At 43.6% G+C, this 60,948-nt stretch overlaps 1 protein-coding gene across 1 annotated transcript; it reads left to right on the top strand.

Moving 5' to 3' along the window:
* Positions 1–333: 333 nt before the first annotated feature.
* acp7 (acid phosphatase 7, tartrate resistant (putative)) lies at positions 334–33,901 on the top strand. The gene is made up of 14 exons (XM_041847605.2): positions 334–438; positions 1,771–1,914; positions 6,888–7,091; positions 7,222–7,404; positions 9,218–9,243; positions 10,327–10,424; positions 19,406–19,468; positions 19,974–20,088; positions 20,271–20,384; positions 25,852–25,918; positions 31,569–31,636; positions 31,733–31,804; positions 33,257–33,394; positions 33,556–33,901. The coding sequence occupies exons 2-14, from the start codon at positions 1,803–1,805 to the stop codon at positions 33,619–33,621; spliced, it is 1,326 nt and encodes a 441-aa protein (XP_041703539.1). The 5' UTR covers positions 334–438; positions 1,771–1,802; the 3' UTR covers positions 33,622–33,901.
* The last annotated feature ends 27,047 nt before the right edge of the window (positions 33,902–60,948 follow it).

Genomic DNA, 60,948 nt, shown 5'->3' with positions numbered 1-60,948 from the left:
TCCACACAATGCACATCAAAACTCCTCACACACACAAAGCACTGTAAATGGCTCTGGGAATATCCACAGTGAGAGAGAATAAAATAACTGATTGAAGGGCTGACAGCCAAGTGGGAACCTTAATCACACCACATTTAACATACACATACATTTAAAAAAGGCTAAATTATTCCCAGGTTTGTCTATGGGCCTACATACACTATATTGGGAAAGCAGCTGTGTAATCATTACTCCAAACTGTGGCCAATTAGACAGGTTCAGCAAACAGGGAGGGAACTACCTGAATCTGTCCAATAGAAACACTCGTTTTCGTTGCGAAACAGAGCATTTTGCAACTGCTTGAAGTAATGATTACACACTAGCTGGGTAAACTGGCGTTACCCACAATTCTTCGTTGGCACATTGTTGTTATTTTGAATAATGACGTAGCCAGAAAAGGTGAGGGCAAGTTTGTCTGTCTAGCTAATGTTTTTTGCGCATTTATATTTATAGGAAGCTAATGTAAGCTTGCAATTATCACGATACATATCTCTCTTACAGTTATCAGCCAGTAAATCCGGCATTGCAGTTAGCATTTGCTGCTGTCTGCTAGCCGCGTCAGCTGTTAGCAGCAGTAGCACAGCTGACAAAGAGCTCGAGACAGCAGTAGAATGTGGAAGGATAGCTAACGTTACAGATGATGAGCACATATAACGTTGTTTGTAATAACACTTCCTCGAACTAACTTACTGTACTAGCTAGCTTGCTAATGCTGCAATCACCTACGTGTCAGTGTTGATATACTTTCTAAGAAGTCATATTCTGATCTCATGAGGCTGGTTTTGCTATCCTTTTCATCTTGGTTTTTTTAACCCAAACGGAGCCCCGGTTCCTTTCCTGAACTATGACCAGAAACTGTGTTGGGGATTCAATAACCTCGTCCCCAGGCTAGAATTGCCGAGAGAGAGAGAGAGAGAGAGAGAGTCGGCTGGTGGACGATATTGGGGATTCATAAATGCGCTCAATGTTCAATAGGCATACTGGATTATTGTTGTCTACCTACTAGTGTTCAACGTGTTTAGTGCATTCGATTTCAAAATATAAATCTTAATTGCTTCAAATACAGAATGAATAATCTATTTTTGATCACTTTTTTAGGTTTATCCTATTCTCATAGTAGATTGGATCTTTCACTGCTTCACTCTAAAATACTATTTTAAAAGAGAATCATAGTTCACATTTTTAATAGCATGTTAAGGCTTCTTGTATACTTTTATGCAGGAGGCAATCATAACGTGATACAGTTCTCATCAGCTAGAAAGCCAATGCAAGAACAGATTAACTCAAAGCAAATGACTTGTACTTTAAATGAGCACACATCTACAATCACAAACAACATCAGCTGCTTTTATTGACTCATCATGCCTTGCCACACTGCATTTGCTGACTTCACAGGTTTGGCTGCTGTTTCATCAGTTTGGTCAACTGATTCTGATTTCCTCATCAGAGACACACTGACTGATTGACTGTGTGCAGTACACTAGCACTACTGTAGAATAATATGTATCTGGCACAGTTTTCTGTAGCCTAATTGAGACCATTTGTATCCTGAAAGGCTGGGTTTCATTGAAGGGAAGCATAGTCTAGTGAGTTTAACTAGCCTACATGTTTTAATTGACATCATGTGACATTGTATGAGAGGGCAACACAAGTCATGGGACTGCAGACACAGCAGTAGATTACCGGTATCCATGTCCTACTGTGTGCATTTCACCTCTCCTTTTCCCTCAGGACTGTGCAGGAGTAGACCAGACAGAGCAAAGATGGTGTCTGTTGTTGGTGCTGTGTTCGTTGCGCTGAGCTTGGCACCCCTGCTAGTGCTTGGTGTTCCTCCCATTGGAACCCAGCCTGAGCAGGTGCACATTTCCTATCCAGGTAGGTCTTTGGTCTGTTTCCATGAATCTTGAATATAAAAAAAAATATACAGTACCAGTCAAAAGTTTGGACACACCTACTCATTCAAGGGTTTTTCTTTATTTTTACTATTTTTTACATTGTAGAATGATAGTGAAGACATCAAAACTATGAAATAACACATGGAATCATGTAGTAACCAAAAACGTGTTAAACAAATCAAAATATATTTGATATTCTTCAAATAGCCACCCTTTGCCTTGATGACAGCTTTGCACACTCTTGGCATTCTCTCATCCAGCTTCACCTGGAATGTTTTTCCAACAGTCTTGAAGGAGTTCCCACATATGCTGAGCACTTGTTGGCTTCTTTTCCTTCACTCCGCCGTCCGACTCATCCCAAACCATCTCAATTGGGTTGAGGTCGGGGGATTGTGGAGGCCAGGTCATATGATGCAGCACTCCATCAGTCTCCTTCTTGGTAAATAGCCCTTACACAGCCTGGAGGTGTGTTGGGTCATTGTCCTGTTGAAAAACAAATAAGCCTAAACCAGATGGGATGGCGTATCGCTGCAGAATGCTGTGGTAGCCATGCTGGTTAAGTGTGCCTTGAATTCTAAATAAATCACAGACAGTGTCAACAGCAAAGCACCATAACACCTCCTCCATGCTTTACGGTGGGAACTACACATGCGGAGATCATCCGTTCACCCACACCGCGTCTCACAAAGACACAATGGTTTGAACAAAAAATCTCAAATTTGGACTCCAGACCAAAGGACACATTTCCACCGGTCTAATGTCCATTGCTCATGTTTCTTTGCTCAAGCAGGTCTCTTCTTCTTACTGGTGTCCTTTAGTAGTGGTTTCTTTGCAGCAATTTGACCATGAAGGCCTGATTCACACAGTCCCCTCTGAACAGTTGATGTTGAGATGTGTCTGTTACTTGAACTCTGTGAAGCATTTATTTGGGCTGCAATTTCTGAGGCTGATAACTAATGAACTTATCCTCTGCAGCAGAGGTAACTCTGGGTCTTCCATTCCTGTGGCGGTCCTCATGAGAGCCAGTTTCATCATAGCGCTTGATTGTTTTTGCGACTGCACTTGAAGAAACTTTCAAAGTTCTTGAAATGTTCTGTATTGACTGACCTTCATGTCTTAAAGTAATGATGGACTGTTGTTTCTCTTTGCTTATTTGAGCTGTTCTTGCCGTAATATGGACTTGGTCTTTTACCAAATAGGGCTATCTTCTGTATACCCACCCTACCTTGTCACAACGCAACTGATTGGCTCAAACGCATTAAGGAAAGAAAGAAATTCCACCAATTAACTTTCAACAAGGAACACCTTTCAATTGAAATGCATTCCAGGTGACTACCTCATGAAGCTGGTTGAGAGAATGCCAAGAGTGTGCAAAGCTGTCATCAAGGCAAAGGGTGGCTACTTTGAAGAATCTCAAATTTAAAATATATTGATTCCATATGTATTATTTCATAGTTTTGTTTTCTTCACTATTATTCTACAATGTAGAAAATAGTGAAAATAAAGAAAAACCCTTGAATGAGTAGGTGTGTCCAAACTTTTGACTGGTAGTGTATATATGTCCAGGCTTTAACCTGGGGGGAGGTGTATGGATGTGGTATGTAGACACGCGAGCAACTGCTGCCCCTCATGATGAGTTCAGATTTGTTTGTGTCCCCCATACAAAGTTGCCCATTCCTGGTCTAAAGGCTTGATTCTGTCGACAAACTCGAGTCACGGTTCATTCAGATCAAATGGTCAAGAGACCGGAGAGTGAAGGGCAGTGCCTGTTGCGCACCGCACATCACCCACCTTGAATCTGAGCAGAGGCAATCAGCATTTTAAAACTATTTAACCATAAACGTAGTTGATTAAAACCTGGACGTTTTATGCCATTTTATGAAGCATGTCTTACCTTGTTTCAAAGTAGCCTAGCCAAAATACGACCATAGACATTTTGAGGAAATTATTTTATAAACATTGAAATCAGCATTTCTCATGTTCTGTTGGTTTTCAAATCAACTTTATTTTATTGTCCAGCAGCCAAAGGCATAATCCTAGTCATATTAGTAACCCTTACTAGTTGATGCTTCTTTAGATCTCCCCTCTTTCTTAGTTTTTGAACTGATATTTTCATCTATGTCACATGAAAGCACTTGTGCGTGTGGTACGCTTTTGAAAACAGTGTTTTCCCACTAACTGCATTTTGGAACATTTGCACGTAGCTTACAACTACCGTATTTTCCGCACTATAAGGCACACCGGATTATAAGGCGCACCTTCAATGAATGGCCTATTTTAGAACTGTTTTCATATATAGGGCGCACCGGATTATAAGGCGCATAGAATAGAAGATACTGTAGTCAAACAAATTGACTGGGGTTGCGTTATGCATCCACTAGATGGAGCTGTGCTAAAAGGAATGTCAACAAAACAGTCAGATAAAGTCAAACTTTATTAAGCGTTCTGACAACTCCGTTCACTCCCATGGTAATGTTGTTCAAACGTTAATGTGCATATTAACAATATCTCCCAGCCTTGCTCACTCTTCTCCCAAACGTGGAGGGGAACCTTTCCCTGATTCAGTAAACACGTAGTAAAAGAAACAGTCTGATACCACTAAATCAAACGTTAGTGCATAACTCAACATTGTTCAGTTACATATAACACGTAAAGCTCACTTTTTCAGTTCATTCCCCATCCACGAACCCCTCGAATTCTTCTTCTTCAGTGTCCGAATTGAACAGTTGGGCGACTACGGCATCCAACCTGCCCGGTCTCCCGAGTGGCGCAGTGGTCTAAGGCTGTGCCACTAGAGATCCTGGTTCGAATCCAGGCTCTGTCGTAGCCGGCCGTGACCGGGAGACCCATGGGGCGGCGCGCAATTGGCCCAGCGTCGTCCAGGGTAGGGGAGGGAATGGCCGGCAGGGATGTAGCTCAGTTGATAGAGCATGGCGTTTGCAACGCCAGGGTTGTGGGTTCGATTCCCACATGGGGTATGAAAAAATATATATAATAATAATGTATGCACTAACTGTAAGTCGCTCTGGATAAGAGCGTCTGCTAAATGACTAAAATGTAAATGTAAATGTCATTATCCGAGTCAGTGTCGCTGCTGTTGCCTGGCAGTTCAGAGATTATTCCTGCCTTCGTGAAAGCTTTGACCACAGTTGAGACCGATATATCAGCCCAGGCATCCACGATCCATTGGCAGATAGTGGCGTAAGTCGCCCGGCGCTGTCTCCCCGTCTTGGTGAACGTGTGTTCGCCTTCTGTCATCCACTGCTCCCACGCAGCTCGCAGTCTAGCTTTGAACGCCCTGTTGACACTAATATCTAGCGGCTGGAGTTCTTTAGTTAACCCACCCGGAATGACGGCAAGCTCCGAATTAGTTTGCTTCACTTGTTTTTTGACAGCATCGGTGATATGGGCGCGCATTGAGTCGTAGATCAATAGGGACGGAGCTGTGTGGAAAAAGCCACCCGGTCTCTTGACGTAAATTTCTCTCAGCCACTCACTCATCTTTTCCTCATCCATCCATCCCTTCGGGCTAGCTTTGATGACGACGCCGGCTGGAAAGTTCTCTTTTGGCAAGGTCTTCCTCTTGAAAATAATCATGGGTGGAAGTTTCTGGCCATTAGCCTGGCAGGCGAGAACTACAGTGAAGGATGACTTCTCATTCCCTGTGGTGCGTACAGACACCGTGACTGGTCCCCGTTTTCTCCACAGTGCGGTTCACGGGAATATCAAAGGTGAGTGGAACCTCGTCCATGTTGGTGATGTGCTCTGGCCGGATCTTCTTTTTCAGTGATCTTCTTTTTTGCAGTATGCGCGGAAAGTGACCAGCTTTTCTTGGTAATCTTTTGGCAGTTGCTGCGAGACGGTAGTTCGTGTGCGGATGGAGAGATTACGTCTTTTCATAAAACGAAAGCACCAAGAAGGACCGCCTCGAAATTCATCGATTGTCATGTCCCGTGCTAGCGCTGTTGCCTTCATTCGAATAGTGACTGTAGAGACGCTTCTACTTGCTGCTCTCTGTTCAACAACCCACTGTTCGAGTTTGTCCTCTAACTGTGGCCATCTCGCTTTGTTCCCTCGGAAACTCTGTTTAGTCTTCTTTACTTGGCGCAGGTCATCTTCTTGCTTCCTCCACTTCCGTACCATTGATTCATTAATGTTGAATTCTCTCGCTGCTGCTCTATTCCCATATTTTACTGCATGACCGACAGCCTTGAGCTTGAACTCTGCGTCGTAAGCGTGTCTCTTGAAAGGTGCCATTTTGGGGTCTTTATACACACACAAGTGGTGTGGGACTGTGAGTAAGCACAGTACCGGTGTGTACTGGCTACCGTAATGCTGCAAGTGGTGCGGCTTTGTAGTTTACCAGTCGTACTGAAACATTTCATTATTATTAAATTGTTTTTATTGGTTTTTCATACTGAAACATTTTGACAGAGCACCTTGAGCGCCGTGTACAACCAGTATGGATCAACCAATTAACCAATTGATCCATATATAAGGCGCTACGGATTATAAGGCGCACTGTCGTTTTTTGAGAAAATTAAAGGCTTTTAAGTGCGCCTTATAGTGCGGAAAATACGGTATGTGCACATTGTTGAGCTTATAATATGAAGAAATAAAACATTATCAACATTTTAAGCTAAATGGTCTGATCTGTTGCATCAGCCTCATTACTTTAAAAAAAAAGTAATCTGCAGTGCTTGTATGAATTTTGGATCTGTCGTCCCAGAACTGTCCCAGAGTCTGTTTTGAACCGTATACATATTTTGTATCATCCCAGGGGCAACGGAACACCCTTAATTTCGAGCCCAGGAGATAATTATTTTATAAAGACATAACGTTTCTCCCAGCTTACGTAAGTGGATCAGTAAGTATCCAGGGCAGTAACTCTCTCCAGGTGGGCAGGGTGAGCAGCCTGATCTGGCTGGATAACTATGGCGCTTTTCTCCCCAGGGTTCCCTGGCTCTATGGAGATCACCTGGACCACCTTCAATGAGACGGAGGAGAGCACCGTGGAGTACGGCCTGTGGGGCGGACGGCTGTTTGAGCTGACCGCCAAGGGCAACGCTACTTTGTTTGTGGATGGAGGATCAGAGGGGAGGAAGATGTACATCCACAGGGTCACTCTCACTGACCTGAGATCTGCCTCTGTTTATGGTAGGTTTCCATGTTAATAGAACTAGCATGATGGATTTAGGCTATGTCTGTTGCCTGTCACATTCGGTCTATGGCCTGTCATCATCATAGTATTTATAGGACAAGGTTTTCTTCCCGGTGTTGACTGCAGTGTACCACTGTGGCAGTGAGGCTGGCTGGAGTGATGTGTTCTCCTTTACTGCTCTGAATGAGAGCACTAGCTGGAGTCCCAGGTTTGCCATCTATGGGGACATGGGCAATGAGAACCCTCAGTCTCTGGCCAGACTGCAAAAGGAGACCCAGGTCGGGACGTATGATGTCATCCTACACGTCGGTAAGTGGTTAAACTCCCAACTGATTGTCTTAAGTGAATAACCTTATCAATGTCGACAGTTGTTGATCCAAACTACAGAATAACTTGAATCACAGTGGTACAGTTGAAGTCGGAAGTTTACATACACTTAGGTTGGATTCATTAAAACTTGTTTTTCAACCACTCCACAAATTTCTTGTTAACAAACTATAGTTTTGGCAAGTCGTTTAGGACATCTACTTTGTGCATGACACAAGTAATTTTTCCAACAATTGTTTACACACAGATTATTTCACTTATAATTAACTGTATCACAATTCCAGTGGGTCAGAAGTTTACATACACTAAGTTGAATGTGCCTTTAAACAGCTTGGAAATTCCAGAAAATTATGTCATGGCTTTAGAAGCTTCTGATAGGCTAATTGACATAATTTGAGTCAATTGGAGGTGTACCTGTGGATGTATTTCAAGGCCTACCTTCAAACTCAGTGCCTCTTTGCTTGACATCATGGGAAAATCAAAATAAATCAGCCAAGACCTCAGGAAAAAAAGTGTAGACCTCCACAAGTCTGGTTTATCCTTGGGAGCAATTTCCAAATGCCTGAAAGTACCACGTTCATCTGTACAAACAATAGTATGAAAGTATAAACACCATGGGACCACGCAGCCGTCATACCGCTCAGGAAGGAGACGCGTTCTGTCTCCTAGAGATGAACATACTTTGGTGAGAAAAGTGCAAATCAATCCCAGAACAACAGCAAAGGACCTTGTGAAGATGCTGGAGGAAACGGGTACAAAAGTATCTATATCCACAGTAAAACGAGTCCTATATCGACATAACCTGAAAGGCCGCTCAGCAATGAAGAAGCCACTGCTCCGAAACCGCCATAAAAAAGCCAGACTACGGTTTGCAACTGCACATGGGGACAAAGATCGTACTTTTTGGAGAAATGTCCTCTGGTCTGATGAAACAAAAATAGAACTGTTTGGCCATAATGACCATCGTTATGTTTGGAGGAAAAAGGGGAATCTTGCAAGCCGAAGAACACCATCCCAACAGTGAAGCACGGGGGTGGCAGCATCATGCTGTGGGGGTGCTTTGCTGCAGGAGGGACTGGTGCACTTCAGAAAATAGATGGCATCATGAGGAAGGAAAATGATGTGGATATATTGAATCAACATCTCAATACATCAGTCAGGAAGTTAAAGCTTGGTTGCAAATGGGTCTTCCAAATAGACAATGACCCTAAGCATACTTCCAAAGTTGTGGCAAAATGGCTTAAGGACAACAAAGTCAAGGTATTGGAGTGGCCATCACAAAGCCCTGACCTCAATCCTACAGAAAATGTGTGGGCAGAACTGAAAAGGCGTGTGCGAGCAAGGAGGCTTACAAACCTGACTCAGTTACACCAGCTCTGTCAGGAGGAATGGGCCAAAATTTACCCAATTTATTGTGGGAAGCTTGTGGAAGGCTACCCGAAACGTTTGACCTAAGTTAAACAATTGAAAGGCAATGCTATCAAATACTAATTGAGTGTATGTAAACTTCTGACCCACTGGGAATGTGATGAATGAAGTAAAATATAAAATAAAACTATTATTCTGACATTTCACATTCTTAAAATAAAGTGGTGATCCTAACTGACCTAAAACAGGGAATTTTTACTTGGATTTAATGTCAGGAATTGTAAAAAACAGAGTTTAATTTTATTTGGCTAAGGTGTATGTAAACTTCCGACTTCAACTGTATATAATTGTGGTTTACTTTGGGTGAAATATGGAGCACACGTTGGAGAAATGATGCATGACCAATATGTGGTTTTGTGTTTTCTAGGGGACTTTGCATATGACATGCATGAGGTAAAATATATCTAAATATTTTTGTTTTCTGTACACACACATGTCCATCACTGGCAGTTGGTAGAATGATACACATATCATTTATGTTAAGGACTTTCTCATGAGATTTCCATGAAGTTAAACTATGGGCATAAGGGGGTACACTCAAAGCTTATGGTACCCTCAGGGTAAGATATGAAATTAGACTATGTCATCATGAGCCTAGACCTCTTAAGCCCACCTGGGTGTCTGGCTAGATCCATGATGACAGATGAGATATAGCCACTCTAACCCTGCTCAGTCTTATCCCTAGCGTCCCATTACTATTCATCAGCAGATCATGCCTGGGCCATGGTTAAGACACGCTGCTGTAATGAACTGCATAGCTGTGAAATGCCTTAATCATGTGCTGAAAGACTGGAATTAGGGGCATAACACTGAAGTAACCAATGAAGTACAGCAGCAGGGCTCTATTCAGCCGAGACAACTAGCTAATGTAGACAGAGGCCATGTTTCCCTGAACCTAACTGGCCAGTCTCACTGCGCCCTTCATAAATACTATGACATATATTAATCACCAATGGCATACATCAGCGGCTGCCGTTTCCCTAAAATTAATTAGCAATGTTGGTCATGTTGTTCCATTTATACTTTTCTCAAATATGTAGAAAAATGCTGGACATTATGAGCAGACAACCATAAAAATTAATCGCCGCAATTCATGCTGAGTTTGAGCTGGAATGTCTAACTGTGTCTAAATGTCTAACTGTTCCGTGGCTTCCTTGATATTATAAATATAAATTCTTTCTGAAAGCTCATTAAGGGCAATGGGAAGATTACCATGCCATCCACCACAGTGTGTTCATAAGCTCAATTGCCACCATTAGAATAGTTGTGAAATCAATGGTTCTAGTTTCATTGGGGTTTCGTTTGGTATGCAAATAGTTCATTCCTGAAGCTGTCTGGAAAATGTATTTACAGAACTTTGGCTTTAGATCATTTAATGTGCTTTTTACTTTGATCCTGTCAGCCTTATTATATCAGGCTTCATTAGCACTAAAACTGTGTTATGCTGTGGTAAATGACTAAATCAAATTGTTTCAGGACAACGGCAGGATTGGAGATGAGTTCATGCGTCAGATCCAGTCCATAGCTGCCTATGTGCCCTATATGACCTGTCCTGGGAACCACGAGGCTGAATAGTGAGTAGGACCTTATCATGACCCCCTTTACTTAATTCTCTCTCTCTCTCTCTCTCTGTCTCTCTGTCTCTCTGTCTCTCTGTCTCTCTGTCTCTCTGTCTCTCTGTCTCTCTGTCTCTCTGTCTCTCTGTCTCTCTGTCTCTCTGTGTCTCTGTGTCTCTGTGTCTCTGTGTCTCTGTGTCTCTGTCTGTCATGAGTAGAACTGTATGACCCCCCCCTTTAATTATTTACTTCTCTCTGTTCCTCTCTCTCTTTCACACCCACGCACCTGCACACAAACACACAGGCACCAGTCATTTAGTGTTAAACTGATTATTTAAAACTGACAGTGTTATGAATAGTTTATAATCTTCATAAACAGTGAGTCAACATGGTAGCAGTCTGCTTTCTTTCTGCTCCCCATTAGCCAATGTTTTCTGCTCCTGGTACATATTTTGGTGCATTCTGTACAGGTCACATCTAATCAATGCTATTATTAAAGGGTTTGGTAAAAAATACTCGTGCTGTATTTCATATTGGTGAGACACTGCCAGACCTCCCCAGACTTGGTATCCATAATGTGCTACTGTACTGTACTGTGAGGCAGCGGTAGAAGCTCAGAAAAACACATTTTTGGTCAGAGTGGAGCAACCACAGCTTTTCCACTATAGAAAACACTTTGGTCATCTCCGCTGTGCCATTGGAACAGATGGGAGCTATTTCAGCTTCTAAGGTCTGGAGGTGTTTCAAGAACCACCGACAACTAAACAAGTAAACCTTGTCCAAAATAAACACTGACTGCGACATAAGTTTCCTATCTTGCGTTTAGGCCAACAGAAACTACTGACAGAAACTCACTGAAATGTTGTTTTTGTTTATTTACCCCACAATTACTCTCAGACAAAGTCTAAATCAAATCAAATCAAATCAAATTGTATTGGTCACATGCGCCGAATACAACAGGTGCAGACATTACAGTGAAATGCTTACTTACAGCCCTTAACCAACAGTGCATTTATTTTAAACAAAAAAAGTAAGAATAAAACAACAACAAAAAAAGTGTTGAGAAAAAAAGAGCAGAAGTAAAATAAAGTGACAGTAGGGAGGCTATATATACAGGGGGGGTACCGTTGCAGAGTCAATGTGCGGGGGCACCGGCTAGTTGAGGTAATATGTACATGTGGGTAGAGTTAAAGTGACTATGCATAAATACTTAACAGAGTAGCAGCAGCGTAAAAGGATGGGGTGGGGGGCAGTGCAAATAGTCCGGGTAGCCATGATTAGCTGTTCAGGAGTCTTATGGCTTGGGGGTAGAAGCTGTTGAGAAGTCTTTTGGACCTAGACTTGGCACTCCGGGTACCGCTTGCCGTGCGGTAGCAGAGAGAACAGTCTATGACTAGGGTGGCTGGAGTCTTTGACAATTTTGAGGGCCTTCCTCTGACACCGCCTGGTATAGAGGTCCTGGATGGCAGGAAGCTTTGCCCCAGTGATGTACTGGGCCGTACGCACTACCCTCTGTAGTGCCTTGCGGTCAGAGGCCAAGCAGTTGCCATACCAGGCGGTGATGCAACCAGTCAGGATGCTCTCGATGGTGCAGCTGTAGAATTTTTTGAGGATCTGAGGACCCCATGCCAAATCTTTTTAGTCTCCTGAGGGGGAATAGGCTTTGTCGTGCCCTCTTCACGACTGTCTTGGTGTGTTTGGACCATGATAGTTCGTTGGTGATGTGGACACCAAGGAACTTGAAGCTCTCAACCTGTTCCACTACAGCCCCGTCGATGAGAATGGGGGCGTGCTCAGTCCTCTTTTTTTTCCTGTAGTCCACAATCATCTCCTTTGTCTTGGTCACGTTGAGGGAGAGGTTGTTGTCCTGGCACCACACGGCCAGATCTCTGACCTCCTCCCTATAGGCTGTCTCATCGTTGTCGGTGATCAGGCCTACCACTGTTGTGTCGTCGGCAAACTTAATGATGGTGTTGGAGTCGTGCCTGGCCATGCAGTCATGGGTGAACAGAGAGTACAGGAGGGGGACTGAGCACGCACCCCTGAGGGGCCCCCGTGTTGAGGATCAGTGTGGCAGATGTGTTGTTACCTACCCTTACCACCTGGGGGCGGCCCGTCAGGAAGTCCAGGATCCAGTTGCAGAGGGAGGTGTTTAGTCCCAGGATCCTTAGCTTAGTGATGAGCTTAGAGGGCACTATGGTGTTGAATGCTGAGCTGTAGTCAATGAATAGCATTCTCACGTAGGTGTTCCTCTTGTCCAGGTGGGAAAGGGCAGTGTGGAGTGCGATAGAGATTGCATCATCTGTGGATCTGTTGGGGCGGTATGCAAATTGGAGTGGGTCTAGGGTTTCTGGGATTATGCTGTTGATGTGAGCCATGACCAGTCTTTCAAAGCACTTCATGGCTACAGACGTCAGTGCTACGGGTCGGTAGTCATTTAGGCAGGTTATCTTAGAGTTCTTGGGCACGGGGACTATGGTGGTCTGCTTGAAACATGTTGGTATTACAGACTCAGTCAGGGACATGTTGAAAATGTCAGTGAAGACACTTGCCAGTTGGTCAGCACATGCTCGGAGTACACGTCCTGGTAATCCGTCTGGCCCTGCGGCCTTGTGAATGTTGACCTGCTTAAAAGTCTTACTCACATCGGCTACGGAGAGCGTGATCACATAGTCATCCGGAACAGCTGGTGCTCTCATGCATGCTTCAGTGTTGCTTGCCTCGAAGCAAGCATAGAAGTGGTTTAGCTCGTCTGGTAGGCTTGTGTCACTGGGCAGCTCGCGGCTGTGCTTCCCTTTGTAGTCTGTAATAGTTTTCAAGCCCTGCCACATCCGACGAGCGTCAGAGCCAGTGATTCAATCTTAGACCTGTATTGACTCTTTGCCTGTTTGATGGTTCGTCGGAGGTCATAGCGGGATTTCTTATAAGCGTCCGGGTTAGAGTCCCGTTCCTTGAAAGCGGCAGCTCTACCCTTTAGCTTAGTGCGGATGTTTCCTGTAATCCATGGCTTCTGGTTGGGGTATGTACGTACGGTCACTGTGGGGACGACATCATCGATGCACTTATTGATGAAGCCAGTGACTGATGTGGTGTACTCCTCAATGCTGTCTGAAGAATCCCGGAACATGTTCCAGTCTGTGCTAGCAAAACAGTCCTGTAGCTTAGCATCTGCGTCATCTGACCACTTTTTTATTAACCGAATCACTGGTGCTTCCTGCTTCAGTTTTTGCTTATAAGCAGGAATCAGGAGGATAGAGTTATGGTCAGATTTGCCAAATGGAGGGCGAGGGAGAACTTTGTATGCGTCTCTGTGTGTGGAGTAAAGGTGGTCTAGAGTTTTTTTCCCTCTGGTTGCACATTTAACATGCTGGTAGAAATTAGGTAGAACGGATTTAAGTTTCCCTGCATTAAAGTCCCCGGCCACTAGGAGCGCTGCATCTGGATGAGCGTTTTCCTGTTGATTAATGGCCTTGTACAACTCATTCAGTGCAATCTTAATGCCAGCATTGGTTTGTGGTGGTAGATAGACAGCTATGAAAAATATAGATGAAAACTCTCTTGGTAAATAGTGTGGTCTACAGCTTATCATAAGATACTCTACTGGGCTGTAATATTGTTTCTATGCAGTTCAGAAAAAAACAGGCAACTGTATATTATTGACCAATATTAGTTTAAATACTCCACTCTCATCATGCTCAGTGCAACCCTGTCCATGATGGACAACCTAGATGCCCCCTGGATATTGGAGTGAGTTCCAGAGCTTTAGTCCTGGGGATCTTGGTCTAGGTTGTAAGCTCAGTGAGAGATCTGCATAAAAAGGGCAGGGATTTACAGGCTCAGCCATTCAGTGTCATATCCTATACCGTGTGTGTCTGTGTCAAATAAAATTGTATTTGTCACATGCTTTGTAAACAACAGGTGTAGATTAACGAGTCCTTTTCCGACAATGCAGAGATAAAGATAATATATATGTACACTACCAGTCAAGTTTGGACACACCTACTCATTCAAGGGTTTTTCTTTATTTTTAATATTTTGTACATTGTAGAATAATAGTGAAGACATCAAAACTATGAAATAGCACATATGGAATCATGTAGTAACCAAAAAAGTGTTAAACAAAATATATTTTATATTTGAGATTCTTCAAATAGCCACCCTTTGCCTTGATGACAGCTTTGCACACTCTTGGCATTCTGAGAGCTTCATGAGGTAGTCACCTGGAATGCATTTCAATTAACAGCTGTCCCTTATTTGCAACTCTGCCTAGAAGGTCAGCATCCCGGAGTCGCCTCTTCACTGTTGACGTTGAGACTGGTGTTTTGTGGGTACTATTTAATGAAGCTGCCAGTTGAGGACCTGTGAGGTGTCTGTTTTTCAAACTAGACACTCTAATGTATTTGTCCTCTTGCTCAGTTGTGCACCGGGGCCTCCCACTCCTCTGTCTATTCCGGTTAGAGCCAGTTTGCGCTGTTCCATGAAGGGAGTAGTGCACAGCGCTGTACGAGATATTCAGTTTCTTGGCAATTTCTTGCATGGAATAGCCTTCATTTCTCAGAACAAGAATAGACTGACAAGTTTCAGAAGAAAGTTATTTGTTTCTGGCCATTTTGAGCCTGTAATCGAACCCACAATTGCTGATACTCCAGATACTCAACTAGTCTCAAGAAGGCCAGTTTTATTGGACATTTCTAAGTGACCCCAAACTTTTGAACGGTAGTGTGTGTGTGTGTGTGTGTGTGTGTGTGTGTGTGTGTGTGTATTTACTTTTTTATTTTTTACCCCAAAACCAACTGAGTAAAAGCAGGGGTGAAAGTAGATGTAATTTATTTAAACATTTTATTATGGGCCTAATCATAGAATTACATATAGAATCCCTATTAATTAAATTAATATAGAATCTCTATTAATTTAATAGGATCTCTGTGGGCCTAGTAGTAAAGATTTGTCATTTAACTTAACAAAAATGTTTTAACTTTTAATATGGCATAGACACAACCAGTCATGATGTTTTCATCTGATTGTCAAATAATCAAAGGCTCATGTAGGCTACCCGCGCACATTCTCCCACTCACAAATTAATTCCAGCTATTTGCACCTGCCATTTGATGAATGTAAAGCAAATTTTAGTGATCATCATTATGCCTACATTTTCTGACTGAATTGATGAGTGTGCTGCTGTCTGCGTGCTTTAGTCTCGGCCATTAATCTCTGCCTTGGAAAAATGTCAGTGTTCTCCTCTAACCACACAGCATTCTGGAGTGTATACTGTATACCACCTGTTTTCAAGTCCATTCACTCATTTTTCATGCAGCTAACATCATTATAAATAATATTGTAAAAGCCTACAGTTTTCTTCACATTTTGTTTTAAATATTGTGATAGGCTCATATTTTATTGGTACGGCGTACCCCCACTACTTATTTTGCCAGGACTCCGTAAGGGACCGTACTGGTTTACTTTCACCCCTGATAAAAGCAATTGAGCCGGGCTGACCACAAGAGTCCTCAGCATTCCAGCTGCATGAGGCCAGCATTTCCACGTGAGACGCTAAGGCTCCAGTCAAGAGCGCCTTTGTTCCCCCACACAATCTATGGATCACTGGCCCATCGGAGGCAATAGGAAGTGACTGTTGCCATTTCAAACAATGAGCCATGACGTGAGTTGGTGATGTTCAGACAGCAATTGTTCCTTTAAGGTTTCAAAAAGGCTGGATTAGGTGGGCATCTTGTAGCTCACACTCCTCAGTGAAATGAAAGGGCAGATCTGATTTGTCAGTATGTGTGGTTTCTAAACAGTTTACCTGGGGGGGAAAGTCCTGTTGATTAGGATTATGAATCAGTCCATCCACATTGCATTTGACAAGGTTTAAGCTGGAACATTTCCCCTCAAATTTGTATCTTGCTATTATTTTATTGGAAAAGAAAGCACACAAGGGAAACAGCCTGTCTAGTTACAAACTATGACTCATAGTTTGTCATGGGGACACAATGTAAATTAATGACACATAAGAATATTTAATTGAGCTGATCAGATTTTCCACTGTGTAGAGGAGAAAAAATAAAGAATTCTGAGCTACTGTTCTAGGAAGTTCTAATAATTCCCCTTTAGACATGCACATATATCATTCAGTATACCAAAACATATATTATTTGACCAAATAGAAGTGCTTTTATTACCCCTGTTCTATTTCCATTGTCTAGGGTCTCCTAAAATGTATATTGTTTTATGTATGAGGAAAGAGGTGTCCGTCCCATAAGGAGATCTTGGATCTGGTGTCCATCCAACAGACAGTCAGCTGCTTCCCTGCCTAGCCACCACAAGATGGGGGCATTAACCCATGACCATGCTCCAGACTAAGTAGCTTTGACTCAGACATGCTGCTGCTCACAGCATCTCCCAGTTCTGCATACTGCTGCACATACTGTGGATCCCTTTCTCAACCACTCAGAATGGTTTGTGATTAATCAAGTGTGTTACGGCATAAAAAGGATTATGTCTGTTGCAAATGGTGGACCGGTCAATTGTAACAGACCGTTCAATCACCAATTATTGAGTTATCATAGCTTTGACTTTGACCATGTAATCTTGACCCCAAGGTCAATTTATGCCATTAACTAGAGATTCTCTATGATCCTGACCTTTCCTTTTAATCTCTGACCTGAACGGTCTCTATTTACCTAACTTTGCATGAACCCTGTCGTCTGACCTCCAGCATCCATACTCACTCAGGTGGACCGCTCTGTCCCTGTCTGCCTCTTACAAAAGCCAGGAGAGCTATCAGACTCCCCCATCACTTCACCACATACCTTACTGGGTCGTTCCACCATTTCTGTGCCTTTTTGAGAAGTGTAACTTGGTAAAAATAAACTTTGGATTTCACCTAATTTTAACATTCTGTCATAAAGAGCATATATTCAACTTCATAAAAAACATGTTTTCCCATCTCAAGAGGTTAAATAAAAAAACGACTATAGTAAGTGCCTATTAAGTGCCAAATAAAGTAACAGAGTTGACCGTAACAGGGTTGACGATTTCATCTGAAATCAGCCATAAATCCCCTTGTGACGGGGGAATGGAATCTTGTTGTGTGCGACAGGGATGGGCAATTGAATGCAAGCTCCACAAAAAAATGAAATTGTTAAAACATTTCTAGTCTATCTATGGGTAACAAGGTTAACGTGTTATGCTTGACCCGCTCAGTTTTCCACCTCAAAACACCAGTAAATTGCCAAAAAGAGTCACATGCTTTTACACTATGGTTTGACTATTATTATTTTTTAGCGAGCGTTCAGTTCACATAACAGGGTTGACATTAAAATGAGGGAGAGATGTAAATGAATCACTAATCACATGAAATAAATAATCTTCATAAATGACTTTGTGAAAGCAACAAAAATAACTAGGGCTTCACAATGATGGTGAAACTACTGAGAAATGTTCGGGTTCAGTGGGTTAAAATCTTCCTAGACGGAGGGATATTCCAAATAAACACTTTAACAAGTCTTTTCATATAACAAATCTGATTTATTGAATTCTCCATGCGGTCTATATTAAAGGGCACTTTATTTAATATACTTTAACAGGCTTTTAAAATTAAATATTGGTGCACAATTTCTTCTTAAATTATCAAAGGGACGCAAAAGACACATTTTGTGGAATGACCCTACTGCTTTAACTGGAAGGAAGATTGGCTCCCAGTTTTATTGGTGAAATTAAAATCTGTAAACCCATAAAAACAGCTAGCTTTTGGCTTGGCCTGCTGTCGTTAGTGACAGTCTTCCTAGAAAGGCTTTGCACAGGTTTGGCCAATTGAAATATTTAGGGAATGGCACGTGTTTGGGTGGGTGGATAGCACGCCTGCGACTGGTGCTCTCCAAGGCACAGGTCTAGGTTTGGGTCTTTCATTATGGGAACCGGTTCGGTCTGTGTGTGTCCCGGTCTGGTGGTTCTGGCACTATAGTATTGATAAATTACCATCGGTAGAAGTGGTGGCGGCTTGTAGGAAATACAGTTTGGTCGTATCCTGTCCTGTCTGTAGAGGTGACCACTGACAGACCTTGGCTGTAGTAGGGGACTAGTGTAGTGTTTCTGTGGATGGATGTCTGATAAATGGCTGTGTTCAATGCAGGTTTAAAGCAGACGCTTTACTTCTGTAGTCAAAGTTGGCTAGATAGGGCATCTCCATGAGGAATGTGACTCAAAGCTATTGTGAGTATGGGATTGGTGGGAGGGAGAGGTAATGACCACGATTGGCTAGCAACTACAAAAATGGCAGTCTCATTGTGTAATGAATCTTTGTGGTATGTATTCTGAATAGCTGTCTAAGATTAGCTTTATGTCACAAAGTGCAAATGAACAGGTTCTAAGATCTGGGTTGAGCAGGCGGTGTGAAAACAGAGACCAGTCAATGGGGTGGTTTGATTCCAGTTTAACTTTTCATCAATGCATGGTTTTACAAAAATACACTTCAGGTTTCCAATATACATCAAGTTCAATTTGTTTCAGTTCAGATTCAAGTCATTTAGCCATATAAATTATCATTTTTTCCAAACCAATGTAAAGTAATAATTTCAGTAAAATACACAAACCTAATAAACAGGAACAAAGGAAGCGACCCAGCCCCAAGGCAGGTGTCCAGGCTTCTTCAATTTCCCCATTGTTTGTTCACAAACTTATCAGCACATGCTACCAGCAACAGGGACACCATACCTCCGGACTGGATCACTTCCTGTGTCCGGCTGCCTAGAAGCAAAATAACAGTTTTTTTAAAGGGAAAACAATAAACCAATTAACCAACGGCAATGCCAGCTTGGTGAAAATGTTAAACCAATTCGTCACACCTGTGACATTTACGAGTACTGACAAGGGAACCACAAGATGATAGGGGAGCAAACTAAGGTTTCTGGCACTAATTATCTCACTGAGATATTTAAGGCACCTAGATGGCACACTACAGTCCATACATCTCATTAGCCGAACCAACTCTGTTTTCACAGCAACTTCTCCAACTACAGGAACCGCTTCAGCATGCCAGGACAGACTGAGAGTCTATGGTACAGGTAAGGGAGCATCTACCACACACACTTACCTTCTACTGTATAGAAGTGGTCATTGATTAACGTAAACTCACCCCAAATGATTTAGCCAAAGAGAGGGGAGCTCTAACTAGCATCCCCTTTGGAACACTTTGGTTCAATCTGCGTGAAGGGGCCAACGGCACAAAGGAGCCATACATCCGACCTGTGGCAGGCTCATAACACACAGGACATTCTCTGAGGCAGTAAGATAATACCTCCTGGACCACAGGCCTGCTCCTCACTCCCCTGGCTAAGGAAGAGATGAGGCCCCTTCTCTCCAGCACCTGTACGGCACGCAGGACTGGGGTGATGTCTGAGGAGAGGAGACAGACAAACCCTGCCTCCAAAAGAGAGGAGGTCCCAGCCCAGCTATTTCTTTGGGGAAAATCTTTCACTATAGACGAATTAAGTGTGTCCCTGTCAGTAGTTTGTATGTATACTTTGGATGGTCAAGGCTGTTGATCTTTTGTATGCGCTCTGTCCACAGCTGGAATGTAGGATCAGCCCATATCATCTCTCTCTCCACTGAGATCTACTTCTTTCTTGATTATGGCGTGGATCTCCTCTTCAAGCAGTACGAGTGGCTTAAAAAGGACCTTGAGGTAAAGTACTTAATTTACAGTCCCAGTATTAGTGAAGCTGTTTGTCTCTGGACAACTGAACGTGGCAGTAATGCCCTTTTTTAGTATTATTTCTTGAGTAATAAACTTTGGTGTCCTAAACAGTACACACACACACACACACACAGCGACGTGACTCATTCTCTTGTCTGATCCTCTATCAGGATGCCAACAGGCCAGAGAACCGAGCAGAGCGCCCCTGGATCATCACTATGGGACACAGACCCATGTACTGCTCTAACAACGATAAAGACGACTGCACCCAGTTTGAGAGCTATGTATGTATGGCACAAAACACCTCACTGATTAGAGAGAAGGGGGTCAATTACATGGCTGGATGGATGATACTCTCTGTATTAGTTTTGAAATTGAATGGTATTCCTGGATTTAAGAATTACTAAATTAATGAATGTACAATTGCTTTCAGCAAGTGAACTTCAACAGCAACTAGTGTTACAGGGGTTTTAGAGTCCGAGCATCCAAAACGTCTAAGGACAATGAGTACAGTCCTCTATTAGCTACACGTGTTCTGGTCAGTCAGATATGGTGAGAAACGCAGTGTATATCACCCTGGGGCTGATGGGTCAGTGGGAAGAGATATACAGCAGTCCAGGAAAGAACAAGGCAGAGGGGGACTGAGGTAGGTGCTGAGGTGAGCTCTGCTGACAACATGCAGAAACACCCTCCTCCTCCTGAGGGGTGTAAATCTGACCAAACCTGAGCAACAACTGGCTGACCGGCCGAACATCACCTGTACTGATCATAAGTGAAGTTTTACAAGCAGAAATAACTCTCTGTTCCCCCTCAATGCAACTATTTACTCATTACATGTTGATTGCTATTATTTTCTGACCAAGGAGGCTCTGTCTGTTAATATGCTTTATATTACACTTGGCACTGATGATTTACTGGACATAGCATTGATAGATATGTGGTCGGAGCTGTGGTCGGGAGAGGTTGTGTTTTCTCTAGCAGGAGGTAAGCTTGAGGTAAGCTTGGCTTCTTATATGGTGTTGAGTAAAGCTTAAACCATGCATTTGATCGTAGGTAGGTAGTTGTAGTTAGGTATTGTAGGTAGTTTATTTAGGTAGTTATTGTAGGTTTCCGTAGGTAATTATTGTAGGTAAGTATTGTTTACGGCGGAGCCCGGAGAAAGCACGAGACTAGCTAGCTAGCGGGTAGCTACTGGTAACGTTTAACAACGGTGGAGAGTTGTTTCCAATGTTAATGTGCTAGCTAGCCAACGTTTAATTTTTGCTGCGTTATGAAAGGAACTAGACACGGACACAAATTATCTGTTTAGTGTGTTAACACACTATTGGTAGTTTGTTGTAACCAAGTATTGGTGCTAAACTGTGTGTTATTGGATGCTAGCATGCTAGTTAGCTATGGCGTCATAGTTAGGCATCGTGGGCTGTTGTGGGTAGTTACTGTAGGTTAGCATTGTTTTTCGGCGGTGCCGGGTCTAGCACGAAGCTAGCTAGCTAGCCGTTCTTCAAACAAAGTCAACACAGTGGCCATTGCTAGCTAGCCAACACGACCAGCTAACTGTACTGTAGTAGCTAAATACAATATACTTATGCTAGCTAGCCAACGTTTAATTATTGCTGCGTTATGAAAGGAACTAGACACGGACACGAATGATCTGTTTAGTGTGTTAACACACTATTGGTAGTCTGTTGTAACCAAGTATTGGTGCTAAACTGTGTGTTATTGGATGCTAGCATGCTAGTTAGCTATGGTGTCATAGTTAGGCATCGTGGGCTGTTGTGGGTAGTTACTGTAGGTTGGCATTGTCTTCGGTGTAGCACGAAGCTAGCTAGCTAGCCGTTTTTCGAACAGAGTCAACACAGTAGCCATTGTGTGCTGTACTGTGGCAGCTAAATACAATATATTTGTGCTAAGCTAACCAACGTTTAATTATTGCTGCGTTATGAAAGGAACTAGACACGGACACGAATTATCTGCTTAGTGTGTTAACACACTATTGGTGGTTTGTTGTGACCAAGTGTTGGTGCTAAACTGTGTGTTATTGGATGCTAGCATGCTAGTTAGCTATGGTGTCATAGTTAGCTAGCTGAATAAAGTGGGTTGAGTCTACTCCTTTAAACATTGAACCGCTGTGGTTCACAACAATTCTGATTTCTAAAGGTGGAAGTTGGGAGAGTTTTTGTTCGGGTGGTTCAGTGAAACAATTATAGTTTCTGAGGTGGAAGTTTTGGTGAGGGAGGCCCTGCTCTCTCCTCTTCCAGATGTTTAGTTCATTTCATTCCGATCTCCTCTGCATTATTGTAGCCATTTGCTACAGCCTGTCAACTATGCCTCTGCCTATCCCTGTTCTCTCCTCTCTGCACAGGCTACACAAACGCCTCACACCGCGTGGCTGCTGCCTCTCTAACCTGGTGGTCCCTGCACGCACCCCACACCTGGAGTTCCAGGTCTCAGGCAGCCTCTGGAACTGCCGTTCTGCTGCCAACAAAGCTGACTTCATCCCAGCCTATGCTAACCTCCAGTCCCTCGACTTCCTGGCGCTGACGGAAACATGGATTACCACTGAAAACACTGCTACTCCTACTGCTCTCTCCTCGTCTGACCATGTGTTCTCGCATACCCCGAGAGCATCTGGTCAGAGGGGTGGTGGCACAGGAATCCTCATCTCTCCCAAGTGGACATTCTCAATTTTTCCCCTAACCCACCTGTCTATCTCCTCATTTGAATTCCATGCTGTCACAGTCACTAGCCCATTTAAGCTTAATATCCTTGTCATCTATCGCCCTCCAGGTTCCCTTGGAGAGTTCATCAATGAGCTTGACGCCTTGATAAGTTCCTTTCCTGAGGATGGCTCACCCCTCACAGTTTTGGGGGATTTCAACCTCCCTATGTCCACATTTGACTCATTTCTCTCTGCCTCCTTCTTTCCACTCCTCTCCTCTTTTGACCTCACCCTCTCACCGTCCCCCCTACTCACAAGGCAGGCAATACGCTTGACCTCATCTTTACTAGATGCTGCTCTTCTACTAATCTCACTGCAACTCCCCTCCATGTCTCCGACCACTACTTTGTTTCCTTTTCTCTCTCGCTCTCCTCCAACACTACTCACTCTGCCCCTACACAGATGGTAATGCGCCGCCGCAACCTTCGCTCTCTCTCTCCCACTACTCTCTCCTCTTCCATCCTATCATCTCTTCCCTCTGCTCAATCCTTCTCCCTCCAATCTCCTGATTCTGCCTCCTCAACCCTCCTCTCCTCCCTTTCTGCATCCTTTGACTCTCTGTGTCCCCTATCCTCCCGGCCGGCTCGGTCCTCCCCTCCAGCTCCGTGGCTTGATGACTCATTGCGAGCTCACAGAACAGAGCTCCGGGCAGCGGGAGCGGAAATGGAAGAAAACTAAACTCCCTGCCGACCTGGCATCTTTTCACTCCCTCCTCTCTACATTTTCTTCATCTGTTTCTGCTGCTAAGGCCACTGTCTACCACTCTAAATTCCAAGCATCTGCCTCTAACCCTAGGAAGCTCTTTGCCACATTTTCCTCCCTCCTGAATCCTCCCCCCTCCTCTCTCTCTGTGGATGACTTCGTCAACCACTTTGAAAAGAAGGTTGACGACATCCGATCCTCGTTTGTTAAGTCTAATGACACTGCTGGTCCTACTCACACTGCCCTACCCTATGCTTTGACTTCTTTCTCCCCTCTCTCTCCAGATAAAATCCTGCGACTTGTGACTGCAGGCCGCCCAACAACCTGCCCGCTTGACCCCATCCCCTCCTCTCTTCTCCAGACCATCTCCGGTGACCTTCTCCCCTACCTCACCTCGCTGATCAACTCATCCTTGACCGCTGGCCATGTCCCTTCCGTCTTCAAGAGAGCGAGAGTTGCTCCCCTTCTCAAAAAAACCAACACTCGATCCCACTGATGTCAACAACTACAGACCAGTATCCCATCTTTCTTTTCTTTCCAAAACTATTGAGCGTGCCGTCTTTAGCCAACTCTCTTGCTATCTCTCTCAGAATGACCTTCTTGATCCAAACCAGTCAGGTTTCAGGACTGGTCATTCAACTGAGACTGCTCTTCTCTGTGTCACGGAGGCTCTCCGCACTGCTAAAGCTAACTCTCTCTCCTCTGCTCTTGTCCTTCTAGACCTGTCTGCTGCCTTTGATACTGTGAACCATCAGATCCTCCTCTCCACCCTCTCCGAGCTGGGCATCTCCGGCGCGGCTCACTCCTGGATTGCGTCCTACCTGACCGGTCGCTCCTACCAAGTGGCGTGGCAGAAGCTGTCTCCGCACCACGTGCTCTCACCACTGGTGTCCCCCAGGGCTCAGTTCTAGGCCCTCTCCTTTTCTCCCTATACACCAAGTCACTTGGCTCTGTCATATCCTCACATGGCCTCTCCTATCATTGCTACGCTGACGATACACAACTAATCTTCTCCTTTCCCCTTCTGATAACCAGGTGGCGAATCGCATCTCTGCATGTCTGGCAGACATATCAGTATGGATGACGGATCACCACCTCAAGCTGAACCCTGGCAAGACGGAGCTGCTCTTCCTCCCGGGGAAGGACTGCCCGTTCCATGATCTCGCCATCACGGTTGACAACTCCGTTGTGTCCTCCTCCCAGAGTGCGAAGAGCCTTGGCGTGACCCTGGACAACACCCTGTCGTTCTCCGCTAACATCAAGGCGGTGACCCGCTCCTGCAGGTTCATGCTCTACAACATTCGGAGAGTACGACCCTGCCTTACACAGGAAGCGGCACAGGTCCTAATCCAGGCACTTGTCATCTCCCGTCTGGATTACTGCAACTCGCTGTTGGCTGGCCTCCCTGCCTGTGCCATTAAACCCCTACAACTCATCCAGAACGCCGCAGCCCGTCTGGTGTTCAACCTTCCCAAGTTCTCTCACGTCACCCCCTCCTCCGCACACTCCACTGGCTTCCAGTTGAAGCTCGCATCCGTTACAAGACCATGGTGCTTGCCTATGGAGCAGTGAGGGGAACGGCACCTCTGTACCTTCGGGCTCTGATCAGTCCCTACACCCAAACGAGGGCATTGCGTTCATCCACCTCTGGCCTGCTGGCTCCCCTTCCTCTGCGGAAGCATAGTTCCCGCTCAGCCCAGTCAAAACTGTTCGCTGCTCTGGCACCCCAATGGTGGAACAAGCTCCCTCACGACGCCAGGACAGCGGAGTCACTCACCACCTTCCGGAGACATTTGAAACCCCACCTCTTTAAGGAATACCTGGGATAGGATAAAGTAATCCTTCTACCCCCAAAAAAAATGTGTAAAGTGGTTATCCCACTGGCTATAGGGTGAATGCACCAATTTGTGAGTCGCTCTGGATAAGAGCGTCTGCTAAATGACGTAAATGTGCCCTTGAGCAAGGCACTTAACCCTAATTGCTCCTGTAAGTCGCTCTGGATAAGAGCGTCTGCTAAATGACTAAAATGTAAATGTATATGTGAAGAACAGCTAGGCTGTGTCCCAGAGAGCTATTCTGTTACGTAAAAGCATTTACAGGGTTTGTTTCTGCTCTGTTGCTGGAGACATTAATTGCTGTGTTGCTTAAAACCTGTCAACGTCTGAGGCTACTGGCTAGTCCACATTAGCCCTGAAGCACATAGTTTCCATTCAGACCTGTTGCATTCAGCACTTGGCATGGGTAAAGAGTGACACCCTGCCATGGACATGAGGGTGATATCAGATGAGGTTTCTGATCCTAATCCCAGCATTCGCTCTGCTCTGTTTCAGGTCCGCCTCGGACGAAATGACACCAAACCACCAGCGCCAGGTCTGGAGGATCTATTGTATCTATACGGTATGGTCTGCATTTTATACAACAGAACTGTGCTGTAGTAGTTGTTACGGTCACAAATCTGTCCTCTCAGACAGACTAATGTCCCAGCACTCGGCTCGAACAGAGTAATCCAAACACATTTCCTTTATTACAACAGCAGACCGCTGCTTTGGACATCACTCAACAAACCATTATCCAAATGTTTTCCTATGTTACACTTCTCTCGCTTGTTGGTTGTGTTTCTTGAGTGGAACCCTTATATTTAGTGCTCTTTGATGAATAGCAAACGTGAGTAAGTAGGTAAAACATGTGAGGCATGTTCTATGGGGTTAATGAATTAAAATGGTCAAAATACACATTTTCATGGTTATATTGGATAGTACAATGAAAAGGCCTGAGGATCCCGCAGTTGCTCTTAGTCCTTTGTGTTGCAGTCCATAGTCTTTGAAGATAGGCATGGGTGGTATCCAGATTTTCATACTGTTTCTGTACCATACTTGGGTATACGGTATTACTGAATGTGCACACAAGGGGCGCTATTTAAAAAAAAGTACCAGTCAAAAGTTTGGACTCATTCCAGGGTTTTTCTTTATTTTTACTATTTTCTACATTGTAGAATAATCGTGAAGACATAAAAACTATGAAATAACACATATGGAATCATGTAGTAACCAAAAAAAGTATTAAACAAATCAAAATATATTTGAGATTCTTCAAAGTTGCCACCCTTTGCCTTGATGACAGCTTTGCACACTCTTGGCATTCTCATGAAGCTCTCAACCAGCTTCATGAGGTAGTCACCTGGAATACATTTCAATTAACAGATATGCCTTGTTAATTTGTCGAATTTCTTTCCTTAATGTGTTTGAGCCAATCAGTTGTGTTGTGACAAGATAGGGTTGGTATACAGAAGATAGCCCTATTTGGTAAAAGACCAAGTCTGAATTATGGCAAGAACAGCTCAAATAAGCAAAGAGAAATGACAGTCCATCATTACTTTAAGACATGAAGGTCAATCAATCTGGAAAATGTCAAGAACTTTGAAAGTTTGTTCAACTGCTGTCGCAAAAACAATCAAGCGCTATGATGAACCCGCTCTCATGAGGAAAGGAAGACCCAGAGTTACCTCTGCTGCAGAGGATAAGTTCATTAGAGTTAACTGCACCTCAGATTGCAGCCCAAATAAATTATTCACAGAGTTCAAGTAACAGACACATCTCAACATCAACTGTTCAGAGGAGACTGCGTGAATCAGGCCTTCATGGTCGAATTGCTACAAAGAAACCACTACTAAAGGACACCAATAAGAAGAGACTTGCTTGGGCCAAGAAACACGAGCAATGGACATTAGACCGGTGAAAATGTGTCCTTTGGTCTGATGAGTCCAAATTTGAGATTTTTGGTTCCAACCGCCGTGTCTTTGTGAGACGCAGAGTAGGTGAACTGATTATTTCCTTATGTGTGGTTCCCACCGTGAAGCATGGAGGAGTAGGTGTGGGGGTGCTTTGCTGGTGACACTGTCTGTGATTTATTTAGAATTCAAGACACTTAACCAGCATGGCTACCACAGCATTCTGTAGCGATACGTCATCCCATCTGGTTTGCGCTTAGTGGACCTATCATTTGTTTTTTAACAGGACAATGACAAACACACCTCCAGGCTGTGTAAGGGCTATTTGACCAAGGAGAGTGATGAAGTGCTGCATCAGATGACCTGGTCTCCACAATCACCCGACCTCAACCCAATTTGAGATGGTTTGGGATGAGTCGGACGGCGGAGTGAAGGAAAAGCAGCCAACAAGTGCTCAGCATATGTGGGAACTCCTTCAAGACTGTTGGAAAAGCATTCCTCATGAAGCTGGTTGAGAGAATGCCAAGAGTGTGCAAAGCTGTCATCGAGGCAAAAGGTGGCTACTTTGAAGAATCTGAAATATAAAATATTTTGATTTGTTTAATACTTTTTTTGGTTACTAGATGATTCCACATGTGTTATTTCATAGTTTTGAGGTCTTCTATTATTCTACAATGTAGAAAATAGTAAAAAATAAAGAAACCCTTGAATCAGTAGGTGTGTCCAAACTTTTGACTGGTACTGTGTGTGTATATAAAACATTTTTTGGGGGGGACGCACAAAATAATTTAGGCAACAGGGATCTTGATCCAGCCCTGAGCTGGATATAATTTATTTTACACATCTTTGATTTTCTTATAGTTATACTTAAGCAGTGGTGTAGCACGTGCCCCCGTGAGCGGAATAAAAATTCGAACATTTTGTAAACAAATATAACACTAATATATTTATATTGGATAAGTATTCAACACTGTGAGTCAATACATGTTAGAATCACCCTTGGCAGTGATTTACCGCTGTGAGTCTTTCTGGGTAAGTCTCTAAGAGTTTTCCACACCTGGCTTGTTCAACATTTGCCTTTTCTTTTTTTTTTGATTCTTCAAGCTCTGTCAAATTGGTTTTTGATCATTGCTAGACAACCATTTTCAGGTGTTGCCATGGAGTTTAAGCAGATTTAAGTCAAAACTGTAACTCAGCCACTCCAGAACCTTCACTGTCTTCTTGGTAAGCAACTCCAGTGTAGATTTGGCCTCGTTTTAGGTTATTTTCCTGCTGAAAGGTGAATTCATCGCCCAGTGTCTGGTGGAAACCTGGTTTAGTCTGCTTTTCCTCTAGGGGTTTGCCTGTGCTTAGCTCTATTCAGTTTATTTTTTAAATCCTGAATTACTCCCCAGTCCTTAACGATTACAAGCATACCATAACGTGATGCAGCCACAACTATGCTTGAAAATGGCCCTCCTGTAGCTCAGTTGGTAGAGCATGGAGCTTGCAACGCCAGGGTTGTGTGTTCGATTCCCACGGGGGGTCAGTATGAAAAAGGTATGCACTCACTAACTGTAAGTCGCTCTGGATAAGAGCGTCTGCTAAATGAACCCCCCCCCCCCCAAAAAAAAAAAAATATATATATATACATATATATATGGAGTGGTACTCGGTAATGTATTGGACTTGCCCCAAACATAACAGTTTGTATTCAGGACAAAAAGTGAATTGCTTTGCCACATTTTTTGCGGTATTACTTTAGTGCCTTGTTGCAAACAGGATGCATGTTTTGGAAAAAAATGTATTCTGTACAGGCTTCCTTTCACTCTGTCAATTAGGTTAGTATTGTTGAGTAACTACAATGTTGATCCATCCTCAGTTTTCTCCTATCACAGCCATTAAACTCTGTAACTGTTTTAAAGTCATCGTTGACCTCATGGTGAAATCCCTGAGTGGTTTCCTTCCTCTCCGGCAACTGAGTTAGGGAGGACGCCTGTGTCTTTGTTGTGACTGGGTGTATTGATACACCACCCAAAGTGTAATTAATTACGTCACCACGCTCAAAAGGATATTCAATGTCTGCTTTTAAAATGTTTACCCGTCTACCAATAGGTGCCCTTCTTTGCGAGGCATTGGAAAACCTCCAAGGGCTTTGTGGCTCCATCTGTTTGAAAATTACTGCTTGACTGGGAGACTTAACACAATTATACAGTTGAAGTCGGAAGTTTACATAAACTTAGGTTGGAGTCATTAAAACTTGTTTTTCAACCACTCCACAAATGTCTTGTTAACAAACTATAGTTTTGGCAAGTCAGTTAGGGCATCTACTTTGTGCATGACACAAGTAATTTTTCCAACAATTGTTTACAGACAGATTATTTCACTTATAATTCACTGTATCACAATTCCAGTGGGTCAGAAGTTTACATACACTAAGTTGATTGTGCCTTTTTAAACAGCTTGGAAAATTCCAGAAAATGATGTCATGGCTTTAGAAGCTTCTGATAGGCTAATTGACATCATTTGAGTCAATTGGAGGTGTACCTGTGGATGTATTTCAAGGCCTACCTTCAAATGCAGTGCCTCTTTGCTTGACATCATGGGAAAATCAAAAGAAATCAGCCAAGACCTCAGAAATTATTTTGTAGACTTCCACAAGTCTGGTTCATCCTTGGGAGCAATTTCCAAACCACTGAAGGTACCACGTTCATCTGTACCAACAATAGTATGCAAGTATAAACACCATGGGACCACGCAGCCGTCATACTGCTCAGGAAGGAGATGCGTTCTGTCTCCTAGAGATTAACATACTTTGGTGCGAAAAGTGCAAATCAATCCCAGAACAACAGCAAAGGACCTTGTGAAGATGCTGGAGGAAACAGGTACAAAAGCATCTATATCCACAGTAAAACGAGTCCTATATCGACATAACCTGAAAGGCCGCTCAGTAAGGAAGAAGCCACTGCTCCAAAACCGCCAAAAAAAAGCCAGACTACGGTTTGCAACTGCACATGGGGACAATGATCGTACTTTTTGGAGAAATGTCCTCTGGTCTGATGAAACAAAAATATAACTGTTTGGCCATAATGACCATCATTATGTTTGGAGGAAAAAGGGGGTAGCTTGCAAGCCGAAGAACACCATCCCAACCGTGAAGCACGGGGGTGGCAGCATCATGCTGTGGGGGTGCTTTGCTGCAGAAGGGACTGGTGCACTTCACAAAATAGATGGCATCATGAGGAAGGAAAATTATGTGGATATATTGAAGCAACATCTCAAGACATCAGTCAGGAAGTTAAAGCTTGGTCGCAAATGGGTCTTCCAAATGGACAATGACCCAAAGCCTTCTTCCAAAGTTGTGGCAAAATGGCTTAAGGACAACACTCAAGGTATTGAAGTGGCCATCACAAAGCCCTGACCTCAATCCTATAGAAAATGTGGGCAGAACTGAAAAAGTGTGTGCGAGCAAAGAGGCCTACAAACCTGACTCAGTTACACCAGCTCTGTCAGGAGGAATGGGCCAAAATTCACCCAACTTATTTTGGGAAGCTTGTGGAAGGCTACCCGAAACGTTTGACCCAAGTTAAACAATTTAAAGGCAATGCTACCAAATACTCATTGAGTGTATGTAAACTTCTGACCCACTGGGAATGTGATGAAAGAAATTATTCTCTCTACTATTATTCTGACATTTCACATTCTTAAAATAAAGTGGTGATCCTAACTGACCTAAGACAGGGAATTTTTACTAGGATTAAATGTCAGGAATTGTGAAACTGAGTTTAAATGTATTTGGCTAAGGTGTATGTAAACTTCCGACTTCAACTGTATGTATGGGGTACAGCGATGAGGTAGTCATGTTAAACACTGTTATTGCACACTGAGTCCATGCAACTTATTATGTGACTTGTTAAGTACATTTTTACCCCTGAACTTATTTAGGCTTGCCATAAGAAAGGGGTTGAATATTTATTGACTCAAGACATTTCAGCTTTTCATTTTAAATTAATTTGTGAACCTTTCTAAAAATGTAATTACAATATACAGACTGTGCACCCTCAATTTGATGAATGGAAAGAGGCATCGGGTACAAAACACCTAAACATAATTCCACTTTGACATTATGGCGTATTGTAAAAAAATCTATATTATAAATTCAGGCTGTAACACAACAATGTGGAAAAAGTCAAGGTGTGAATACTTTCTGAAGGCTTTATTTTTGGTATTGAAAATCATACCATCTGTATTTTGAAATTATACGGTATATTGCCCAAGCCTATTTGCAGGTAAGTACTGTATGAAAAGTGTCATATCAACTAATGCAAAGTCTTTTTCCAGGAGTGGACCTGGAGCTGTGGGCCCATGAACACACATATGAGAGGTTGTGGCCTGTCTATGGCTACAAGGTCAGTTCCCATGTGAATAATCACTACAACACACACACTCCTTGTCCATCAGTGTTTTGTCACAGACTGAAGAGCCCTTTAATGTTCCTCTTCCAGGTCTTCAATGGGAGCATGGAACAGCCTTATGTGAACCCCAAAGCCCCAGTACATATCATCACAGGCTCTGCTGTAAGTAGACCACTGCTTTGACCTCTCTTTTTCAGTCAATGGGTGGTGTGCTGTGGTATTTAAACAGCTATTTATCTGGTGCACAATTAAATAAACAGTTTTCGTCCTTATAAATGCCGTCAACAAAGCAGGACACTCTTGGTCATCCAACCACAAGAGTTGGTCATCCCCATATCAAAGTGTTGTCAGGACAGCACCAGAGCCATAGTCCTGTTCCAAATGTCAAAGAAGCCTGAGAATGAGCTTTAGGGAGGCACGTGGCTCTCCACAAACAGAACATGAACCTTTGACTGAAAACGGGACACTATCGACGATCAAAGGACTGAAGTAGCATACAGTGCTTAGTGAAAGTCTACACAGCCTTGCGCGGTATTAATATATTTTCTGCCTAAAAGTTCAATCTGGATTTTCTCAGTGATCTACACAACCTACTCCACAAGTAAAAGAAAACGTATAAAACAATTCTGAATATAAATTAATTGCAAAGGTCTTCACACCCCATGCTGAGGCACATCTAAATAAGTTTAGGAGAAAATATTTTCATAACATTTATTGAATGAGGTCCAGCTGTTTGCAAAAGTAGTGGTTCTCATGATTTTAGTCTCTAAGGTCCCTTAGTTGGTTAATGAATGTCTAACAATGATTCAACCTCAAAGCCAACAATGAGCTTTAAATGCATGTCTGGGATACATTTTTAAACAGGCATAGATCAGGGGAGGATAAGAAATCATTCCAATTACTTTTGTGCCTAAATTAAAATTTTTTGACCATCAGGTTTGGGTTAAATCCAATACAACACATCAGAGTGAAACCCTCTGTATTGTGGTGGCAGGTTATGGGTATGCTTGTTACCGGCACGGACTGGGGAGTTTGTCAGGATCAAAATAAATATGAAAGGAGCAAAGCCCAGGTAAAAAGTTAGAGGAAAACCTACCTCAGTCTTCTGAATACTTAACCCTGGGATAAAAAAAATAATACAATACAATTACACAAATGTTCATGCCAAAGACTCACCAGAATGGCTTTCCAAGAGGTGTTGAGTGGCCAAGTCTCACTCCTGACTGTTTGAAAAGCAGAGACAAGGTTTGAGTATTGCTGTCCATCAATGATTCCCAACCAAATTTACTGAGCTCGAGGAATTTCGACAGAAACAATAGATATATTGCCCTAAGGGTTGTGCAAAGTTGGTAGAATCTTATTCAAAATGAATCACAGCTCTAATTGCTGCCAAAGGTGCTTCCACCAAGTATTAACTCTGGGGTGTGAAGACCTATGCAATCAAGATCTTTGTTTTTTATGAATGTAGAAAATGTTCTTTAGGGAGAAAAAAATCGAATGTAATCTGTTTTTTTTTATTTCACTTCAAGTCAGCAAAATGTGAACTGTGCAAGGGGTATTTAGACTTTCACTAGGCGCTGTAGGTTGGATTGTGGATATCTATGATCTTTTCAGGGCTGCCGTGAGAATCATGATCCGTTCGTCCCTAATCCGAGGGACTGGAGTGCCTTCCGCAGTACAGATTATGGATACACCCGCATGCAGGTGCACAACACCACCCATCTGTACCTGGAGCAGGTCTCCGATGACCAGGTGAGCGGAGAGGGAAGTCCTCAGTTCTATACCTAACTATAAAGTGGATGGTCTTCTGCAACCTCTTACTGATATGTAATATACTTCATGGGAAAATAAATAATTGCACTCTTCATCCAGTTTTGTTGGCTCAGTGATAAAGGAGAATGCTTCTGTTTCAGTATGGTAAGGTGATCGACAGCATCTGGGTGGTGAAGGAAAAACACGGCTTCTCAGCCTGGTTCTGAAGACCGCAAGAACCCCAGCCAATCAAATCAACATCTCTTCTCAGGAAATGCACTTTTAAACCTAATCATTGTGAACTGCACTGTTTGTTGACTGCTATCAAACCAATCATAGGAAAAGTATTATTCTCCAAATAATGGAAATCTTCTAACACAGGCCCAGCCGTGGAGGACTGTTAGTAATTAGACACACATTTTTCAAATTGGGTGTCACGTTCGTTGAGTACAGGATTGGACCAAGTTGCAGCGTGGAATGCATACATGTTTATTCACTAAGTTAACACACGACAAAACAACAAAAGCAATGTAACGTGAAGCTCACAATGGCTACACACAAACAAGAGTCAAGATCCCACAACATAGGTAGGCAAAATGGCTACCTAAGTATGATCCCCAATCAGAGATAACGATCGACAGCTGCCTCTGATTGGGAACCACACCCGGCCAACATAGATCTAAACATACTAGATCTACACATAGATATACACATTACATAGATACTCACACCCTGACCAAACCAACTAGCAAACTCTGTCAGGGCGTGACATTGGGAGGAAAAGCAAATCTTCAGATTTCAAACTGTCTGCTCATATTTATGCAGTCTGCTCATATTTATGCAGTCTACTCTCCTTTATAAATGGGTTATTCCAGAATCAAGACGAAATGAGTGAATCATCTGAGTGGGAGAGGCACAAACCTGAGGTGACAGTTATTTTATACAGTAGATCACAATCATAACTCTGTACATCTTAGTTTCATTGAAATGGACACAATGTGGTTAGTTTCCCCTGACAAATGGTTGTGAGGGGCCTACATTTTATAACCATCTACTCATATTTCCTAGATTTGTATGTATCTGTGAAATGTCTAACATAAAAAATAAGTCATGTTATTGAGAATGGAACAAACAAACTGGTGTTTAAAGCACCAATAGGAAAATGCATTGACTCAGTGTAAATCGTCTTATTTTACTGTCCTGATAAGAATGGTACTTGTTTTAACAAGGCATCAGACTTTAACTATATCAATAAATCCTGTCTTTCCAAGTATCTCTGTGCCTTTTATAACTAGCATGAATAAATCCTGTGTCTCTGTCAGTTAGTTTCTCGAGAAGCGGCATGCACCCGGCAGGCCATCTCGGACAAACAATGGGCTCCTTTAACTCAGCCTGCCCTGGGTCCTCACAGGCAGACTAATGGATAGTCTGGGTAGCACCACCAGGCCATATCCTATCTGCTGCACCAAGCACGTTTTCCACTGGCCAAGACCTGGAAATATGTTTAAAAGATCAAGTCTCTCGTCATTCCATCAAGATGACTGATCCTTACTTGGCAAGTCTAAAATGCTGCAGCCTCAGTTGACTTGTCCAACTCAACAACAATCAGGAGCTGCATGCTGCCTGGGATAGTTCCTGGCAGCCCACCAGCCCTACTCAACGTGTGTTTGAGCTAACAGACTCCAGCTGTTAAAATGCAGTATACAAGAAAATAGGTACTGTACCGTAACCCATACAGTGAGGGGAAAAAAGTATTTCATCCCCTGCTGATTTTGTACGTTTGTCCACTGACAAAGACGTGATCAGTCTATAATTTTAATGGTAGGTTTATTTGAACAGTGAGAGACAGAATAACAACAAAAAAATCCAGAAAAAAACAAATTTGTGTAAATTGATTAGCATTTTAATGAGGGAAATAAGTATTTGACCCCTCTGCAAAACATGACTTAGTACTTGGTGGCAAAACCCTTGTTGGCAATCACAGAGGTCAGACATGTCTTGTAGTTGGCCACCAGGTTTGCACACAACTCAGGAGGGATTTTGTCCCACTCCTCTTTGCAGATCTTCTCCAAGTCATTAAGGTTTCGAGGCTGACGTTTGGCAACTCGAACCTTCAGCTCCCTCCACAGATTTTCTATGGGATTAAGGTCTGGAGACTGGCTAGGCCACTCCAGGACCTTAATGTGCTTCTTCTTGAGCCACTCCTTTGTTGCCTTGGCCGTGTGTTTTGGGTCATTTTCATGCTGGAATGCTCATCCACGACCCATTTTCAATGCCCTGGCTGAGGGAAGGAGGTACCTCACCCAAGATTTGACGGTACATGACCCCGTCCATCGTCCCTTTGATGCGGTGAAGTTGTCCTGTCCCCTTAGCAGAAAAACACCCCCAAAGCATAATGTTTCCACCTCCATGTTTGACGGTGGGGATGGTGTTCTTGGGGTCATAGGCAGCATTCCTCCTCCTCCAAACATGGCGAGTTGATGCCAAAGAGCTCGATTTTGGTCTCATCTGACCACAACACTTTCACCCAGTTCTCCTCTAAATCATTCAGATGTTCATTGGCAAACTTCAGACGGCCCTGTATACAGTGGGGGGAAAAAAGTATTTAGTCAGCCACCAATTGTGCAAGTTCTCCCACTTAAAAAGATGAGAGGCCTGTAATTTTCATCATAGGTACACGTCAACTATGACAGACAAAATTAGGGAAAAAAATCCAGAAAATCACATTGTATGATTTTTTATGAATTTATTTGCAAATTATGGTATTTGGTCAATAACAAAAGTTTCTCAATACTTTGTTATATACCCTTTGTTGGCAATGACACAGGTCAAACGTTTTCTGTAAGTCTTCACAAGGTTTTCACACACTGTTGCTGGTATTTTGGCCCATTCCTCCATGCAGATCTCCTCTAGAGCAGTGATGTTTTGGGGCTGTCGCTGGGCAACACGGACTTTCAACTCCCTCCAAAGATTTTCTATGGGGTTGAGATCTGGAGACTGGCTAGGCCACTCCAGGACCTTGAAATGCTTCTTACGAAGCCACTCCTTCGTTGCCAGGGGCGGTGTGTTTGGGATCATTGTCATGCTGAAAGACCCAGCCACGTTTCATCTTCAATGCCCTTGCTGATGGAAGGAGGTTTTCACTCAAAATCTCACGATACATGGCCCCATTCATTCTTTCCTTTACACGGATCAGTCGTCCTGGTCCCTTTGCAGAAAAACAGCCCCAAAGCATGATGTTTCCACCCCCATGCTTCACAATAGGTATGGTGTTCTTTGGATGCAACTCAGCATTCTTTGTCCTCCAAACACGACGAGTTGAGTTTTTACCAAAAAGTTCTATTTTGGTTTCATTTGACCATATGACATTCTACCAATCCTCTTCTGGATCATCCAAATGCACTCTAGCAAACTTCAGACAGGCCTGGACATGTACTGGCTTAAGCAGGGGGACACGTCTCGCATTGCAGGATTTGAGTCCCTGGCGGCGTAGTGTGTTACTGATGGTAGGCTTTGTTACTTTGGTCCCAGCTCTCTGCAGGTCATTCACTAGGTCCCCCCGTGTGGTTCTGGGATTTTTGCTCACCGTTCTTGTGATCATTTTGACCCCACGGGGTGAGATCTTGCGTGGAGCCCCAGATCGAGGGAGATTATCAGTGGTCTTGTATGTCTTCAATTTCCTAATAATTGCTCCCACAGTTGATTTCTTCAAAACAAGCTGCTTACCTATTGCAGATTCAGTCTTCCCAGCCTGGTGCAGGTCTACAATTTAGTTTCTGGTGTCCTTTGACAGCTCTTTGGTCTTGGTCATAGTGGAGTTTGGAGTGTGACTGTTTGAGGTTGTGGACAGGTGTCTTTTATACTGATAACAAGTTCAAACAGGTGCCATTAATACAGGTAACGAGTGGAGGACAGAGGAGCCTCTTAAAGAAGAAGTTACAGGTCTGTGAGAGCCAGAAATCTTGCTTGTTTGTAGGTGACCAAATACTTATTTTCCACCATAATTAGCAAATAAATTTATAAAAAATCCTACAATGTGATTTTCTGGAGAGAAAAAAATCTCAATTTGTCTGTCATAGTTGACGTGTACCTATGATGAAAATTACAAGCCTCTCTCATCTTTTTAAGTGGGAGAACTTGGACAATTGGTGGCTGACTAAATACTTTTTTTCCCCACTGTATGTGCTTTCTTGAGCAGGGGGACCTTGCGGGCGCTGCAGGATTTCAGTCCTTCACGGCGTAGTGTGTTACCAATTGTTTTCTTGGTGAATATGGTCCCAGCTGCCTTGAGATCATTGACAAGATCCTCCCGTGTAGTTCTGGTCTGATTCCTCACTGTTCTCATGATCATTGCAACTCCACGAGGTGAGATCTTGCATGGAGCCCCAGGCCGAGGGAGATTTACAGTTATTTTGTGTTTCTTCCATTTGCGAGTAATCGCACCAACTGTTGTCACCTTCTCACCAAGCTGCTTGGCGATGGTCTTGTAGCCCATTCCAGCCTTGTGTAGGTCTACAATCTTGTCCCTGACATCCTTGGAGAGCTCTTTGTTCTTGGCCATGGTGGAGAGTTTGGAATCTGATTGATTGATTGCTTCTGTGGACAGGTGTCTTTTATACAGGTAACAAACTGAGATTAGGAGAACTCCCTTTAAGAGTGTGCTCCTAATCTCAGCTCGTTACCTGTATAAAAGACACCTGGGAGCCAGAAATCTTTCTGATTGAGAGAGGATCAAATACTTATTTCCCTCATTAAAATCCAAATCAATTTATAACATTTTTGACATGTGTTTTTCTGGATTTTTTTGTTGTTATTTTGTCTCTCACTGTGCAAATAAACCTACCATTAAAATTATAGACTGATCATTTCTTTGTCAGTGGGCAAACGTACAAAATCAGCAGGGGATCAAATACTTTTTTCCGTCATTGTACATAACCATTCTGTCAAGTGAATAAATAAAAATGAAGACCCTGTAAATTCAAAAGGTTTTACAACTCGTCACATGGATCAACATCCAAAGGTTAAAAAAAGGAAGCCGTTACCATCACAGTATGGGGCTTTAGAGGTAGGCTACACAGGAAGTTGAAGTTACACATTGTACACATGCAGAGTGGCTGCTGCGCTACTGATGGTATTCAGTCGCTAAAGAAGTCCGTAATCTGTACACGTAGGGGTCTACTGGCAGGTTGTTAATTTACTGAGCCCCACAGTAGCTCAGAGAGAGTTAGAGGTCTGTTGAGACTAGAGAGACAGAGACACGGGCGTCTGAGGCCTGGGACATCGAACAGTACGTGCCGATGGCCTAGCCTAGTGCGCATGCCTCCTGTTAATTGCCAGTCTCACACTCCCTTACATTTAAGTAATTTAGTAGATGCTCTTAAGATAGCTATGTGGGACAACCACATACACTATACAGTATATACAAAACTATGTGGACACACCTTCAAATTGGTGGATTTGGCTTTTCAGCCGCACCCAGTTGCTGACAGGTGTATAAAATCGAGCACACAGCCATGCAATCTTCATAGACAAACATTGGCAGTAGAATGGCCTTACTGAAGAGCTCAGTGACTTTCAACGTGGCACCATCATAGGATGCCACCTTTCCAACAAGGCAGTTCGTCAAATTTCTGCCCTGCTAGAGCTGCCCCGGTCAACTGTAAGTGCTGTTATTGTGAAGTGGAAACGTCTAGGAGCAACAACGACTCAGCCGCGAAGTGGTAGGCCACACAAGCTCACAGAACGGGACCGCAGAGAGCTGAAGCGCATAGCGCGTCATAATTATCTGTCTTTGTTTGCAACACTCACTACCGAGTTCAAAACTGCCTCTGGAAGTACTGTTCGTCGGGAGCTTCATGAAATGGGTTGACAGGGCCAAGCAGCCGCACACAAGCCTAAGATCACCATGTTCAATGCGAAGTGTCGGCTGGAGTGGTGTATAGCTCGCCGCCATTGGACTCTGGAGCAGTGGAAACGCGTTCTCTGGAGTGATGAATCACGCTTCACCATCTGGCAGTTCAACGGACAAATCTGGGTTTGGCGGATGCCAGGAGAATGCTACCTGCCCGAATGCATAGTGCCAACTAAAGTTTGGTGGAGGAGGAATAATGGTCTGGGTCTGTTTTTCATGGTTTGGGCTAGGCCCCTTAGTTCCAGTGAAGGGAAATCTTAACGCTACAGCATACAATTACATTCTAGATGATTCTGTGCTTCCAACTTTGTGGCAACCGTTTGGGGAAGGCCCTTTCCTGTTTCAGCATGACAATGCCCCCGTGCACAAAGCGAGGTCCATACGGAAATGGTTTGTCGAGATTGGTGTGGAAGAATTTGACTGGCCTGCAGAGAACCCTGACCTCAACCCCATCGTCGACTGCAAGCCAGGCCTAATCGCCCAACATCAGTGCCTGACCTCACTAATGCTCTTGTGGCTGAATGGAAGCAAGTCCCCGCAGCAATGCACTTTTCTCTAGTGGAATGCCTTCCCAGAAGAGTGGGAAGGGGGCAGCATATTAATGCCCATGAGTGAGATGTTCGACGAGCAATTGTCCACATACTTTTGGTCATATAGTGTATTTCAGTCATAGTACGTACATTTTTCCTCAATAAAGTAGCTATTAGCAAAGTCAGTGCTAGTAAGAAAATAAAAAAAGATAGGGGTACGTGTTAGTTCACGAAAGGCAAGGGTGTTAAAAATTGTGGGGTGATGTGGGATTATTTATATTTAAGATACTCTTTGAAGAAAGTTACAACCCTTATTATTGTAAGAGTATAAAAGGCCCCTATGCCACTGTGTTCCTGTCCTTTGACCCTTTACCCAGTATATTGCAGAGAGTCAGAGACCCTGTTGTGTGTGCTGAGGTGCACAGGGAACAATTTGTCCTCAGAATAGACTGGGATCGGATGGAGGGGTGCTGGTTGACTTGCTGTGAATTTATATATTGAGACATTGTGTTTGTTTACTATGATTGGTGACCACCATTTATAATCCTAGAAAGCCCTGCTGTTTTCCCTTTCAATCATCTAACCATAATGTATAATACATGAGAGGACAATACGTAGATCTCATTTCAGCAGAGGGGGCTGCTTTGTAAGCACAAAGTTAATGCTGTTAATAATGAGTGTGTCACATGGTACTCACGTTTCTTTGTTGTTGACTTCATGTGTTTTCGTGAAAAAATGTATCCCTTTTCATGGAAAGAACTAGCAGGGAGAAAATAACATGGCACTTCAGATCGCATGCCTATTTGTGAAATATGATGTGCTTATTACTGTCTACGGCAGAGACACAGCAGGTTTGTGGTATTGTGGTTAAAGTCAGTCCTTTGTTGACAGAAATAATTATTTATGTATCTTGAACAAGGACGTTCTTTTCTTGTGTCCTTTTACGTTCCATTCTATTCACTATAAATGTGTTCAATGGATGGTGAATGTTTCATTTGTGTGTAAATTTTTTGTATTTGTTGAATTTGCGCTTTTACTTGGCAAAATATGCAAGCTGGTTTGGCGTAACAGAATCTTTGATCAGACACTAAAGACACCACTCCGGAATGCCACTCCCAGTCCATGTTAGTATAGTGTGTTAGTAAAGTTGCTGTTTGCTTTGCCCTGTAGTGTAAGAAGTCAAGGAGACCCAGTGCCTTTCCTAGATAGGCTGAAGGTTCCAGGTTCTAGGAAGTAGAGGTTGACCCTGCTGTTTGGCTTGTCTCAAATGAACACACTGCAATTCACCGTATTAGTCCTAATCAGATCGCATGGCTCTGGAAACTATTAACAGGCCTTGCTTTGGGTTATGATGATATAGCACAGGATGTAGTAGCTCCATTGTGCCATCCAGGTCATGACCTTCCTGGGGCCTTCAAGCTAACATATCTACTTCCATCATCTCTCATTTTACCACTACAAGGTGATTAGTAATGACACGTCTATACCCAAATATTTGTCCGCTGGAGGCTTATGGGTTAACAGTCTCCAGAGTGATGACCATGTACAATGAGGGAAAAAAGTATTTGATCCCCTGCTGATTTTGTAAGTTTGCCCACTGACAAAGACATGATCAGTCTATAATTTTAATGGTAGGTTTATTTGAACAGTGAGAGACAGAATAACAACAAAATAATCCAGAAAAACGCATGTCAAAAAAGTTATACATTGATTTGCATTTTAATGAGGGAAATAAGTATTTGACCCCTCTGCAAAACATTACTTAGTACTTACATTTTACATTTAAATTTTAGTCATTTAGCAGACACTCTTATCCAGAGCGACTTACAAATTGGTGCATTCACCTTATGATAGCCAGTGGGACAACATTTACATTTACATTTAAGTCATTTAGCAGACGCTCTTATCCAGAACCACTTTACAACATATCAATATATATATATAATTTATTTTTTTGGGGGGTGGGGTAGGGGGAGGGTAGAATTATTACTTTTATCCTATCCCAGGTATGCCTTAAAGAGGTGGGGTTTCAAGTGTCTCCAGAAGGTGGTGAGTGACTCCGCTGTCCTGGCGTCGTGAGGGAGCTTGTTCCACCATTGGGGTGCCAGAGCAGCGAACAGTTTTGACTGGGCTGAATGGGAACTGTGCTTCCGCAGAGGTAGAGGGGCCAGCAGGCCAGAGGTGGATGAACGCAATGCCCTCGTTTGGGTGTAGGGACTGATCAGAGCCTGAAGGTACGGAGGTGCCGTTCCCCTCACAGCTCCGTAGGCAAGCACCATGGTCTTGTAGCAGATGCAGGCTTCAACTGGAAGCCAGTGGAGTGTGCGGATGAGCGGGGTGACGTGAGAGAACTTGGGAAGGTTGAACACCAGACGGGCTGCAGCGTTCTGGATGAGTTGTAGGGGTTTAATGGCACAGGCAGGGAGCCCAGCCAACAGCGAGTTGCAGTAATCCAGACGGGAGATGACAAGTGCCTGGATTAGGACCTGTGCCGCTTCCTGTGTAAATTAGGATCGTACTCTGCGAATGTTGTAGAGCATGAACCTACAGGATCGGGTCACCACGTTGATGTTAACGGAGAACGACAGGGTGTTGTCCAGGGTCACGCCAAGGTTCTTTGCACTCTGGGAGGAGGACACAACAGAGTTGTCAACCGTGATGGCGAGATCATGGAGCGGGAAGTCCTTCCCCGGGAGGAAGAGCAGCTCCGTCTTGCCGAGGTTCAGCTTGAGGTGTTGATCCCTCATCCACACTGATATGTCTGCCAGACATGCAGAGATGCGATTCGACACCTGGTTATCAGAAGGGGGAAAGGAGAAGATGAATTGTGTGTTGTCTGCGTAGCAATGATAGGAGAGACCATGTGTTTTTTGAGAAGGGGTGCAACTCTCGCACTCTTGAAGACGGAAGGGACATAGCCAGTGGTCAAGGATGAGTTGATGAGCGAGGTGAGGTACAGTGAGGGAAAAAAGTATTTGATCCCCTGCTGATTTTGTACGTTTGCCCACTGACAAAGAAATGATCAGTCTACAATTTTAATGGTAGGTTTATTTGAACAGTGAGAGACAGAATAACAACAAAAAAATCCAGAAAAATGCATGTCAAAAATGTTATAAATTGATTTGCATTTTAATGAGGGAAATAAGTATTTGACCCCCTCTCAATCAGAAAGATTTCTGGCTCCCAGGTGTCTTTTATACAGGTAACGAGCTGAGATTAGGAGCACACTCTTAAAGGGAGTGCTCCTAATCTCAGATTGTTAACTGTATAAAAGACACCTGTCCACAGAAGCAATCAATCAATCAGATTCCATACTCTCCACCATGGCCAAGACCAAAGAGCTCTCCAAGGATGTCAGGGACAAGATTGTAGACCTACACAAGGCTGGAATGGGCTACAAGACCATCACCAAGCAGCTTGGTGAGAAGGTGACAACAGTTGGTGCGATTATTCGCAAATGGAAGAAACACAAAATAACTCTCAATCTCCCTCGGCCTGGGGCTCCATGCAAGATCTCACCTTGTGGAGTTGCAATGATCATGAGAACGGTGAGGAATCAGCCCAGAACTACTTCGGGAGGATCTTGTCAATGATCTCAAGGCAGCTGGGACCATATCACCAAGAAAACAATTGGTAACACACTACGCCGTGAAGGACTGAAATCCTGCAGCGCCCGCAAGGTCCCCCTGCTCAAGAAAGCACATATACAGGCCCGTCTGAAGTTTGCCAATGAACATCTGAATGATTAAGAGGACAACTGGGTGAAAGTGTTGTGGTCAGATGAGACCAAAATCGAGCTCTTTGGCATCAACTCAACTCGCCGTGTTTGGAGGAGGAGGAATGCTGCCTATGACCCCAAGAACACCATCCCCACCGTCAAACATGGAGGTGGAAACATTATGCTTTGGGGGTGTTTTTCTGCTAAGGGGACAGGGCAACTTCACCGCATCAAAGGGACGATGGACGGGGCCATGTACCGGCAAATCTTGGGTGAGAACCTCCTTCCCTCAGCCAGGGCATTGAAAATGGGTCGTGGATGGGTATTCCAGTATGACAATGACCCAAAACACACGGCCAAGGCAACAAAGGAGTGGCTCAAGAAGAAGCACATTAAGGTCCTGGAGTGGCCTAGCCAGTCTCCAGACCTTAATCCCATAGAAAATCCCTCCTGAGATGTGTGCAAACCTGGTGGCCAACTACAAGACACGTCTGACCTCTTTGATTGCCAACAAGTGTTTTGCCACCAAGTACTAAGTCATGTTTTGCAGAAGGGTCAAATACTTATTTCCCTCATTAAAATGCAAATCAATTGATAACATTTTTGACATGCGTTTTTCTGGATTCTTTTGTTGTTATTCTGTCTCTCACTGTTCAAATAAACCTACCATTAAAATTATAGACTGATAATTTCTTTGTTAGTGGGCAAACCTACAAAATCAGCAGGGGATCAAATACTTTTTTCCCTCACTGTAAGGGAGAAGGTCTCCGGAAATGGTCTGGAGAAGAGAGGAGGGGATAGGGTCAAGCGGGCAGGTTGTTGGGCGGCCGGCCGTCACAAGTCGCAAGATTTCATCTGGAGAGAGAGGGGAGAAAGAAGTCAAAGCATAGGGTAGGGCAGTGTGAGCAGGACCAGCGGTGTCATTTGACTTAATAAATGAGGATCGGATGTCGTCAACCTTCTTTTCAAAGTGGTTGACGAAGTCATCCACAGAGAGGGGGAGGAGGAAGAGGATTCTTGGAGGGGAGTTGCAGTGAGATTAGTAGAAGAACAGCATCTAGTAAAGATGAGGTCAAGCGTATTGCCTGCCTTGTGAGTAGGGGGAGACGGTGAGAGGGTGAGGTCAAAAGAGGAGAGGAGTGGAAAGAAGGAGGCAGAGAGAAATTAGTCAAAGGTAGACGTAGGGAGGTTAAAGTCACCCAGAACTGTGAGGGGTGAGCCATCCTCAGGAAAGGAACTTTTCTGAGGATGGCTCACCAATGAGTTCATCAATGAGCGTCAAGCTGATGAACTCTCCAAGGGAACCTGGAGGGCGATAAATGATAAGGATGTTAAGCTTGAATGGGCTACTGACTGTGACAGCATGGAATTCAAATGAGGAGATAGACAGATGGGTCAGGGGAGAAAGAGAGAATGTCCACTTGGGAGAGATGAGGATTCCTGTGCCACCGCCCCGCTGACCAGATGCTCTCGGGGTATGCGAGAACACATGGTCAGACGAGGAGAGAGCAGTAGGAGTAGCAGTGTTTTCTGTGGTAATACATGTTTCCGTCAGCGCCAAGAAGTCGAGGGACTGGAGGGTAGCATAGGCTGAGATGAACTCTGCCTTGTTGGCCGCAGAACGGCAGTTCCAGAGGCTGCTGGAGACCTGGAACTCCACGTGGGTCGTGCGTGCAGGGACCACCAGGTTAGAGAGGCAGCAGCCACGCGGTGTGAGGCGTTTGTATGGCCTGTGCGGAGAGGAGAGAACAGGGATAGACAGACACATAGTTGACAGGCTACAGAAAAGGCTACACTAATGCAAAGGAGATCGGAATGAAATTAACTAAACATCTGGGGAAACGAGGCCTCCCTCACTAACCTTTCACTGAAACACTCAAATACAACTCTTTCAACTTCCACTTTAGAAATTATAATTGCTGTAATTTACAGTAGTTCAATGTTTCCAGGAACAGACTAACTTAGTTTATTCAGCTAGCTAACTTGGTACAGTATTCTTCTGTGAAAACCGCCCAGGGCACCGTATCCTATGACGCCATTGCTAACTAGCATGCTAGCATCCAATAACACACGGTTTAGCGCCAATACTTGGTTACAACAAACTACCAATGGATCATTCATGTCCGTGTCTAGTTCCTTTCATAACGCAGAAGTAATTAAACGTTGGCTAGCTAGCACAAAGTCAGTCATGCTAGCTACACAAGTGGACTACACATCTCGAATGTTCAGAAAGTGAAGCTTACATTGCAAAATTCTCATTGACTAAAATGATACAGTACTGCTAGCTGGTAATGTTGGCTAGCTAGCAGTGGCTGCAGTGTTGACTGTTTGAAAATGTAGCTGGCTAGCTATCCTCGATAGTTTCTCTATACTACACCTTTGTCTTTGATACCAAGACAACTATGTAGCTAGCCAACTTTACACTAATCAAATCGTTCCGTTGAAATTTATTTAGTTGCTACAGTACTGCTAGCTGGTAGGTTGGCCAGCTAGCAGTGGCTGCGGTGTTGCTACCCGCTAGCTAGCTAGCTTTAATGGTCCAGGTAGTGGGTTTGCTAGCTAGCCTTGTGCTTCACCGGGCTCAGCCGAATACACTACAATACTTACCTACAATAACTACCTACAATAACTACCTGGATAAACTACCTACAATACCTAACTACAATACCTACCTACAATCTAAATGCATGGTTTAAGCTTTACTCGACACATATAAAGAAGAAGCCAAGCTTACCTCCCCGCTTAGAGGAACACAACCTCACCCAATCGCTCCTCACTGACAAGTGAGGTGGCAAAACCCTTGTTGGCAATCACAGAGGTCAGACATTTCTTGTAGTTGGCCACCAGGTTTGCACACATCTCAGGAGGGATTTTGTTCCACTCCTCTTTGCAGATCTTCTCCAAGTCATTAAGGTTTTGAGGCTGACGTTTGGCAACTCGAACCTTCAGCTCCCTCCACAGATTTTCTATGGGATTGAGGTCTGGAAACTGGCTAGGCCACTCCAGGACCTTAATGTGCTTCTTCTTGAGCCACTCCTTTGTTGCCTTGGCCGTGTGTTTTGGGTCATTGTCATGCTGGAATACCCATTCACGACCCATTTTCAATGCCCTGGCTGAGGGAAGGAGGTTCTCACCCAAGATTTGACGGTACATGGCCCCGTCCATCGTCCCTTTGATGCGGTGAAGTTGTCCTGTCCCCTTAGCAGAAAAACACCCCCAAAGCATAATGTTTCCACCTCCATGTTTGACGGTGGGGATGGTGTTCTTGTGGTCATAGGCAGCATTCCTCCTCCTCCAAACACGGCGAGTTGAGTTGATGCCAAAGAGCTTGATTTTGGTCTCATCTGACCACAACACTTTCACCCAGTTCTCCTCTGAATCATTCAGATGTTCATTGGCAAACTTCAGACAGCCCTGTATATGTGCTTTCTTGAGCAGGGGGACCTTGCGGGCACTGCAGGATTTCAGTCCTTCACGGCGTAGTGTGTTACGAATTGTTTTCTTGGTGACTATGGTCCCAGCTGCCTTGAGATCATTGACAAGATCCTCCCGTGTAGTTCTGGGCTGATTCCTCACCGTTCTCATGATCTTTGCAACTCCTCGAGGTGAGATCTTGCATGGAGCCCCAGGCCAAGGGAGATTGACAGTTATTTTATGTTTCTTCCTTTTGCGAATAATCGCACCAACTATTGTCACCTTCTCACCAAGCTGCTTGGCGATGGTCTTGTAGCCCATTCCAGCCTTGTGTAGTTCTACAATCTTGTCCCTGACATCCTTGGAGAGCTCTTTGGTCTTGGCCATGGTGGAGAGTTTGGAATCTGATTAATTGATTGCTTTTGTGGACAGGTGTCTTTTATACAGGTAACAAACTGAGATTAGGAGCACTTCCTTTAAGAGTGTGCTCCTAATCTCAGCTCATTACCTGTATAAAAGACACCTGGGAGCCAGAAATCTTTCTGATTGAGAGGGGGTCAAATACTTATTTCCCTCATTAAAATGCAAATCAATTTATAACATTTTTGACATGCGTTTTTCTGGATCTCTCACTGTTCAAATAAAACTACCATTAAAATTATAGACTGATCATTTCTTTGTCAGTGGGCAAACGTACAAAATCAGCAGAGGATCAAATACTTTTTTCCCGCACTGTAGAGACCACATGTGAAACTGGAAAGAAAATGTATCCTTCTATTCAAAACAACCATCAAGAATCCATGCTAGAACACTCTAAACTCTCCTCAGAATGGCACTGCGGTTAATCCTCACTGTTTATCTATTTCCAAAAGAGTCTCAAGTAGTCCCTTCAACATCAAATCCCCCCTAAGAGTCAACGTCTGTGTGGTATTTTTGCTCCACAGGAGATCAAGAGGAGAGCAGCTTGATCCAATGATATCCTGCTGCCTTCCTTTCTGTGGAGTTGGACTGGGACATTTCTTATGAATTCAAGCTCTCAGATGTTCCGTGAAGAGATTTCATCAAATCAGAACACTCAGTGTGCTTCCACAACCACAATGCCAGAGATACAGATGTAGGATCTTAATTTGATCACTCTTTTGTTACTGATAATTTTCCTACACAGCAGGAAATGCAAACTTGTAGTGTATTCAAGGTTTAAAAAGGTTTCTAAAGTTTTTTAATTTTCACTTTAAAATGTCAGACTTGATTTGCCCTACAAAGAAATTATTGTATCAACCCCTACAAAGATTCCATAATTCAAATTTCCTGTTGCTGCAGGATTATTTTCCTGCTGTAGCAAACTGGCTCAAATTAAGATCCTACAGAGATATTTTCCCTCTGCCCCCTACAAAGAGCCCAGGCTGGTATGCAGCGCTGCACATCTCCCCACATTCCTACTGTAGATCTTCTCTTAATAACAATACCACTGATTTACAGGACTCAAGAATGTGGTGTCAACAGGAGGAGCGCAGCACACACGTTTTGAAAGCTAACCTCCATAGTAAATCTGAAACAAACACAACACAGGGCTCGCGGCTGGAAATAAGCTACGGCAGTCCTGTGTTTTTTCGTCTCGTACAACGTGTGTAGGGAAAATAAAAACACATTTCCCTTCCGAAAAATTTTAAGCAAAGTGTGTCCTGTCACATTCTACCACATGGGCTCAGATTGTCTGGTTGCAACTCACATCATCAGAATGGGGAGTCAGATGGACAGTTTCAAAAGGTGACCTGCTTTGATCGATTGCTGTATTCACATGTACTGTAAGTAGTTACCACCACCAGAATTCAATGTAGAGGTCACAGTTTGGCTGGAAGATACCTCGAGTGTGTGCACAATTAAGATGGAATCAATGTCAATACACTATAGACCTCATGTTAACTGAAAAGGGACTACTGTAGCCTACTGCTGAGCTCTTTCATACCAAATGAGACCATGCATGTATTAGAATTGACCTTTGTTGTGAACATACATGTTGGCAAGACCGGAACATGTGCAATTATAATACACATGTACTGTGTGTGATCCTTTGCAGATGGACATTTTTTTCATGGAGTTTAGACAAAGACAAGAGCCAGGTTCTCTAAGTTTTGACTATAAAATCAGCAACAATCTGAGAGGCAGTACAGGTGTAATTATTTACCCAGTTCAGTGATGGATCAGTGAGACATAATAATATGCCATTTAGCAGACGCTTTTATCCAAAGCGACTTACAGTCATGTGTGCATACATTTTTTTACGTATGGGTGGTCCCGGGGATCGAACCCACTACCCTAGCGTTACAAGTGTCATGCTCTACCAATTGAGCTACAGAGGACCACCCACATTAGTTTAATTGTTGGAAAATCTGATTCAACCCATGCAACAAGAACCATTAGTAAAGCCAAATTATCATTCGCTACAGGCAATTTAACACAGTAAGGGGATGGACCTCTAATTTGAAGTCTCTGACTCCTATTCCCCTTGTTCTCCTCTGGCCCAATATTGGGCACAAAGGTCAAACTTTATACTGTTAGAGACCTTAAGCTCTGGGCCCTGGGTCTGAACCCCGCCCTGTGCAACTGGGTCCTGGACTTCCTGACGGGCCGCCACCAGGTGGTGAAGGTAGGAAACAACACCTCCACTATGCTGATCCTCAACACAGGGGCCCCACAAGGGTGCATGCTCAGCCCCCTCCCGTACTCCCTGTTCACCCATGCCTGCGTGGCCACGCACACCTCCAACTCAATCATCAAGTTTACAGACGACACAACAGTAGTATGCCTGATTACTAACAATGACGAGACAGCCTACAGGGAGGAGGTGAGGGCCCTGGCGGAGTGGTGCCAGGAAAATAACCTCTCCCTCAACTGTCAACAAAACAAAGGAGCTGATCATGGTCTTCAGGAGACAGCAGAGGGAGCACGCCCCTATCCACATCGATGGGACTGCAGTGGAGAAGGTAAAAAGCTTCAGGTTCCTCTGCGTACACATCAATTACAATCTGAAATGGTCCACCCACACAGACAGTGTGGTAAAGAAACACAGAACCTCAGGGGGCTGAAGAAATTCGCTTGGCCCCTAAGCCCTCACAAACTTTTACAGATGCACCATTGAGAGCATTCTGTTGGGCTATATCACCGCCTGGTACGGCAACTGCACCGCCTGCAACCGCAGGGCTCTCCAGAGGGTGGTGCGGTCTGCCCAACGCATCACCAGGGGCTCACTGCCTGCCTTCCAGGACACCTACAGCACCCTATGTCACAGGAAGGCCAAAAATATAATCAAGGACATCAACCACCCAAGCCACGGCCTGTTCACCCCGTTATTATCCAGAAGGCGAGGTCACTACATGTGCATCAAAGCTGGAAACGAGAGACTGAAAAAGAGCTTCTATCTCAAATCCATCACTGTTAAATAGCCATCACTAGCTGGCTACCACTCAGTTACTCAACCCTGCATCTTAAAGGCTGCTGCCCTATGTACATAGGCATGGAATCACAGGTCACTTTAATAATGGAACACTAGTCACTTTAATAATGTTTACATACTGTTTAACTCATTTCATATGCCACTCTGACATTGCTCGTCCCAGGGGTGCAGCTTTCACTGGGCATGTGAGGGGGGTGGACGGGGTGGACGGGGGGTTGGACGGAGAATTGCATTCTGAAATTGCATTTTTGTCCACCCCAGTTGTATCATTGGAATGTGATACAAAGCGAGGCGACGGTGTGCTTTAGGACCATGCGGACGTCATCGAGCGGTCGGGTAGGCTGTTTGAAAAACATATATATATATATATATATATATATATATATATATATATAATAATAATTATGTCCCCCCCACTTCTAAAACCAAAGTTGCGCCGCTGGCTTGTCCTAATATTTATATATTTCTTAATTCGATTATTTTACTTCTAGATTTGTGTGTATTGTTGTGAATTGTTAGATACTACTGCACTGTTGGAGCTAGGAACACAAGCATTTCGCTACACCCGCAATAACATCAGCTAAATATGTGTATGTGACCAATACAATTTGATTTGATTTGATCTGGAACTACAATCACAGGTTAGTGAGGTGCAGGTCTGAGAATGCACCAAGAGCCGACAGGAAGAGAGCTCTTGTGCCAAGGAGCATGGATTCAACTTATTAACTTTGAGCCTCGGCACTAAAGGGCATAGGGGACTGTGTACAACAGGGTATACTATCAAACTGGCTGTTGTTTGCAGGCAGTACTGGGGCATGCCTTTTGGCATAAGAGGTCTCTGTTTGGGGCCATTTAACTCCAAACTATTCTCGTTTAACAGCCTTCTCATTTCCAGTAAGAGTTGTCTGTGCCTGATGTCCTTCTCCAACGCAGCAATATGTACAATCGATGGTGGAGGCAGACACTACCATCAACAGACTGTCAAAGCAATATGGTGTGTGTACAGGAATAATGCAGTTTATTCATTTTAGTCACACTGAGAAAGCTGCAGTTAAAATCCTTAAAGAAGTGAATTTACAACACAATAACTCACCTATTCATTCTACTGCTACTCTTCTCAGGGCTGTGTCAGATTCACTGTAATATGGACATCAGTAAGATGAACAGCATTGCATGGCTGGCACAACTCTAGGGTTGGCACAGCTGACCAGTGCGTTCACAGAATGCAGAATGCTGCCACGGTGAACAATGCCCAGCTTCTTATGCCTTCACCCTGTCCCGGTTTCTCCATGCCAGGCAGTCTCTCTGTCTCCTGTACCATTGGTTGAGGTAATGTTCTCACACAGGGCTTAAGGCATCAGGGATAACGTTTAATGGGGAAAACCCTTACAAACAGGACAATAAGGCTGTTGATACCTGTCACGGTCAGATTGGGCATTACTGTAGTAGAGTACAGGGCTATGTGGAGGTGAACGGTCCACTGCTGAGTTTTCAGGTATAAAACCTCACTTTAACTCCATTTGAGATCTGAGCATTCCCCATCTAAAGGGCACTGTGTGGTTTACACAGTGATACAGGTTAACATGAGGAGCCTCGTAAGTCTCCAATTTTAAAACCATCTAGATAGGAATGACCCTATAAACCTTTTTAATGGACGCTATACTGTAAAGGGGTTACACATAGAGAAAACATATAGTGGTTAAAAGAAACCACAGGCCCTGTGCTGTTTGAGATTTAGTAGTGAAGCTCTGCTGCCTGCCTGCATCTGACAGTGTACTCCTCTTTTGCTAAATGGGCTAGAAACTGTTTAGTACCATGAGAGTGGTATGACAAGGCTCAACATGACACCAGCCTGTTTAGCAGACATTAAAGGGTGTTTCAACACCTTATTCCTCACGGGGGGGATTGACTGGGCCCATTCTCTGGCAGCTTCAGGCTCTCAGAGGTGTCGCTCTCGGTGCACAGCGGCACTGCCATGTCAAGCAGGAGAGCTATTAGCTGCACTAAGCCCCCACAGTTCCCCCTGAGGTCACATTACACTGTCTGTCATCTCAAACCCATTGACAACTGACCGTGTCTACAGGGCTGGAATCTGCTGGCTGGGGATGACAGTGATGAGCACTCAGAGTGACACTTACATAGAGAGGGCTGTGTAGGCTCTGTAGGCCTGGCAGCTTCTCACAGTTCACAAGGGAGTCTGAGGCTAGAGGCTGGATTGAATTGCCTTCTTAACTTCCATGCCACAGCTGGGGCTTCTAAGGTAATTTTCTACTGGAAAAGGGTATTTAGTTGTGGTTTTGTTTCCCACTGTCTCCCTCTGAGGGACCTCAAACAGCCCTCACCAGCCCGCTCTGACTGCAAAAACACAGATGTGCCACGACTGAATAACTATTTGAAAAATATGTCGAGGAACAGCAGGCGTTTTTGTCATTACAGTACCTGATGTCCTTGGCCTTGTGACACAGTAAGGACCAGACACAGACAGGTTTGGTGGTATGCTGCTGCTGTCCGCTCTCTGTCTGTCTAGACCTGTACTGCTGACATTGGATCTGTCTACCTTGGGGTTGTCTTTGTTTTGCTAGGCAAACTGAGACTTCTCAAAACCTTCAGAAATGTATTAATGACAGCTGACAAAAATCAAAATGTTTATTAGTTATTATTTGTCCCAAATAATGTGTGAGTTTTAGGGCTCTATTCAATCCACATTGTGGAAATTCAGCTTTACAGCATGATTGAAATTGAAAGGCAATGTTCCCGCTTTAACGGAGACGCATTCACGGTAAACACTGCTTATGCCGGCTCAGGTGGAAATTACCTTTACATTTCTATTGCGGAATCTGCAATGCTTCAGCTTTATAGATTGAATAGAGCCCTTACAATTAGTTATCTCCAATGAATGTTAATAAAATATCCAACCATAAATTATTATACCAATAAACACTCATTATGTAACCATATTCTAGTCTTACAGAATTCCCGAAACCCCAGAAAAACTGCACATCTATTAGGCCCTTCTCGTGATAAGAGGAACAGGTGATTGTAGTTTCTGGCCTGTTTCCCCACGAGAGGGAGAGAAACCTACATAAACATAGCTTGGGGTGTTTTTGCACTTCACAATAAGCACATTTGTCTAACGATTAGACGGAACCTGAGCAGATTTAAACAAATAATTCCAGTGGCAGAGAGCTGCTCTGTGTGGCCACTGGCTGTCTCAGCTACTTGTTTAAACAGACCCAGCCTGAAAGACTTAATAGCAATGCTAACAGCAGTCATATGAGATGTGTTGTCTGCTGAGGGTGATGTGTTGGGCTGTGCCATGGTGTACTGTGGTGTGCTGCGGTTGAGACTCAGAGCCCTCGACAGAGTGGAAGGGGAATTTTGTGGCTGCCCTTTGCTTATGTAAGCTCAGGTGGAAAGGAGGTCTGTGAGATGGCTCTCAAGGCCAGAGCCAAACTTCACTATTTGTTCTACCAGTAAACCAAAACCAACAGTGTTTTTTCTGTCACCTCAACCTGTGCTTTTTTTCTCTCATATCATCTCAATTCTGTGTGGGAGAGCAGATACCTTACAGTCCAGAGCTGGGCCTGAAATTACTATAATTATTTGGGGGAATTAATTAGCAACTTTGATGGATTTGCCCCTCCAAGAGTAACAAGCGTTACTGTCCAAGTGCGGACCACCTGAGTTGGAAGACTATCTGAGCTTCATACAAATGGACAGGAGGAACTCCACAGCAGTTATTATGAATACACCAATACTGGCTTGATAGACTTATTTGGCTACAGTAAAGGACAATGGATTGGCTGCTGCTGACCAGGGTAAACAGAAACAGAACTGAAATACCTGCAGGACCTAACAATATGCAATATCACACCTCTAATGAAACCAACCAAATATCTTTCTTATCAAATCAATATATTTGTACAGCTTATCACATTGATGGCATCCTGAAGGCATGCCGTGGGAGGGACAGATTGGGATTGTCCTGGCCAGGCCAGATTTGGCCTGAGCTTCAGAGGTTCCGCTGGCCTGCCCAGGAGCCCTCTGGGTAAATCTTATCATCAGTCCAAGGCAGCTCTCCCCATGCAGGCTTTTCCATGCAGCTCTCGCTCTAAAGAGCCCACATGTTGATCAGAAAGGGAACAGCACCTCTGGAATGTTCTCCTGCTGGCCCTGGACACTTTATCTGATAGAAACTGGGTCTGGTCTGGTGCTGTGTTATTATCGCACACAACTGGACCAGGCCAAAGTAGTGCAGAGGGTCAGGGGACTGCTAGTCACTTACTGTAACTCCCTCCCTCATGACCTCATACAGTGGGGCAAAAAAGTATTTAGTCAGCCACCAATTGTGCAAGTTCTCCCACTTAAAAAGATGAGAGAGGCCTGTAATTTTCATCATAGGTACACGTCAACTATGAAAGACAAAATGAGAAAAAAAAATCCAGAAAATCACATTATAGGATTTTTTATGAATTTATTTGCAAATTATGGTGGAAAATAAGTATTTGGTCAATAACAAAAGTTTTGTCAATACTTTGTTATATACCCTTTGTTGGCAATGACACAGGTCAAACGTTTTCTGTAAGTCTTCACAAGGTTTTCACACACTGTTGCTGGTATTTTGGCCCATTCCTCCATGCAGATCTCCTCTAGAGCAGTGATGTTTTGGGGCTGTCGCTGGGCAACACGGACTTTCAACTCCTTCCAAAGATTTTCTATGGGGTTGAGATCTGGAGACTGGCTAGGCCACTCCAGGACCTTGAAATGCTTCTTACGAAGCCACTCCTTCGTTGCCCGGGCGGTGTGTTTGGGATCATTGTCATGCTGAAAGACCCAGCCACGTTTCATCTTCAATGCCCTTGCTGATGGAAGGAGGTTTTCACTCAAAATCTCACGATACATGGCCCCATTCATTCTTTCCTTTACACGGATCAGTCGTCCTGGTCCCTTTGCAGAAAAACAGCCCCAAAGCATGATGTTTCCACCCCCATGCTTCACAGTAGGTATGGTGTTCTCTCAGCATTCTTTGTCCTCCAAACACGACGAGTTGAGTTTTTACCAAAAAGTTATATTTTGGTTTCATCTGACCATATGACATTCTCCCAATCCTCTTCTGGATCATCCAAATGCACTCTAGCAAACTTCAGACGGGCCTGGATATGTACTGGCTTAAGCAGGGGGACACGTCTTGCACTGCAGGATTTGAGTCCCTGGCGGCGTAGTGTGTTACTGATGGTAGGCTTTGTTACTTTGTTCCCAGCTCTCTGCAGGTCATTCACTAGGTCCCCCCCGTGTGGTTCTGGGATTTTTGCTCACCGTTCTTGTGATCAATTTGACCCCACGGGGTGAGATCTTGCGTGGAGCCCCAGATCGAGGGAGATTATCAGTGGTCTTGTATGTCTTCCATTTCCTAATAATTGCTCCCACAGTTGATTTCTTCAAACCAAGCTGCTTACCTATTGCAGATTCAGTCTTCCCAGCCTGGTGCAGGTCTACAATTTTGTTTCTGGTGTCCTTTGACAGCTCTTTGGTCTTGGCCATAGTGGAGTTTGGAGTGTGACTGTTTGAGGTTGTGGACAGGTGTCTTTTATACTGATAACAAGTTCAAACAAGTGCCATTAATACAGGTAACGAGTGGAGGACAGAGGAGCCTCTTAAAGAAGAAGTTACAGGTCTGTGAGAGCCAGAAATCTTGCTTGTTTGTAGGTGACCAAATACTTATTTTCCACCATAATTTGCAAATAAATTCATAAAAAATCCTACAAAGTGATTTTCTGGAAAAAAATTTCTCAATTTGTCTGTCATAGTTGATGTGTACCTATGATGAAAATTACAGGCCTCTCTCATCTTTTTAAGTGGGAGAACTTGCACAATTGGTGGCTGACTAAATACTTTTTTTCCCCACTGTACCTGTTGTTCATGCTTAAACTAAACACGTTCCTATTTCAATGGAGCGTTAAAACTATTCGTCACCTAGATTTTTCTTGGATTTCTTGGAAACAGGTTGTTAATGTTATGAATCAAAGCGTAAAAGATCTGAAATATTTCCATGCATGACACATCCTCATAAAACAATTATGATCCCAGTTCAAACATAAAAAGGTGTAGTTGATGGTATTATTTCAGATATTATTGTAATAAATAATGGAGATTTTTTCATTTGTTTGTGTGCATAAACTTTGTGTCAACATTCCTTTGGATTTGACTCCAGCACAAGAAAACAGAACGTTAAACTGCGTTAATAAACCCTTAAAATCTAAAAAGACTTTAATGACCTTTCCACTTTACAAAAACAAGTAATAAAAAATTATTCAGGTCTTGCACATAATTGATGGTAAATGTCTTGTTCAGCCACCCATTCTATGTAATGCTGGGGTACGGGATGTTCCCGTTTCTTGATAAAAAATAGGAAAAGCAAATCCAGTGTTTGGACTGAGGAGTCCTGTGTTGGCACCTTCATCAATTTCTCTGGCTGAGGTTTATTCAGTTTAGTGAAAAGCATGAGCTGGCGCACACCCAAAAAAGTTAGCGGAGGTGCTGACTAACGGCGAGTAAACTGTATGCTATCAAAATAATGAGAATCGCACACTCTGCATATAGCCTCCCAGTCATTTATTGGGTAAACCACCAATGTTCCGGCATCACAGTGCCTTCAATTATATGCCCCTCATTTGCATATATTCACTGGGTGTATTTCCAAAGACTTGCTCTGTTTAGGCCTACCTGCACTCACCTGTGCTGTCTAGACTGCCTCATTACCGTTGTTGTCACATACTCTTGCAGAATTCAACAAATATGTCAAGAAAAGGATACCCACGCATTTAAAATCAAAATGCTTGGTTCAAGATTATACCTATCTATGCATACTTTTCATTGTTTGTGAGATCAGACATAATAGCACTATAATCCGAGTGTTGATTTTGACCTCTGATCATCCAGGATAACATTAAAGAGGTTCAACAACGTATTTCCTGCCAAAGGACAACAATGGAAAAGTTGATAGAATTTTGTCTGTTATCCTCAATGATTTTAAATGCGTTTTATTCCAGATGTGTGGTTTAACTGTAATAAATAAATCAACAACCTTTCCTGTGACCCTTAAAAAGTAGACAGAGATTGATGTTGTGACAAAGACAGTTCCATATTAATGTTCTGTTGCCGTAATGATTTACAGAAATCAATGAAACCCTATTGTCTTATGGCCTAAACTCACTAAAGGCGAGTGTGAGAGGCATGTGTGACTTATTTTAGAATGCATTGTTTTGAATTATAATGACCCAACCGAAGCCGGGCGGGTTGTCTGCTTTGACGCCTGCTCAGTTAGAACGTGTCTCTATTTTTGCATTTTGTTGCTGGCGCTGTAGTTACACAAAATAATATATGTTTTGTCATTATTCACGTTTTTTATTGCTCATTTGAATTGGAAGGGGTTGCTAATGGGTTGAGGCTTTACCATACATGATAAATTAGACCAATTCATCCACTTATGGAAACACAACATCGCTATGAGCAAAGATGATTGGAGATATGGACTATCCTGCTAGCATACAGTCACTGCTCTGCCTGTCCTGTCCTCTTCACCCGCCTTGCTCTGCTCGCTCCGCCCGCCCACTTCTTGTGTAGCACTATATTGGATCACTCTAATATGGTACCCTTCTGCGCAGCAGGATACATTCCGAGTAAGGATTTCAGTCCCATGTACGGGCCCCGTGTAGCTCAGTTGGTAGAGCATGGCGCTTGCAACGCCAGGGTTGTAGGTTTGTTTCCCACGGGGGGCCAGTATGAAAAAAACAACAACAAGAAAATGTATGCACTCACTAACTGTAAGTCGCTCTGGATAAGAGTGTCTGCTAAAATGACTAAAATGTACCGGGTAGTGCTGATGCTGACCCCTTAAATAGCTGCCGCCGCACTACTTCCACCTCTTCCTTTTCTCGTCTCATTCCAGAGAGGATTCACTTGGTAAGAGCTCTATGTTGAGTGTATAAGCGCAGCTATTCAATAGCTTGGAGCAGCTAGCTAGCTAGCCTCTCCAACTGGGTGCTCTGCTGTCCCCCCACTCGGTTTGGCTTGTACCATCTCGTTTGGGTTTTGTCCTTGTTTTAATTACTTGTGACAGTGTAACAATCTGGGCAATACTCGGTTTGGTCAACCAGTATTGCGGCACTGAGGGTTTGTTCTAGTTGTCTGTGTGACTTGGCTGTCCACCAGAACCCTCCTGGTTTAGCCTTCGGGCTCGGGGACCACGCTTACCCTGCATTAGTGGGAGACTGAGAATGTTTCGCTCCGGCGGACTTGCAGTTCTCCCCTAAAAGTAAGCTAGGTGTCACGAGGTGCACCACATTTTCGTCTTTCACAGGGTGCAGCCATCTTGCCTATAATCTTGTGTGTTCCATGGTGAACGAGCTATGCAAAGTAGCTAGCTCAACGAGAGGTGACCATTGCAGGACTAAGCACAGTTATAAACACTTTCCCTTAAATCCTGCCTACCTGAACCCTCACTTATAAAGCAATAAATAATCTCTAAATGTGTGTGAGGAAGAATGCCCTGCCCCTTCATGGTCAGGCAGTTCACACTCCACGTCTCCTCCTTCAGATATTTTATGAGACAAAGGCTGATACTGTAGGTCTGTAGTAATCTTTACTATTATATAGTATTACGCAGTGTTTACTATATATATATAGTATATTACACTGTTGCCTTCATTTTCCACTATTAGGCTGAGTTTATGCTAGCCCCACCATAGTGAGATTACACTGTTGTTGTTTTTTAAACAGTTGCTGGGTTGCGATAGTTTCTGTTACATTATTTTACAGTACAGACAGTACCTATCATCAAAATGAGAAAAGAAAATCCAGAAAATCACATTGTAGGATTTTTTATGAATTTATTTGCAAATTATGGTGGAAAAAAAGTATTTGGTCAATAACAAAAGTTTCTCAATACTTTGTTATATACCCTTTGTTGGCAATGACACAGGTCAAACGTTTTCTGTAAGTCTTCACAAGGTTTTCACACACTGTTGCTGGTATTTTGGCCCATTCCTCCATGCAGATCTCCTCTAGAGCAGTGATGTTTTGGGGCTGTCGCTGGGCAACACAGACTTTCAACTCCCTCCAAAGATTTTCTATGGGGTTGAGATCTGGAGACTGGCTGGGCCACTCCAGGACCTTGAAATGCTTCTTACGAAGCCACTCCTTCGTTGCCCGGGCGGTGTGTTTGGGATCATTGTCATGCTGAAAGACCCAGCCACGTTTCATCTTCAATGCCCTTGCTGATGGAAGGAGGTTTTCACTCAAAATCTCACGATACATGGCCCCATTCATTCTTTCCTTTACACGGATCAGTCGTCCTGGTCCCTTTGCAGAAAAACAGCCCCAAAGCATGATGTTTCCACCCCCATGCTTCACAGTAGGTATGGTGTTCTTTGGATGCAACTCAGCATTCTTTGTCCTCCAAACACGACGAGTTGAGTTTTTACCAAAAAGTTATATTTTGGTTTCATCTGACCATATGACATTCTCCCAATCCTCTTCTGGATCATCCAAATGCACTCTAGCAAACTTCAGACGGGCCTGGACATGTACTGGCTTAAGCAGGGGGACACGTCTGGCACTGCAGGATTTGAGTCCCTGGCGGCGTAGTGTGTTACTGATGGTAGGCTTTGTTACTTTGGTCCCAGCTCTCTGCAGGTCATTCACTAGGTCCCCCCCGTGTGGTTCTGGGATTTTTGCTCACCGTTCTTGTGATCATTTTGACCCCACGGGGTGAGATCTTGCGTGGAGCCCCAGATCGAGGGAAATTATCAGTGGTCTTGTATGTCTTCCATTTCCTAATAATTGCTCCCACAGTTGATTTCTTCAAACCAAGCTGCTTACCTATTGCAGATTCAGTCTTCCCAGCCTGGTGCAGGTCTACAATTTTGTTTCTGGTGTCCTTTGACAGCTCTTTGGTCTTGTCCATAGTGGAGTTTGGAGTGTGACTGTTTGAGGTTGTGGACAGGTGTCTTTTATACTGATAACAAGTTCAAACAGGTGCCATTAATACAGGTAACAAGTGGAGGACAGAGGAGCCTCTTAAAGAAGAAGTTACAGGTCTGTGAGAGCCAGAAATCTTGCTTGTTTGTAGGTGACCAAATACTTATTTTCCACCATAATTTGCAAATAAATTCATAAAAAATCCTACAATGTGATTTTCTGGAATTCTTTTTCTCAATTTGTCTGTCATAGTTGACGTGTACCTATGATGAAAATTACAGGCCTCTCTCATCTTTTTAAGTGGGAGAACTTGCACAATTGGTGGCTGACTAAATACTTTTTCCCCCACTGTAACTGAAAGTGAGAGGTTGTAATCTGAATAAAGGGAAAAAGGCCTTTCTTGAACATTGGGTGAGACAGTCTTACTAATTTGCTTGAGAACCAGTTCGGATTTAAGTATAACTTTTGTATAACTGAAGCTTTTAGTGATAGGTCTAATGCTTTAATATTTAATAATTTCTGTCCTCCGAATTCATATTCATTATATAA

The sequence above is a fragment of the Coregonus clupeaformis genome, chromosome 25 (genome assembly GCF_020615455.1).
Source record: "Coregonus clupeaformis isolate EN_2021a chromosome 25, ASM2061545v1, whole genome shotgun sequence".
Taxonomy (NCBI): domain Eukaryota; kingdom Metazoa; phylum Chordata; class Actinopteri; order Salmoniformes; family Salmonidae; genus Coregonus; species Coregonus clupeaformis.
This window is presented reverse-complemented; position numbering and strand designations above follow the sequence as displayed.

What these genes read in the sequence shown, in the direction of transcription:
- acp7 (XM_041847605.2), top strand. Translation starts at nt 1,803, where the DNA reads ATGGTGTCTGTTGTTGGTGCTGTGTTCGTTGCGCTGAGCTTGGCACCC. An exon ending in GGATCTATTGTATCTATACG is followed by an intron (nt 25,919 to 31,568) that starts GTATGGTCTGCA and finishes GTCTTTTTCCAG; the next exon opens with GAGTGGACCTGGAGCTGTGG. An exon ending in GGCCTGTCTATGGCTACAAG is followed by an intron (nt 31,637 to 31,732) that starts GTCAGTTCCCAT and finishes TTCCTCTTCCAG; the next exon opens with GTCTTCAATGGGAGCATGGA.